Below are 71,037 nucleotides of genomic sequence, written 5' to 3' on the forward strand. Positions count from 1 at the left end.
CAGGGCCGCCATGGGGGAGCCGGGGACATGACGTTGTCCATGACGGGCCGGGAACGCGCCGAGTACCTGCGCTGGAAGCAGGAACGGGAACGCATCGACCGGGAACGGGTGGCGCGGCACCGCAAGCCCGGCGGGCAATGGCGGCGGGAGTGGGATGCCGAGAAGTCGGAGAGCATGTAGGGAATGGGGTGGGGCTGCGGGCACCCATCTCCCATTGACACCCATGGCCATTGGCACCCATCTCCCATTGGCACCCATGGCCATTGGCACCCATCTCCCAATGGCACCCATGGCCATTGGCACCCATCTCCGATTGGCACCCATCTCCCAATGGCACCCATGGGCATCCATCTCCCATTGGCACCCATGGCCATGGGCATCCATCTCCCATTGACACCCTTGGCCATGGGCATCCATCTCCCAATGGCACCCATGGCCATGGGCATCCATCTCCCATTGGCACCCATGGCCATGGGCATCCATCTCCCATTGACACCCTTGGCCATGGGCATCCATCTCCCATTGGCACCCATGGCCATGGGCATCCATCTGCAATTGGCACCCGTGGCCATCGGCATCTCTCCCATTGGCACCCATGGCCATGGGCATCCATCTCCCATTGGCACCCATGGCCATGGGCATCCATCTCCCATTGGCACCCATGGCCATGGGCATCCATCTGCTATTGGCACCCATGGCCATCGGCATCTCTCCCATTGGCACCCATGGCCATCGGCATCCATCTCCCATTGGCACCCATGGCCATTGGCACCAATCTCCCATTGGCACCCATGGCCATGGGCATCCATCTCCCATTGGCACCCATGGCCATCGGCACCAGTCTCCCATTGGTACCCATGGCCCTTGTCACCCATCTCCCAATGGCACCCTTGGCCATTGGCATCCATCTCCCATTGACACCCATGACCCTTGTCACCTATCTCCCTTTGACACCCATGGCTATCAGCACCCATCTCCCATTGTCACCCATGGCCATTGTCACCCATCTCCCATTGACACCCATAGTCATCAGCACCCATCTCCCATTGGCACCCATGGCCATTGTCACCCGTAGCCACTGGCACCCATTCCCCATTGTCTCCCATTCCCCATTGTCTCCCATTCCCCATTGTCTCCCATTCCCCATTGTCACTGTGTCCTGGTTCAATTCCAGGTTCCTGGAAGGCTCCGCGGCCGCCCCATCCTGGGATTCGGGATCTAGGGATGAGCTCCAGCGCCCAGCACCCAAACCCCCCACCCTGGCTGAATTCCTGCCCCAGCAGAAGCCCCGGGGCCGGGGCCTGGGGGCCAAGTCCTACAGGTCCAGTGGGTCCCAGGGCAGGGAAGGGGGGGGGGATCCATTCCCTATGGAGTCTCCCAGCGGCTGGAATCTCGCCCTGCAGCATGCACGACAACCGATGGGAGGAGAAGGAGCCGGCAGAAGCACCTGCAACCGAGAGCTGGGAGGTGAAGCAATGGGGCTCAGAGCATCCCAGTGCCCCCCATCCCCGTATCCTGGTACCTTGGTACCCCCCCATCCCCGTATCCCGGTGCCCTGGTACCCCCCATCCCTGTATCCTGGTACCCTGCATCCCTGTATCTCGGTGCCGTGGTACCCCCCATCCCTGTATCCTGGTGCCGTGGTACACCCCCATCCCTGTATCCTGGTACCCTGCATCCCTGTATCCCGGTGCCGTGGTACCCCCCATCCCTGTATCCCGGTGCCGTGGTACCCTGCATCCCTGTATCCCGGTGCCCTGGTACCCCCCCATCCCTGTATCCCAGTGCTCTGGTACCCCCCATCCCCGTATCCCAGTGCCCTGGTACCCCCCATCCCTGTATCCCGGTGCCGTGGTGCCCCCCATCCCTAGATCCCAGTGCCCTGGTAGCCCCCATCCCTGTACCCTGATACCCCCAACCCCAGTGTCCCCCATCCTGGTACCCCAATACCCTTCATCCCGGTGCCCCACATCCCAGTATCCTGGTGCTCTGGTAACCCCATCCCTGTACCCTCCTTCCTGGTGTCCCAAACCTCCTATCCCAGTACCTCCATCCCTGTATCCCAGTGTCCCAGCATCCCCCATCCCTGTGTCCTGGTACCCCCCACCCCGATACCCCTCTGATACCCCCCTTTTCGATGCCCATAGACAGAGGAGACACCAACCAGGACCCCCCTGGCCCCCCCCCATTCCCTGAGCCAGGAGGAAGAGGAGGAGGAGGAGGAGGAAGAGCAATGGGAGGATGTGAGCGAAGAGGATGAAGATGAGGAAGATGGCAGCGAGGAGGAAGAGGAAGAGGAGGAGGATGCAGGCACCACAGAGCCACTGAGCAAGGAGGAACCCCCCTCCAGTGCGTCCCTATCCCTAAGGAGGGGGGCACCAGATAAGGGGGGGACAAGGGAGCTTCACCCTGGTTCCCCCCCCCATTCTATAGGGCTGAACCCCCTGGAGCCCCCCCCGAGGGATGAAGCAAGGCCCAATGCGGAGCAGGAGGAGGAGGATGGGATGAGAGGTGCTGGGGGGGGGGGGTGTCCCAGAGATAAAGGGGGACCCCCGGAACTAAATGGGGACCTTGGAGCTAAAGGGGGGACCCTGGTGCTAAAGGGTGGGGGGGGTCCTGAAGCTAAAGGGGGGGTCCTGGAGCCAAAGGGGGGGTCCTGGAGCTAAAGGGGGGCCTTGAAGGTAAACGGGGGTCCTGGAGCTAAAGGGGGGGGACCTGGAGCTAAAGGGGGGCTGGAGCTAAAGGGGGGACCTGGAGCTAAAGGGGGACCTGGAGCTAAAGGGGGGACCTGGAGCCAAAGGGGGGTCCTGGAGCTAAAGGGGGGTCCTGGAGCTAAAGGGGGGACCTGGAGCTAAAGGGGGGGGACCTGGAGCTAAAGGGGGGTCCTGGAGCTAAAGGGGGCCCTGGAGCTAAAGGGGGGTTCAGGAGCTAAAGGGGGGGACCTGGAGCTAAAGGGGGGTTCAGGAGCTAAAGGGGGGTTCAGGAGCTAAAGGGAGGACCTGGAGCTAAAGGGGGGAGCTGGAGCTAAAGGGGGGGACCTGGAGCTAAAGGGGGGACCTGGAGCTAAAGGGGGGACCTGGAGCCAAAGGGGGGTCCTGGAGCTAAAGGGGGGTTCAGGAGCTAAAGGGGGGACCTGGAGCTAAAGGGGGGACCTGGAGCTAAAGGGGGGGCTGGAGCGAAAGGGGGGGACCTGGGGCTAAAGGGGGGACCTGGAGCTAAAGGGGGGTCCTGGAGCCAAAGGGGGTCCTGGAGCTAAGGGGGGTCCTGGAGCTAAAGGGGGGTTCAGGAGCTAAAGGGCGGTCCTGGAGCTAAAGGGGGGACCTGGAGCTAAAGGAGGGCCTGGAGCTAAAGGGGGGTCCTGGAGCTAAAGGAGGGCCTGGAGCTAAAGGGGGGGCCTGGAGCTAAAGGGGGGTTCAGGAGCTAAAGGGGGGGACCTGGAGCTAAAGGGGGGGACCCAGAGCTCAAGGGAGGGACCGGGCTCTGCCGCGGTCTCCATGGCCGGGCTGGGGTGGATCCGGTCCCGATCCCGATCCCGATCCCGGTCCCTTCGCCGTTTCCCTGCCGCAGGCTCCGCGGACGCGGCTCCGGGCTCCGTGGAGATCACGGGCTTCCACCGGGTGCGTTTCCGTAGGCGCTCGTAGCGGGGCCGGGGCTCGCTGCGGCCGCTTCGCCTCCGGCTCCCGGTATTTCCCTGCCTTCCCGGGCTGCTTCCCAAGGGATGGGGATGGGGATGGGAGAAGGGTTGGGAAAGCGGGGCTGGAGCGGGACCGCCCCGCAGCGCCCGTGGGGATGGGGATGGGGTCGGGATCAGCAGCGCCTTCTCATGAGCTTTCTTCTTCTCTTTCTCTTTCCCTTTCTCCTTCTCCTCTTTCCCTTTTTTCTCCTCTTTCCCTTTTTTCTCCTTTTCCCCTTTCCCTTTTCCCTTTCCCTTTTCCCTTTCCCTTTTCCCTTTCCCTTTTCCCTTTCCCTTTTCCCTTTCCCTTTTCCCTTTCCCTTTTCCCTTTCCCTTTTCCCTTTCCCTTTTCCCTTTCCCTTTTCCCTTTCCCTTTTCCCTTTCCCTTTTCCCTTTCCCTTTCCCTTTTCCCTTTCCCTTTTCCCTTTCCCTTTTCCCTTTCCCTTTTCCCTTTCCCTTTTCCCTTTCCCTTTTCCCTTTCCCGTTTCCCTTTCCCTTTTCCCTTTCCCTTTTCCCTTTCCCTTTTCCCTTTCCCTTTTCCTTTTCCCTTTTCCCTTTCCCTTTTCCCTTTTCCCTTTCCCTTTTCCCTTTCCCTTTTCCCTTTCCCTTTTCCCTTTCCCTTTTCCCTTTTTCCCTTCCCCTTTTTCCCTTCCCCTTTTCCCCTTCTTTCCCTTTCTGTTTCCCTTTCCTCTTCCTCTCTTTCCCTTTTCCCTTCTCTTTCCCTTTCTCCTTCTCCTCTTTCCCTTTCTCCTTCCCCTTTTCCTTTCTCTTCCTCTTTCCCCTTCCCCTAACTGCTGTTCTCCCTCCTCTTATTCTTTTTCCCCATCCCTTTCTCATTCCCTCTTACTCCTTTCTCATTCCCATGCCCTCATTCCCTTCCTCTTTCCCTTTTCCCTTCCCCTCTTTCCCTTTCTCCTTTCCCTCTTTCACCTCTTTCCCTTCCTCTTTCCCATTCCCCTTCCCCTCACTTCTGTTCCCCCCCCCCGTTCTTTTTCCCCATCTCTCATTCCCTCTTATTCTTTTCCCCTCTTTCCCTTTCCCCTCCTCCTCTTTCCCTTTCCCTTCTCCCTTTTCTTTCCCTTTCTCTTTCCCTTTCTCCTTCCCCTTTTCCCCTTTCTCCCTTTCTCCTCTTTCCCTTTTCCTTTCCCCTTTTTCCCTTCCTCCTTTCCCTCTTTCCCTTTCCCTTCCTCCTTCTTCCCTGTCCCCATCCCTTCCTTCTTTTTCTCTTCCCTTTTTCCTTTCTCTTTTCCTTTCTTCTTTCCCCCGTTCCCATTCCCCGTCCCCTTTCCCATTCCCATTCCCCATTCCTGTTCCCTTTCCCGTTCCCTTTCCCATTCCCCATTCCCATTCCTGTTCCCGTTCCCATTCCCCATTCCCGTTCCCATTCCCCCCTCACTCCCGCTCTCCCCCCAGGACCACCGCTCTCTCCCACCCTGATCCCGACCGCACCAGGACCTTGGGAGCCGCTGGAAGCACCGGGAAGGGGGGAAAAGCCCCCCCCCCCCCCCCCCCCCGCATCCCTTGGGAAGCGCCGGCGCTCGGGGGGGGGGGGGGGGGCCGATCCTGGAGCCGGGTCTGGGGGGGGGGGGGGAACCCCGGGTGTTTGTTAATAAACATCTGCAACGGCTCCGGGCTGGAGCTGGGATCCCGGGATCCCGATGGTGAGCCTGGGATCCCGACACTGATCCCGAGCATCCCGATATTGATCCGGGCATCCTGACACTGATCCAGGATCCTGGCATTGATCTAGCATCCTGACACTGATCTGGGGATCCCGACACTGATCCTGAGCATCCCGACATTGATCCAGGATCCTGACACTGATCTGGGGATCCCGACACTGATCCCGAGCATCCCGATATTGATCCGGGCATCCTGACACTGATCCAGCATCCTGACACTGATCTGGGGATCCCGACACTGATCCCGAGCATCCCGATATTGATCCGGGCATCCTGACATTGATCCAGGATCCTGGCATTGATCCAGGATCCTGACACTGATCTGGGGATCCTGACACTGATCTGGGGATCCCGACATTGATCCCGAGCATCCCAACATTGATCCGGGCATCCTGACACTGATCCAGGATCCTGACACTGATCTGGGGATCCCGACATTGATCCCGAGCATCCCGACATTGATCCGGGCATCCTGACACTGATCCAGGATCCCGACACTGATCCCGAGCATCCCAACATTGATCCGGGGATCCAGACATTGATCCCGGGCATCCTGACACTGATCTGGGCATCCCGACATTGATCCGGGGATCCGGACAGTGATCCATGATCCTGACATTGATCCAGGATCCCGACATTGATCTGGGCATCCCGACATTGATCCGGGGATCCCGACATTAATCCAGGATCCTGACACTGATCTGGGGATCCCGACATTGATCCAGGATCCTGACACTGATCTGGGGATCCCGACATTGATCCAGGATCCTGACACTGATCTGGGGATCCCGACATTGATCCAGGTTCCTGACACTAATCCAGGGATCCCGACATTGATCCGGGCATCCTGACACTGATCCCGGGATCCGATGGTGAGCCTGGGATCCTGACATTGATCCCGAGCATCCCGACATTGATCCAGGCATCCCGACATTGATCTGGGAATCCTGACACTGATCCAGGGATGCTGACATTGATCCCGGATCCTGGCATTGATCCCGGGGATCCCGACATTGATCCTGAGCATCCTGACACTGATCCGGGGATCCCAACATTGATCCCGGGATCCTGACATTGATCCAGGCGTCCCCACACTGATCCAGGGAACCCCCTTTAGCCCCTGGGGTCCCCCTTAAACCCCTGGGTCCCCTCTTTAGTTCTGGGTCCCCCTTTAACCCCTGGGTCCTCCTTTAACCCCAGGGTCCCCCTTTTAACCCCTGGGTCCCCCTTTAACCCCTGGGCCCCCTTTTACACCCTGGTCCCCACTTTAGCCCCAGGGTCCCCCCTTTAACCCCTGGGTCCCCCTTTAGCCTCAGGGTCCCCCCTTTAACCCCTGGGTCCCCCTTTAGCCTCAGGGTCCCCCTTTTATCCCTGGGCCCCCTTTAACCCCTGGGTCCCCCCTTTAGCCTCAGGGTCCCCCTTTAACCCCTGGGTCCCCCTTTAACCCCTGGGTCCCCACTTTTACCCCCTGGTCCCCACTTTAGCCCCAGGGTCCCCCCTTTAACCCCTGGGTCCCCCTTTAGCCTCAGGGTCCCCCTTTAACCCCTGGGTCCCCCTTTTAGCCCCTGGTCCCCCCTTAACCCCAGGGTCCCCCGTTTGCTCCTGGGGTCCCCCTTTAACCCCTTGGTCCCCCCTTAACCCCAGGGTCCCCCCTTTGCTCCTGGGGTCCCCCTCTTGTCCATGCCTGGGAAACCGGGGGGGGATCCCACTAATAGAAAGCTCCCTGTTGGGGGGGGGGGGGGGGGCATGCTCCTGGGTTTTGGGGTGAAAAGAGGAGTTTGGGGGCTCTAAAAGAGGGGGTTGGGGCTGGTGAAACCCTCCCGCTCCTCTCCCCTCATGGAAGGGGGTCCATTGGGGATCCCCCCCCCCCCTTCCCCTCATCCCATTGGGATCCGGAGCCTTCCCAGCCCCTTTCCCCGCCCCCCAACAGTGGTTTGGGGCCGATCTCTTCTTCTTCTTCCTCCTCCTCCTCTTCCTTCCCCTTGGCCGGCCCCATATAAAAGCCGGTGGGGACGGCGCCGGGCACGGGGCTGCAGCGCCGGGCCGCAGGTAAGGGGGTGGCGATGGGTTCCTTGGGATGGGATAGGGGGAAAAGGTGGGATCGTGGGGCTCGCCATCCGCCCCATTCCCATGGGGCTCGCCTGGGGTGGAGCTTACCCATGGAGGGCAGGAGGGAGGCGGTGGCGGCTCCTGTGCAGGTGATGGATGATGATGATGATCAATGATGATCGATGATAATGATGATCAATGATGATCGATGATGATGATGATGATGATCAATGATGATCGATGATGATGATGATGATGATGATCAATGATGATCGATGATGATGATGGGGGATGATGGCCTCTTCCCATGCTCCAGATCCCTGGATCATTCCCAAGCCTTCCCTTGGAGTTCCCCCTTCAGCGTTGCCCCATTCCCACTTGAGGGGGTTTCTCCTCATCCCATGGGATCCAATCCCGGGGTCCCCTCCCCGGGGGGGGTGGAGAAGCTCCTTTGGTGTTTCCTCATCCGAGCTCTTGCGCCATTGAGGGGAGGGGGGAAGTGGGGCGAGGAAGTGGGGCAATGCTGGCTTCCTGGTGGCCATAGGGACAACAGTGGGGTGGGGGGGCATGGGTGGAGGAGCATCCCATGGGACTGCTTTGGAGGGGCAGGGATGGGGTGGATGGAGGGGGGATGCTGATGGGCATAAGGGAGAGCCGGTTTATGGGGATGCTTTCCAGCTCCGGGTTGGATTGGGAGGTCATTGAGGGTCCTTCCAACCCCAAACCCATTGTGGGACATGATATATGGGCCTTTGAGCACCTTGGTTTGGTGGAGATGCCCTTGCCCATGGCACCTTGGGTGATCCTTGAGGGTCCTTCCAACCCAAAACCCATTGGTGAAGATGCCCTTGCCCATGGTGCACAGAGTAGGTACCAATGAAGGTCCTTCCAACCCCAAAACCATTGTAGGGCTTTGAGCACCTTGGTTTGGTGGAGATGCCCTTGCCCATGGCACCTTGGGTGGTCATTGAGGGTCCTTCCAACCCAAAACCCATTGTGGACCTTTGAGGATCTTGGTCTGTTGAAGATGCCATTGCCCATGGTGCATAGAGTAGGTACCAATGAAGGTCCTTCCAACCCAAAACCCATTGGTGAAGATGCCCTTGCCCATGGTGCATAGAGTAGGTACCAATGAAGGTCTTTCCAACCCAAAACCCATTGTAGGACATGATATATGGGGCTTTGAGCCCCTTGGTCTGGTGAAGATGCCCTTGCCCATGGTGCATAGAGTAGGTACCAATGAAGGTCCTTCCAACCCAAAACCCATTGGTGAAGATGCCCTTGCCCGTGGTGCCCAGAGTAGGTACCAATGAAGGTCCTTCCAACCCAAAACCCATTGGTGAAGATGCCCTTGCCCATGGTGCCCAGAGTAGGTACCAATGAAGGTCCTTCCAACCCAAAACCCATTGTAGGGCTTTGAGCACCTTGGTTTGGTGCCCATGGAACCTTGGGTGATCATTAAGGGTCCTTTCAACTCAAAACCCATTGTGGGTCTTTGAGCCCTTTGGTCTGGTGAAGATGCCATTGGCCATGGTGCATAGAGTAGGTACCAATGAAGGTCCTTCCAACCCACCACTCCCTCACACCGGGTTGTTCCCAACCCCAGGAGCTCCACGATGGACTTGGACTTCCTCTTGCCCAACACCACCTCCGCCAACGACTCCATGTGGGACAACTACGACATCTACGAGCTGGACTCCTACGCGGTGCCGCCGGGCCACCGCGCCGTGCTGGCCCTCTACACCCTCATCTTCCTCCTGGGCGTCCTCGGCAACGGCGCCGTCATCTGGGTGACGGCCTTCGAGCTGCACCGCACCGTCAACGGCGTCTGGTTCCTCAACCTCTCGGTGGCCGACCTCTTGTGTTGCTTGGCGCTGCCCTTCTTGGCTCTACCGTTGGCTTGGGACCACCATTGGCCCTTGGGCCGCTTCGCCTGCAAGCTCCTGCCCTCCCTCACCGTCCTCAACATGTTCGCCAGCGTCCTGCTCCTCACGGCCATCAGCGCCGACCGCTGCGCCCTGGTTGCCCGCCCCGTTTGGTGCCACAACCACCGCCGGCCGGCGCTGGCGCGCGCGCTCCGCGCCGGCGCCTGGGCCCTGGCTGCGGCGCTCACGGCGCCGTCCTTCGCCTTCCGCACCACGCGCCGCGACGCCTTCGCCCTCAAGACCACCTGCGTCCTGGACTACGCGCCCATCGGCGTCCGGCACCAGCGCTTGGCCGAGCTGCTCACCGCCGGCGCCCGCTTCGTCTTGGGCTTCGCCGTGCCCTTCGCCGTCATCACCGCCTGCTACGGCACGCTCTTGGCGCGCGTGCGGAGCAAAGGCTTCGCCCGCTCGCAACGGGCCACCAAGCTCGTCTTGGTGGTCATCGTCAGCTTCTTCGCCTGCTGGTTGCCCTACCACGTGGTGGGGCTCATCCTGGCGGCCTGCCACCCGCGCAGCGCGCTCTACAAAGGCGCCGCCGACGCCGACGCCGCCGTAGCCGGCGTCGCCTACATCAACAGCTGCGTCAACCCCGTCATCTACGTGGTGATGGGGCAGGACTTCAAGGCCCGCTTGTGGCGGTCGTGGCGGGCGGTGCTGCGCGGGGCGCTGAGCGATGACCCCACCGCCAGCACCACCGTCGCCACCGGGGAGAGCCGGGCCAAGAGCGTGGCCACCGCCGAGGAGCGCAGCATCAGCACCGGGGTGTGAGCGCCGAGGGACGCCCAATGGGGCCCCATAGAGGATGAGGTCCCCTTTGGGAGTTGGCTTCGCGCGCAGCACCGCGTCCTCCTGCTTCTCCATCCTCCCTATATCCAGCCCCATAGGAGCTGTTGGGCCTCCCAGCCCTACATCTCCATAGGTAAACCCCTCTCCATCACCCCCCTATGGCATCCCCATAGCCACAAGCACCGTCACCAATAAACCCTGGAGCTCCCACAAGCCCCCCGGGGCCTTGGTTCTGCTTTTCGGTGGGGCATTGAGCAACGTTCCTGCTGCTCGGGTTGCCAAGGAGCCGGCGGTGACGCAAGAGGCACCGCGGCCTTTCCGGCCCCATTCCTCGCCATGGGGGCTGGGATCTGGCCCATGGCGGGGGGTGTGAGATCAATGGAGGTGGTTGGGGATGGAGGAGGCAGTGGGGCATCAGTGGGGATGGAGGGGGCAGTTTGGTATCAATGGGGATGGAGGGGGCAGTTGGACATCAATGGGGATGGAGGGGGCAGTTGGGTATCAATGGGGATGGAGGGGGCAGTTGGGTATCAATGGGGATGGAGGGGGCAGTTTGGTATCAATGGGGATGGAGGGGGCAGTTGGGTATCAATGGGGATGGAGGGGGCAGTTTGGTATCAATGGGGATGGAGGGGGCAGTTGGGTATCAATGGGGATGGAGGGGGCAGTTGGGTATCAATGGGGATGGAGGGGGCAGTTTGGTATCAATGGGGATGGAGGGGGCAGTTGGGTATCAATGGGGATGGAGGGGGCAGTTGGGTATCAATGGGGATGGAGGGGGCAGTTGGGTATCAATGGGGATGGAGGGGGCAGTTGGGTATCAATGGGGATGGAGGGGGCAGTTGGGTATCAGTGGGGATGGAGGGGGCAGTTGGGTATCAATGGGGATGGAGGGGGCAGTTGGGTATCAATGGGGATGGAGGGGGCAGTTGGGTATCAGTGGGGATGGAGGGGGCAGTTGGGTATCAATGGGGATGGAGGAGGCAGTTGGGTATCAATGGGGAGGGAGGGGGCAGCTGGGTATCAGTGGGGATGGAGGGGGCAGTTGGGTATCAATGGGGATGGAGGGGGCAGTTGGGTATCAATGGGGATGGAGGAGGCAGTTGGGTATCACTGGGGATGGAGGGGGCAGTTGGGTATCAATGGGGATGGAGGGGGCAGTTGGGTATCACTGGGGATGGAGGGGGCAGTTGGGTATCAATGGGGATGGAGGGGGCAGTTGGGTATCAATGGGGATGGAGGGGCAGTTGGGTATCAATGGGGATGGAGGGGGCAGTTGGGTATCAATGGGGATGGAGGGGGCAGTTGGGTATCACTGGGGATGGAGGGGGCAGTTGGGTATCAATGGGGATGGAGGGGGCAGTTGGGTATCAATGGGGATGGAGGAGGCAGTTGGGTATCAATGGGGATGGAGGGGGCAGGTGGGTATCAAAGGGGATGGAGGGGGCAGTTGGGTATCAATGGGGATGGAGGGGGCAGTTGGGTATCAATGGGGATGGAGGGGGCAGTTGGGTATCAATGGGGATGGAGGGGGCAGTTGGGTATCAATGGGGATGGAGGAGGCAGTTGGGTATCAATGGGGATGGAGGGGGCAGTTGGGTATCAATGGGGATGGAGGAGGCAGTTGGGTATCAATGGGGATGGAGGGGGCAGTTGGGTATCAATGGGGATGGAGGGGGCAGTTGGGTATCAATGGGGATGGAGGGGCAGTTGGGTATCAATGGGGATGGAGGGGGCTGTTGGGTATCAATGGGGATGGAGGGGGCAGTTGGGTATCAATGGGGATGGAGGGGGCAGTTGGGTATCAATGGGGATGGAGGAGGCAGTTGGGTATCAATGGGGATGGAGGGGGCAGTTGGGTATCAGTGGGGATGGAGGGGGCAGTTGGGTATCAGTGGGGATGGAGGGGGCAGTTGGGTATCAATGGGGATGGAGGGGGCAGTTGGGGGTATGTGTGGGATTTGGGGGGATGTGTGTGGGATATGGGGGGGATATGGGGGAGATATGGGGGGATGGGGGGAGGGGGGATATCCTCCGGCTCTTGGGCGCCCCCTGGCGGCCCGGCGGTGCTTCCTGTCGGTGCGCTGCGAGCGCGGAGCCGGCCCGGCCCCGGGGGAGCGGAGCGGGGCCTGGAGCGGGGCCGGAGCGGGGCCTGGAACGGGGCCTGGAACGGGGCCGGAGCGGGTGAGGGACCGGGGCTGGAGCCGGTGGGGGACCGGGACTGGAGCGGGGCCTGGAGCGGGGCCGGAGCGGGTCTGGGGCCGGTGAGGGGCTGGGACCGGAGCTGGATGGGAGCGAGGCCTGGAACGGGACCGGAGCGGGTGCGGGACCGGAACCGGAGCGGGTCTGGAGCGGGTCCGGAGCGGGTGAGGGACCGGGGCTGGAGCGGGGCCTGGAACGGGGCAAGAGCGGGGCCGGAGCGGGTGAGGGACCCGGGGCTGGAGCCGGTGAGGGGCTGGGACCGGAGCGGGACCGGAGCGGGGCCTGGAACGGGGCAGGAGCGGGTCTGGGGCCGGTGAGGGGCTGGGACCGGAGCGGGGTCTGGAGCGGGGCCTGCAACGGGTCCGGAGCGGGTGAGGGACCGGGACTGGAGCCGGTGGGGGACCGGGACCGGAGCGGGGCCTGGAGCGGGGCCGCGGGGCCGGTGACGGGTCCGGGTGGAACCGGAGCGGGTGAGGGACCGGGACTGGAGCCGATGGTGACCGGGGACGGGGGGGGAGCGGGTCTGGAGCCGAGTGGAACGGGGGCCTGGAGCGGTGAGGGGTTGGGGGGGAACGGGTCCGAAACGGGTGCGGGACGGGGACCGGAGCGGGTCCGGAGCGGGTGAGGGACCGGGGCTGGAGCCGATGAGGGACCGGGTCCGAAACGGGACTGGAGCGGGTCTGGAGCCAGTGAGGGAGCGGGGCCGGAGCGGGGCTGGAACCGGTGAGGGTCCGGGACGGGAGCGGGTCCGAAACGGGTGCGGGACCGGGACCGGAGCGGGTTCAGAGTGGGGCTTGGAACGGGTGAGGCACCGGGGCTGGAGCCGGTGAAGGGCCAGGACCGGAGCGGGTGCGGGTCCTGGTCCCGTCCCCCCGCCCCATTGACCCCATTGATTCCCTTGGCACAGGAGGCTCCGGCTGCGCCCCACAGCGATGCCTCGGTCCAAAGAGAGCAGCTCCGGGCGTCGGGAACGGGCTCCATCCCCTTCCCGTTGGGATTGGGACTGCCCCAGCGCACGGCGCCGCCTGGAGGAGCTCTACTTCCACGGGCAGGATCCCATCGGCTCCCAGGACATTCCCAACTTCTGGACTTTCTTCCAACGCCTCCGAAGCTTCCAGAGCCGGAGACCGAGCCGGGAACCACCCCCGGAGCCTCCCCCGAGCACCCCTGGCCTCTTCCTACCCCCCCGTTACGACCCCGGCTACCGCATCAACCTCTCGGTGCTGTGCCCCGCGGCGGACGATGCCGCGATCCCTCCGGAACGCCGCCGGGAATTCCACGGCGCTCTCCTCCATTACCTGGACTTCAACCAGAAGCAAAGCTTCGCCAAGCTCCTCCGCATCCAACGCGAACGCGCTGCCCTTCCCATCGCCCCGTTCCGGCACCGGCTCCTGGCCGCCGTGGCTCAGCACCAAGTGGTGCTGGTGGCGGGGGATACGGGCTGCGGGAAGTCCACCCAAGTGCCCCAGTTCCTGCTGGCGGCCGGTTACAGCCGCGTGGCTTGCACCCAACCCCGCCGCATCGCCTGCGTCTCGCTGGCCAAGAGGGTGGCCTTGGAGAGCCTGCACCAGTACGGGAGCCAGGTGAGCGGGGCTGGCTGCAGGAAGGGGCTGCTCCCTCGAGGCAGTTCCTGCGAGTTCATCAAAATGCCTTCGATTGTATCCAAAATTCTTCACTTTTATCCAAATGCCTTCAATCCTAGCCAAATTTTGTCCAAATTTCTGGAATTTTATCCAAATTCTTTCGATTTTACCCGGATTATAACCAAATTCATTCAATTTTATTCAGATTTTATCAAAATTCCTTCAATTTTGTCCAACTTTCTTCAGTTTTATCCAAATTCTATTTTACCTAGATTTTATCCAAATTCTTTCAATTTTATCGAAATTCCTTCAATTTTATCGAAATTCCTTCAATTTTATCGAAATTCCTTCAATTTTATCCAAATCCCTTCAATTTTATCGAAATTCCTTCAATTTTATCGAAATTCCTTCAATTTTATTGAAATTCCTTCAATTTTATCCAAATTCCTTCAATTTTCTCCAAATCCCTTCAAGTTTATCTAAATCCCTTCAAGTTTATTGAAATTCCTTCAATTTTATCCAAATTCCTTCAATTTTATCAAAATCCCTTCAATTTTATCTAAATCCCTTCAAGTTTATCTAAATCCCTTCAAGTTTATCTAAATCCCTTCAAGTTTATCGAAATTCCTTCAATTTTATCGAAATTCTTTCATTTTTATCCAAATCCCTTCAATTTTCTCAAAATTCCTTCAATTTTATTGAAATTCCTTCAATTTTATCAAAATTCCTTCAATTTTACCAAATTTTTAGCCATTTTTTCAATTTTACCCTAATTTTAGCCAAATTGTCTTCAAATTTCTTCAAATGTATGCAAATTGCCTTCAAATTTCTTCAGATTTATTGAAGTTTTATCCAAATTGACCTCAAAATTCTTCAATTTTATCCAGATTTTATCCAAATTGTCCTCAAATGTTTTCGTTTTTATCCAGATTTTATCTGAATTGTCTTCAAATGTCATTGTTATCCAAATTTTATCCAAATTGTCTTCAAATTGCTTCAAATTTGTCAAATTTTTATCCAAGTGTCTTCAGTTTGATCCAAATTTTATCCAAATTGTCTTCAAATTTGTGTAAAATTCTTCAGTTTTATACAGGTTTTATCCAAATTCATTTTATGCAAATTTTATCCAAATTCCTTTAATTTTGTACAAACTTTATCCAAATTCCTTCAATTGTATCCAAATTTTATTCAAAACTTATCCAAATGACTTCAATTTTATCCAGATTTTATCCAAATTTCTTTGATTTTATCCAGATTTTATCAAAATTCTTCACTTTTATGCAAATTCCTTCAATCTTATCCAAATTTTGTCCAAATTTGTTCAATTTTATCCAAATTCTTTCAATTTTACCCAGATTTTATCCAAATTTCTTCAATTTTACCCAGATTTTATCCAAATCCCTTCAATTTTATCCAAATTTTGTCCAAATTTCTTCAATTTTATCCAAATTCAATTTTACCCAGATTTTATCCAAATTCTCTCAATTTTACCCAGATTTTATCCAAATCCCTTCAATTTTATCCAAATTTTATTCAAATTTCTTCAATTTTGTCCAAATCCCTTCAATCTTATCCAAATTTCATCCAAATCCCTTCAATCTTATCCAAATTTCATCCAAATCCCTTCAATCTTATCCAAATTTCATCCAAATCCCTTCAATTTTACCCGAATGTTATCCAAACTCTTTCGATTTTACCTAAATTTTGTCCAAATTTCTTCATTTTTTTCCCAAATCCCTTCAATTTCACCCAAATTCCGTCGCTTTTATCCCACTTTTACCCCAAATTCCCTCCGTTTTCCCCGAACTTCATCCCGATTCCTTCCATCCCCGCCTCGTTGCCGTCGGCAGGTCGGGTACCAGATCCGCTTCGAGAGCACGCGTTCCCCGGCCACCCGCCTGCTCTTCCTGACCGAGGGGCTGCTGCTGCGGCAGGCGCAGCGGGACCCGGCGCTGCGGGGCTACGGCGTCCTCCTGGCCGACGAGGTCCACGAGCGGCACCTCCACGGCGACGTCCTCCTGGGGGTCCTCCGCCGCCTCCTGCCCCGCCGCCCGGACCTGAAGCTGGTGCTCATGTCGGCCACCATCAACATCCCCCTCTTCTCGAGCTACTTCGGGGATGCTCCGGTGCTGCAGGTGCCCGGCAGGAGCTTTCCCATCTCGGTGAGCGCGGAGCAGGATCTCGCTTGGGGTTAGAGCTCGCCTGGAGCTGGTGGGACAAGTCCAGAGGAGGCCACGAGGATGATGAGGGGACTGGAGCACCTCCTGTATGGAGTTGGGGCTGATCAGCCTGGGGAAGAGAAGGCTGCGTGGAGACCTCAGAGCAGCTTCCAGTGTCTGAAGGGGGGCTGTAGGGATGCTGGGGATGGACTCTTCATTAGGGACTGCAGTGATAGGACAAGGGATAACGGGTTCAAACTCAAACAGGGGAAGTTTAGGTTGGATCTAAGGAGGAAATTCTTTCCTGTGAGGGTGTGAGGCACTGGAATGGGTTGCCCAGGGAGGCTGTGAACGCTCCATCCATGGTGGTGCTCAAGTCCAGGTTGGACGAGGCCTTGGGTGCCGTGGTTTAGTGTGAGGTGTCTCTCCGGTTGGAACTGGATGATCCCAAGGTCCTTTCCAACCCCAACGATTCTACGAACCCCATCGCAATCCCATCCTCCTCCCTCCCTCAGGTCATCTACCAACCCATCCCTAAGGAAGAAGCGCCGGGGAAGACCGGGAAATGGGAACGCCTGGATCCGATGCCTTACCTGAGGATCATGCAGGCCATCGACCACAAGTACCCCGCCGAGGAGCGGGGGGACCTGCTCGTGTTCCTGAGCGGGGTGGCTGAGATCGGTGCTGTGCTGGAGGCAGCACAGGCCTACGCTGCCTGTACCCAGCGCTGGATCGTGCTCCCGTTGCACAGCACCCTCTCGGTGGCGGAGCAGGATAAGGTGGGTCAAAGGAAAAGGGGAATCACCCACTGGTTTGGCTGGGAAGGGACCATAAAGCTCACCCAATTCCAAGCTGCTGCCATGGGATTCCTGCCATGGAGGAGGTGGCTCCAAGTCCCGTCCAACCTGGCCTTGGTGGAGCATCCAACCGTTCACCACATCCCATTGTGCCACCGTCCTCATAGGGAAGAACTCCTGCCTCCCATCCCCTCTGGCAGCTGGAACCCATTCCCCCTTGTCCCATCCCTTTATCCCTTTTCCAGGGTTTCCTGGAGCCCCTTGAGGCACTGGAGCTGCCCTAAGGTCTCACCTTACTGGAGCCTTCTCCAAGCTCACCCAGCCCAGCTCTCTCAGCCTGGCTCCAAGCAGAGCTGCCCCATCCCTTGCAGCATCCCCATGGCCTCCCCACAGCTCAAACCTGCTTATGGGGGCGGGGGGGGGGTTGGCTCTTGGGGTTGCCCCCTCCTGCTCTTTGGTGCTCCATGGTTTCTCCTCCTCCAGGTCTTCGATGTTGCCCCTCCTGGCGTCAGGAAGTGCATCCTCTCCACCAACATCGCCGAGACCTCGGTGACCATCGATGGGGTGCGCTTCGTGCTGGATTCAGGTTTAACCCCCACCCCTATCCCCGTCCCCATCCCCATCCCCATGGATCCTCCTGCTTCTCCATGCATCCTGCTCCCTGCAGGGAAGGTGAAGGAGATGAGCTACGACCCTCAGGGCAAGCTCCAACGCCTGCAGGAGTTCTGGATCAGCCAGGCCAGCGCCGAGCAGCGCAAGGGCCGCGCCGGCAGGACCGGGCCCGGGGTCTGCTACCGGCTCTATGCCGAGTCCGACTACGATGCTTTCCCCCCTTATCCCGTCCCTGAGATCCAGAGGGTGGCTTTGGATGCTCTGGTGCTGCAGGTAATGGGGCTGAGGGGGGGGATGAGAGAGGGAAAGAGGGGGATCAAGGATGCGGCTCAAGCCCCCCAGAGTGTGATGTGGTTTTTGGAAGGGGGGGGGGTGTGGGGTTTTGCTCTCCCCATCATCATTGGGCTCATTCTTTTCCAGTTGAAGAGCATGGGGCTGGGTGACCCCCGCACCTTCCCCTTCCTGGAGCCTCCTCCCTCTTCCAGCCTGGAGACAGCCGTGAGGTACCTGAAGGAGCAAGGAGCCCTGGATGAGGCCGAGCAACTGACGCCCATTGGGAACATCCTGGCCCAGCTGCCCGTGGACGTGGTGGTGGGTGAGTAACCAAGGGGCACCCCCTTGATGGTGTAAAGACCCATGGAGGTTTTGGGGGGGGGTGGGTTGGGGGGTGTCAGGATGCTCATCCTGCCCCCCCAACCCCGCAGGCAAGATGCTGGTGCTGGGCACCCTCTTTGGCCTGGCCGAGCCCACGCTGACGGTGGCCGCGGTGCTGAGCGTGCCGTCCCCCTTCCTGCGCCCCACGCACCCCAATCCGGAGTGCGCCGCGGCCCGGCAGCCCCTCGAGAGCCCCCACGGGGACCCCTTGACGCTGCTCAACATCTTCAACGAGTGGGTCCAGGTGGGATTGGGGATAAAGGGTGGGGGGGGGGGTGTTGAATGTGTGGGGCCGGGGATTCGGGGCGCTCAACGGGGCTGCTCCCGGCGCAGGTGAAGTCGGAGCGCGGCGGCAGCTCGCGGAAGTGGTGCCGGCGGCGGGGTTTGGAGGAGCATCGCCTCTACGAGGCCGCCAACCTCCGGCGCCAATTCCAGGTTAGGACCCGCTCCGAAGGCTGGGATTTGCCTTTGGGATTCACCCCCGACCCCTCCACATCCTTCTTCTTCTCCCACGTTCCAGGAGCTCCTTCGGGACCACCGACTGCTGGACGATGCTTCCGAGCAGCCCGACGACCGGCGGAGCCGGCACCGGGAGCGCCGGGAGCTGCACCGGCTCTGGCGTTCCCATACGGAGACCGAAGGGCGCAAGAGGAAGACGCTGCGGCTGCAGCACGGAACGGACGCCTCCTCCGGTGAGGAAGAGGATGGTGGCTCCCGTGGCATCGATATCCAGGTGAGCCCTTGCCTGCATCCTTCTCCTCTTCGGGATGAGGGATTGCGAGCGGCCAGGACCACCCCACCCCAATGACTCCCATTCCTTGCTTGCAGGACGTCAAGTTCAAGCTCCGGCACGACGTGAGCGAGCTCCAGGCCGCATCCAGTTTGGGCCTGGCCTCCTCTCAGCTCACCCTGCTCAAGCTGGTGCTGTGCCGGGGGCTGTACCCGCAGCTGGCTCTGCCGGATCACTTCAACGGCAGCCGCAAGGATTCGGAGCAGGTCCTGAGCCAACCAACCCCCCCCTTCTTTTTCCTCTGCTCCATCCCCATCCTTTGGTCCTCAGCAGCCCCCTCAATGCTCCCTCTTGCTGCAGCTCTTCCACACCAGGAGCAAGGCGGGCGTCGTGCCTCATCCCACCTCCGTCTTCGCCACCAGCCCGGAGCTGCTTCACCCTAAGGAGAAAGGGGAACGGGGAGGGGGCAGAGGTGAGAACCAAGCCCAAAGGGCCTGGGATAAGGATGGGGAGAGGTTGGGCTGCATCCCACACCGACCCCAACCCTGCAGACCCTGAGCAGGGGCTGAGCCACCGCCACCAGCTCCTCGCCTTCGTCTCGCTGCTGGAGACCACCAAGCCCTACCTGGTGAACTGCGTGCGGGTACCAGCCCTGCAGGTGAGCCCTTCACCTTCCTCCTCTGCAAAGCCCAACCCACCTTTGGGTGTGAGCCTTCCTCACACCTCCACCTCCTCCTCCTCCTCCTCCAGGCTCTCCTGCTCTTCTCCCAATCCCTGGACACCAGTGCTGACTGCACCCGGCTGGTGGCTGACGGCTGGTTGGAGGTGAGCGTTCCCAACGCGGACGATGCCCTGCGCCTGCTCTCCGTGGCCCTGCAGCTCCGTTGTGCTTGGGAAAAGCTCCTCCATCAGCTCCTGGAGCACGGGGAAGAGGAGCTGGGCCCGAGGCCGAGCGAGAGGGATGTGTCTGCGCTGAGCCGGGGGCTGCTGGACTTCCTGCAGGAGAAGGTGATGGGCAGCGCTGCAGCACGGGCTCATAGCAAAGCCCTTTGAGCTCAGCCAGCCCAAGCCTTACCCCAAGCACCCTTTGGGGATGGAAGCCTTCCCAATATCCATCTAAACCTCCCCTATCCTATCCTTTGGGAGCAGAGCCCAACCCCACCTCACTACAAGGTGTGTGTCCCCCCCACACCGCCCCGAGCCTCCTCTTCTCCACACCCCATCATTCCCTCAGCCATTCCCCATCCTAATTCCCTTCTTGATTCCCTTTGTGACCGTGATGCAGGTGCCTCTGCCCCCATCTCCCCCCACCTTGGAGACGGGGAAATGGGGGGGGGGGGAACCTGGAGCATCCCTCATGTCCCCGTATCCTCTCGCAGGTCCCGTACCGCCTGCACCAGCTCACGGCGCTGGAGAAGCAGAACCTCTACGTTGGGCCTCAGCCCGTGGCTGCAGCTCCCCACGTGCCAGGCCTCTTCCAGGGCCTGGAGATGAGACCCGACGAGGTGAAAGGGGGCCATAGGGTCACTGATTTCCTCACCTACAACTGCTTGGCTGTGAGTACCTCCCTTTGCCCCCGTCCCCATCCTGCTCTTTGTTCCTCCTGCATCCCTCTGAGCATCCCCTCTGCGCCCCACAGATGGACACAGACCTCTACAGCAACTGCCTGAGGAGCTTCTGGACCTGTCCCCATTGCCAGCTCCACATGCCCTTCACCCCTCTGGAACGCATGTGCCATGAGAGCTCCTGTCGGCCTCCCCCCTCCCACCCCGAGGGTGAGCTTGGAATTGGGCTTGGGAAGGAGCTGGAGATCACCCAGTTCCAACCTGATGCCATGGGCAGGGATGGCTCGTGCTGGACCGGGTCACCCAAGGCTTCATCCAACCTTGGACACTGCCAGGGATGGGGCATCCAAACCTCCTCCATTCCACCCATCCCAGTGTCCCACTTCCTTACCTCCAGCCTGGGCTTCCCCTCTTCCAGCTGGACCCCATCACCCCTTGTCCTATGGCCCCAGTCCCTGATGCAGGTCCCATTCCCAGCAGCCTTGGTCCTCCCTTCAGACCCCCCCCCCACAGCTTCTCTCCTCCAGCCCCAGTGCTCTCAGCCTGGCTCCCTATGGGTGCTCCAGCTCCCATATGGAGATACATATGGGTGCTCCTGCTCCCATATGGGTATATATATGGGTGCTCCTCCTCCCATATGGATATATATATGGGTGCTCCTCCTCCCATATGGATATATATATGGGTGCTCCTCCTCCCATATGGATATATATATATGGGTGCTCCAGCTCCCATATGGATATATATATGGGTGCTCCTGCTCCCATATGGATATATATATGGGTGCTCCAGCTCCCATATGGAGATATAAATGGGTGCTCCAGCTCCCATACGGAGATATATATGGGTGCTCCAACTCCCATATGGATATATATATGGGTGCTCCAGCTCCCATATGGAGATATATATATGGGTGCTCCTGCTCCCATATGGATATATATATGGGTGCTCCAGCTCCCATATGGAGATATATATATGGGTGCTCCAACTCCCATATGGATATATATATATGGGTGCTCCAGCTCCCATATGGATATATATATGGGTGCTCCTGCTCCCATATGGATATATATATGGGTGCTCCTGCTCCCATATGGATATATATATGGGTGCTCCAGCTCCCATATGGAGATACATATGGGTGCTCCAGCTCCCATATGGAGATACATATGGGTGCTCCAGCTCCCATATGGAGATATATATGGGTGCTCCAACTCCCATATGGAGATATATATATGGGTGCTCCAGCTCCCATATGGAGATATATATATGGGTGCTCCTGCTCCCATATGGATATATATGGGTGCTCCAGCTCCCATATGGATATATATATGGGTGCTCCAGCTCCTGAGCATTCTTAAGGCTCCAGCATCCCCACATCCTCCTGATGCTGAGGCCCCCCCACCTGCTGCCCGTGGGGCCTCACTGCAGCATCATCACCCTCCTGTTGCTGCAGCCCAAGCCCATAGAGGGGGTTCTGGACCCAAGCACCCCAAGTCCTTCTCCTCAGGCCTGCCCTCATCCCGTTTTTTCCCCACAGCCCCCCCTGAAGAAGCAGCTGAGGGCTCATCCAAGAGCTCAGCCCTCCATCGGCCCTACCACTGTGCCATCTGCCAGCAGGACTTCACCTTCACCCCCACCGAGATCCTGCGCCACAAGAAGCAGCATCACTGACCAGGCTGGTGGCACCTTGACCCCCCCCTCCTTCCCCTTTATCCCAAAGGAAAAGCCAGGACCCCCCCCCCCCAAGAACAGGAATTATCCCCCCCCAACCTCAACACTGCCAACCCCATTGCTGTTGGGTGAGTGTGGCTGCCTTTGGTGCTTTAGGGGTGTTCTGGTGGCCCCTGTGGCTCGGTGTGGGTGCATGGCCACAGCTATGGGGGGGGGGATACCCCGATTTCACCCCCTTGTAAATAAATAAGAGTTGGGGTAACTCTCTTTTGGAGGTTGGGGTTCCCCTTTGGTGTCATGGGCATGGAAGGGGGGTTGTTTGGGTGCTCTGGGGGCTGGTTTCAGCCAGTGGGTGGCACTCCAATACCAGGCTCATCCCTGCCTCGGCTCCTTTCCTTCCTGTATCCCATGGGAAGAGCATCAGAGGGGGCTGTGCCAGGCCTTGACCACCACCAAGCCTCAAACCCTCTCCCAAACCCCATCCCACATCTCAGGACCGAGTGACCTGAGCATCCCTTGGGATGCACAGGGAGACGATGTGGCCTTGACATCAGAAAGCCTCCAGGAGGTGGGGCTGGCTCCGATGGGTTTGGGGGGGCTGGAAAAGCCTGAAGAAGGCAAATCCATCCCCCTTTGTGCCCTCTGGAAGCAAATCCCACAAGGACAGGGATGTGGAGAGAGGCATTGGTTATTGTGCTGTGTCGGGCTGAAGCAGGGGGGAAGAGATGCAAGGGGAAGGATGCTGAGTGCTTAACATGGTTTAACCCCTTTTCTCCTTCCTAAATGGGTTTTCTTCCCTTTCTTCCCCTTTTTCCCTCCCAGGGTGGCCTCCCCTTCGTGCTGGCCTTTACCTGTCATGAATCCCTGCTGGATTCCTGGCAGGAATTCCATTGAGGTGCTGGCCTGAGGGCATTCATTGGGTTGGGGGTCTTCATTCAGGGCCTTAGCTCAGCACCATCCCAGCCCACTTTGGGGCTACAGGGAGAGCAGTGTCCCCCCACTTCAGTGGTGTTGCCAGGGAGAGGATGCTTGGAGTGAGTCCCCGTTGCTATGGCAGCGAGGCGGGATGGAGATGCTCCTGCCATGGCAACAGCCATCAGCTGGCTCTGTTGCAGGCTACAGGAGCCCCGGTTCTTTGCCATCCCCTTTAGGAAGGTGGGTTATCAGAGGGTCTCTTAGGGTGGGATGGGGTGGAAAGGACCTCAAGATGATCCAGGTCCTGCCCCACTGCCTGACCAAGGGCCTCCAAGGAAGCTGGGGCTCAGGAGGTCACCTGCAGGATGGTGCTGGCCTCTCATGGCACGCACTTAAAGGGAGGTGCAGGGTAGAGCCTGGTTTCAGCCCTCTGTGCCCCCTGGGGGTGGGGGGAAAAGGCTGGATTTGGCTTGGGTTTGGTGCTGGAAGAGGAGCAAACCCCTCCTCCCTCCCTCCCTCCCTCCCTCCCCATCCTCAGAGCCCAGCTGGAAACGTGCTTGCAGTGAAAGCCCAATAAAGACCTCCCTGGGTTCTCCCCCCCCCCCCCCCCAGTCCTCCTTTTTCCTCTCTGATCCCATTGGATTGAGTTCTCTTTCCTCCTCGAGCTGAGCATGGGTTAAGACAGGGGAAAAGAAGGAAAAGGGGGAAAGCATTCCCTGGTTTTCCCCAGGAATATCCCTCTTGTCAGGCTCTTCTTCACTGCTGCTTTGGGAGCATCTCTATCTATCTATCTATCTATCTATCTATCTATCTATCTATCTATCTATCTATCTCTATCTCTCTATATCTAACTATCTACCTATCATCTATATCTATCTATATCTCTATCTATATCTCTATCTATATCTCTATCTATATCTCTATCTACCTATCATCTATCTCTATCTATATCTCTATCTATATCTGTATCTCTATCTATATCTGTAGCTATATCTATCTATATCTCTATCTATATCTCTATCTACCTATCATCTATCTCTATATATCTCTATATCTATATCTATATCTATATCATCTATATCTATATCTATATCATCTATATCTATATCTAACTCTCTACCCATCATCTATATCTATCTATCTATCTCTATCTATATCTATATATCTATCTACCTATCATCTATCCATCTATATCTGTCTATATCTCTCTATCATCTATCTATATCTAACTCTATATCTCTAGATATCTATATCTATCATCTATATCTATATATCTATATTTACCTATCATCTGTCTATATCTATCTGTATCTATCTACCTATCATCTATCTATATACCTATCTATCATCTGTTTATCTGTATCTATCTATAGCTATCTATCTATATCTACCTATCTATCTCTATAGCTGTCTCTATTTAACTATCTCTGTCTACCTGTCTCTATATCTATCTGTATCTATCTATTTATCTGTCTCTATATCTATCTTATCTGTATCTTTATATCTATATCTTTATCTATATCTACATCTATCTGTTTACACCCAGAACTCCAGGTAAATTCCATCTATAAATAATACTATAAAAATATAAAAATAGAATAGAAAAATATAAATATATAATATGTAATATAAATGTAAAAAAGCTAAAAATAACATTCATGTCAAAATACAAATATAACTATATCCATATAAAAACACACTATCAACATAGAAGCTCTGCTGTCAAAAAAGATAAGCAGTAAATCTGCCCCTTCCTGCCACAGCAAGGCTGAGAGGGGGGGGCTCACAGCATCCTCCTCCTCCTCCTCCTCCCCTGCATCCCTGCCTGGTACCCAGCCAGGCGCCAGCATCCCGGCGCCTTCGGGATGCATCAGAGGGGTTAAACCCCAACCCCGTGCCCTTCCAAGCCCTCAGCTTCAAGGCATTGTTCCTCCTCTTTTGTTCCCCCAGGAAAAGCAGGAATGTGGGGGGAAAAACCCCATTTGTGTGGCTTCTAAGAGGGAGGAGCAGCGATGGATGCTGTTCAATCACTGCAAGCAATGACTGCCTCGGCAGGGGTATGGCAGCCCAACTCAGTGTCCTCAGGGCTTCACCTCCACCCTTGCCTTTGCAACCTCCTGTGTGGGTCAATCCCTATTGCCTAGGGCTCTGTATGAGCTCCATGAAAGCTTTTCCAAGGGCAAACTGCTTTGGAGGGAGGAAGCTTCCCCCCCCCCCCCTTAAAACCCCCTCCATAAACGTGGATGTGCTTTGGATGTTGCCTCCGGTGCTTGGGTCTGGGTCCTGCTCATCCCTGATCCGAGGCATCCAGCTCATCCCGTGTAATTCCTCTGGGAGGAGCCGGCGTGAAGGGGATGGGAGCGGAGGTCCCATCCGCGCTGGACCACAGCGTAGGGAAGCAGGGCAGGGCAATGGATGCCTGTGGCCGGTTCACATGGCTTCACGTGGGTTAACATGGCTTAACATGGTTTAACATGGCTTAACATCATTTAACATGGTTTAACATGGTTTAACATGGTTTAACATCATTTAACATGGTTTAACATGGTTTAACATCATTTAACATGGTTTAACATGGCTTAACATGGTTTAACATGGCTTAACATGGTTTCACATGGCTTCACATGGCTTAACATCATTTAACATGGTTTAACATGGTTTAACATGGCTTCACGTGGCTTAACATCATTTAACATCATTTAACATGGTTTAACATGGCTTAACATGGTTTCACATGGCTTAACATCATTTAACATCATTTAACATGGTTTAACATGGCTTAACATGGCTTCACATGGCTTCACATGGTTTAACATGGCTTAACATCATTTAACATGGCTTCACATGGTTTCACATGGTTTCACATGGTTTCACATGATTTAACATGGTTTCACATGGTTTAATATGGCTTAACATGGTATCACATGGTTTAACATGGTTTCACATGGTTTATCATGGCTTCACATGGTTTAACATGGTTTCACATGTTTTAACGTGGTTTAACATGGTTTCACACGGTTTCACATGGTTTAACATGGTTTCACATGGTTTCACATAATTTCACATGGTTTCACATGGTTTAACATGACTTCTCATGTTTTAACATGGTTTCACATGGCTTCACATGGTTTAACATGTTTTAACATGTTTTCACATGGCTTCACATGGTCTCACATGTTTTCACATGGCTTCACATGTTTTAACATGTTTTCACGTGTTTTCACATGTTTTCACATGTTTTCACATGGTTTAACATGGTTTAACATGTTTTCACATGTCTTCACATGTTTTAACATGGTTTAACATGTTTTCACATGTTTTCACATGGTTTAACATGTTTTCACATGGTTTAACATGTTTTCACATGTTTTCACATGGTTTAACATGTTTTCACATGGTTTAACATGGTTTAACATGGCTTCTCATGTTTTAACATGGTTTCACATGGCTTCACATGGTTTAACATGTTTTAACATGTTTTCACATGGTCTCACATGTTTTCACATGGCTTCACATGTTTTAACATGTTTTGGTTTTCACATGTTTTCACATGTTTTCACATGGCTTCACATGGTTTAACATGGTTTAACATGTTTTCACATGTTTTCACATGTCTTCACATGTTTTAACATGGTTTAACATGTTTTCACATGTTTTCACATGGTTTAACATGTTTTCACATGGTTTAACATGTTTTCACATGTTTTCACATGGTTTAACATGTTTTCACATGGTTTAACATGGTTTAACATGGCTTCTCATGTTTTAACATGGTTTCACATGGCTTCACATGGTTTAACATGTTTTAACATGTTTTCACATGGTCTCACATGTTTTCACATGGCTTCACATGTTTTAACATGTTTTCACGTGTTTTCACATGTTTTCACATGTTTTCACATGGCTTCACATGGTTTAACATGGTTTAACATGTTTTCACATGTTTTCACATGTCTTCACATGTTTTAACATGGTTTAACATGTTTTCACATGTTTTCACATGGTTTAACATGTTTTCACATGGTTTAACATGTTTTCACATGTTTTCACATGGTTTAACATGTTTTCACATGGTTTAACATGGTTTAACATGGCTTCTCATGTTTTAACATGGTTTCACATGGCTTCACATGGTTTAACATGTTTTAACATGTTTTCACATGGTCTCACATGTTTTCACATGGCTTCACATGTTTTAACATGTTTTCACGTGTTTTCACATGTTTTCACATGTTTTCACATGGTTTAACATGGTTTAACATGTTTTCACATGTTTTCACATGTCTTCACATGGCCCTGGGTCCAGCGTGCGGGACCCCGGAACCGGGCGCTGTTCCGGTCCTTCCCAAGCCCTTTGGATGCTCCTTCGGGACACGGAGGTCCCGCATCCCTTCACGCCTGGAGGGGAGCAGGAGCATCCCTTGGCTGAGCCCACCCCTTCCCATCCCCATTTACCCCTGCGCCTGCCCGCAGAGCCCTTTGAATAGCCCAGGGGCTTGGGAAGGCAGGAGGGAGCCTCCGAGCTGCCTTGCCAAGCCCTCAGCATCCCCCTTCCCATCTTCTTCCTGCCCCACAAAAGGCCCCGTTTGCCCCATATGCTGCGGGCTGGCAGGCTCCCAACGGCTCTCATTGAAGCAGGAGCTGCTGCAGCTCGGTGGAGGCAGGGAGCTGGGCTATGTTTAGCTGCGGTGTTCCCAGGAATAGCATCTGTTCCCAGGTACGGAGAGGAGGGAGAGGGGATCTCCACGGGAGATGCTCGCCGGGGCCGGCAGCATCATTTTGGGGTGGGTTCTGCTGCTGCTGCTGATGCCCTCGGGGTGAGGGGGGGAGCGTGGGGAGATGGGGAGCGTGGGGAGATGGGTGCCATGGAGAGATCGGTGACATTTAGAGGTGGGTACCATGGAGAGATGGGTGCCATTAAGAGATGGGTACCATGGGGAGATGGGTGCCATTAAGAGGTGGGTACCATGGAGAAATGGGTGCCATACAGAGGTGGGTACCATGGAGAGATGGGTGCCATAAAGAGATGGGTACCATGGAGAGATGGGTGCCATAAAGAGATGGGTACCATGGGGAGATGGGTGCCATTAAGAGATGGGTACCATGGGGAGATGGGTGCCATGGAGAGATCGGTGACATTTAGAGGTGGGTACCATGGAGAGATGGGTACCATGGAGAAATGGGTGCCATACAGAGGTGGGTACCATGGAGAGATGGGTGCCATAAAGAGATGGGTACCATGGAGAGATGGGTGCCATAAAGAGATGGGTACCATGGGGAGATGGGTGCCATAAAGAGATGGGTACCATGGAGAGATGGGTGCCATAAAGAGATGGATACCATGGGGAGATGGGTACCATTAAGAGATGGGTACCATGGAGAGATGGGTGCCATTAAGAGGTGGGTACCATGGAGAGATGGGTGCCATTAAGAGATGGGTACCATGGGGAGATGGGTGCCATTAAGAGGTGGGTACCATGGAGAAATGGGTGCCATACAGAGGTGGGTACCATGGAGAGATGGGTGCCATAAAGAGATGGGTACCATGGAGAGATGGGTGCCATAAAGAGATGGGTACCATGGGGAGATGGGTGCCATTAAGAGATGGGTACCATGCAGAGATGGGTGCCATGGAGAGATCGGTGACATTTAGAGGTGGGTACCATGGAGAGATGGGTACCATGGAGAAATGGGTGCCATACATGGGTACCATGGAGAGATGGGTGCCATAAAGAGATGGGTACCATGGAGAGATGGGTGCCATAAAGAGATGGGTACCATGGAGAGATGGGTGCCATTAAGAGATGGGGACCATGGAGAGATGGGTGCCATTAAGAGGTGGGTACCATGGGGAGATGGGTACCATTAAGATGTGGGTACCCTGGGGAGATGGGTACCATGCAGAGATGGGTACCATAAAGAGATGGGTACCATGAAGAGACAGGTACCATGCAGAGGTGGGTACCATGCAGAGACGGGGACCATGCAGAGATGGGGACCATGGGGAGATGGGGACCATGGGGAGATGGGTACCATACAGAGGTGGGTACCATGCAGAGATGGGTACCATGGTATGGGTGCCATACAGAGATCGGTACCGTGGAGAGATGGGTGCCATACAAAGGTGGGTACCATGCAGAGATGGGGACCATTAAAAGGAGGGTACCATGGGGAGATGGGTACCATACAGAGGTGGGTACCATGCAGAGATGGGTACCATGCAGAGATGGGGACCATTAAAAGGAGGGTACCATGGGGAGATGGGTACCATTAAAAGGAGGGTACCATGGGGAGATGGGTACCATACAGAGGTGGGTACCATGCAGAGGGTGGGGGACCATGAAGAGATGGGGACCATGCCTCTCTTAAAGCAGAACAGCTCTGGATTGGGTTTCCCATCACCATCCAAACCCCCTTTTTGCACTGCCCATCCCAGTGTTTTCGGCTCCCCCAGGAGACACAAGGCAGGAACAATGGCAGAGGCTTTCTGAAGCACCATGAGAGAGGGAAGGAAACCCCCCCCTGCCCATCACCCCCATTGCACAGCCAGGAATGCCGTATTCCCAGCTGGATGTCTATCCCGCCCCACGGATGCTGCACATCCCGTTATCCCAAACCCGTGCCCCGCATTCCCAGGGGAAGCAGAGAGGAATGCAGGGATTTTCCCCTGTTTCCAACGTGGAAGCAGTTGGTGCAGGGCTGAGCATCCTTGGCATTGCAATTACTGCTCCTGCTGCACAGCTCAGGAGACTGGGGAGCAGTGGGAGCCTTTGGCACATCCCGAGTACAGGGATGCAGGAAAGGCCCGGAGATGCTTCCAATGCACTTCCCTCAGCTGGTGCTGAACCCCTACCCCTGCAATCCTACATCCAGCTCAGTGCTATAGGAAACCTGGAGAGGGGCTGGGATAAGGGATAAGGGATGGGTTCCGCTTCCAGCTGGAAAAGGAAAGGTTGGGGACCTTCTTGATGCTGGATTTCCGTCTGAGCCTTCAAGCTCTTCCTTTCCTGCCTGCTCTCCTCCAGCAAAGGGGATGCTGCCGAACTGGCTGCCCTTATCCCTATGGATTCGGCTCCTCTGCTCTCCCCACAGGCTCCTGCCACCTCCTCCAGGCAGCACAATCCTGCTGCAGCGTAACCCGGCGCTGAGGACCCCTCAAGCACGCAAGCAGCAGCATCCAGCCCCAGCCCCACGCCACGGAAGCTTGGGATGCTGCTCCGCATCCCTGCATCCGCCTCCCCGCTCCCATGGGCAGCGCCTTGGACCAGGCGGCTCCTTGCTCGGAGCATCCCTGGGAAAAGGTCCTCCAGGCGTTAAGCTCCCCTCATCCATCACCCCGAGCCCTTCCAAGGGCAAGGAATGAGCTTGGGAAGAGGCCCAAGCCGCTTAAAGGCAAGGAATGCCGTAGTCCGCAGCCTGCCGCGGAGCATCCCGCTCGGCGATGAGGAGGGCGAGGGATGCGGGTTAAAAGGAAGGTAAATCCCTGCTGCCAGCCACCCTGGTGGCAAGAACACCACCGGGGCACCCCCGAGCCCGATTCCAGGCAGGGAATGGGGAAATTCCCAGGGCAATGCTTCCATTGGGGCTTGCAAGGGAGGGTTTAAGGTGCCCTGGGCTGTAGGGATAGGACAAGGAGTGATGGGTTCGAGCTGGAACGGGGTTGGAGATAGGGAAGTCCTTCCCTGGGAGGGTGGTGGGACGCTGGAATGGGTCGGCCCAAGGATGCTGTGGGTGCTCCATCCCTCTTCAAGGCAGAGCCTTGGGTGACAATGGTCTAAAGTGAGGGGTTCCTCCCTATGCAAGGGGGTTGGAACCGACCTCAAGCTCCTTTCCAACCCATCCTAGGAGCCTATGAGCCCAGGAGCCACCCTCAAACCCCTCCTTAGACCCAGCTGTAAAGCTCAGAGACGGCTTTGAATGCCTCGAACCCTTGGGACACCTCAACCCAACGCTCCATGGGGCAGTGCAGTTGCTGTGCTGAACAAAGACAGCACCTTGGGGGCCAACCATGACCCAACGCTTCACCTCCCGCATGGGGGAGCGATGGGGCAGCGGCTCCAACGTTGAGCTTCAGACCCATATGCATTAACCAGCCCCATTCAAACCCCCTTCTTTTCACCCTTCAAGCCCAGCTCGCTTTGGCTTCTGCCTTGTGGGATGCTGCTGGGCTTTAGGAGGGTTTCTTCCACCACGGTTTCCCCCGTTAACTTCAAGCCCTGTTTCTCCTCCTGTGGATGAAACAGATGGTGTTTTCCACCCCCCCCCCATCCATCCATCCATCCATCCATCCATCTCTCCAGCCGTTTCCATGCGCTTCCCTCTCAAAACACCCTCCCCGTGCCAACCACAGCGCTCGGGCTGCGAGCTCAACCCCCCCTCCTCTCATCCTCCCCTGCCAATCACAAGCAAGAGCCGCTTCCCGGGATGCTTCCCTCATCCATAGGGAAAAGAGGGTGGAAAAAGCTGGGTTTTGGGGTTAGGGGGGGGGAGAAATCAGCGTTGTTCCCTACCAGGAATGTGGGGCACGGTCTTAAATCACTGCTTCCTTATTATGGATGTCTATGGATGCTTCCTATCGACCCACGGCATGATTCAGCCAAAGGCAGCTCTTCCCATTGAACCCTTTGTGGTTGGGCTGCTCCCAACATGGGGGGGGGGAAAAGAGGGGCAGGAATGAAATGCCCCTTGTGATGGGCATGAACAGAGCCCCCAATTCCCCCTCTCTCCCCTTCACCCATGCTTTGCAGATGGAGCACCCTTAGCAAGGTATTGCCCAAGAGCGTCCCATTGATGGCATCCAAGGCCAACCCCTCCTTCAAGAGCGAAACCAGCCCAAACCTCTGAGCCCCATAGGGGCTGAATGCACCCCGAATCGGGCAGGAATGCTCCGAGCCCCATTGGATTCACTGCTCTGCTTTCCCTTCCTAACCCCCCTTGTTCCATCTGCGCTGCCAACGGGATGCAAGTCAAGAGGAGCAAGTCTGTAACGCCAAAGATTCCCGTTGTCCGTGCTTGGTTTCGCTCCACTCTGATCCCAGTTGGGTCCATGGTGCTGATGCCCATCAGAAGAGTGGCTTCTGGGGTGGTTTCACCCCAAAGGACCCTTTCTCCTGCACAAACCCACGGCACCTCTGATTCCTCAGGGCTTTCCCTCTTAAAAGAGGACCCGAAGCATCTCTTGCCTTGACGAAGGCATCACTTCCATCTATCAAGGTCACGACTGCCGCTTGAAATCGAGATGCTTCCTGCCCCCAAAACACCGGGTTCTTGCCCCAAAACGGTGAGTCCTTCCCCAAAGAAGGGTCAAGAGGTCCTCACCTTGCCTACCTGCTGCCCCATCCTTAGGGGGCACCCGATGGCTTCTGTTGCTTAGCAACCCCCCCCCTTTGAAGGCCTGTTATCAGCGTACCAAGAGCATCCCCATCTCCAGAGCCCTTCCGGCCTGCGGGAGCAAAGGGCCTTGAAGCATCCGAGGGGTGGGACATGGGGGACAGCCCCAGATCCATAAGGAGAGGGCATGGATTTAGCCCCATTGGAAGCCAGGAGGACGAGATGAAGGATGGAATTAATTGCTTGGAGATCAAAGGGAAAGGAGCTCACAGAGAGGGGGGGGATAAGCAGCATCCAATGCATCCCAATGAGCTGGAGCTCGGCTTTGCGTGCCGAGAGCCTCCCGTTATCCCAGGGGATGGAGGCAGCATCCCAAACCCCACGCCAGGGCAGAGAACACCTCCTGGCATCCATTCCCAAGCGTGGGGCACCCTCCTGAGCTCGGCCAAGCCCTGCTGTGCCCGTAGAGGATGGGAGGGAGATGCTTGAACGCCGGGTGATGCGGGGTGAGTTTTCCACCTGGAATTCCATCCCTGCTCGACCCAACCATGGGAATAGGCTCCAAACAGAGAGGTCTGTGGGTGCCTTGAAGGAAGAAGAGGAGCGATGCGAGGACATCCTCATCAGGGCATGGCATCCAAGGCATGGAGTAGATCCAGGGGAGGCAAAGCTCTAAGATGCACCAACGGATGCTTGCTGCGCCTTCCTCTTCCCGTTGTGTCTTCTTCTTAGCATCCTTCATCTGAGCCCCTCGAGGGGACCATGGGATCAGCCAAGAAGCTTGAAAGAGGCACAGAAATGGGGATTCATCCCGTGTTTTTTTTGGCTTCTTTTTTATGTATTCCTGGCTGCTTTCAAGCTGAAAGGGAGCATCAGGGAGGACCACCACGGGATGCTGCGGCAAGGAACTATATTTGCATCTATGCAGTTATGCAACTTTAGGTAACTATATATAGGGGAATAACTTTATAGATGTACAAATATATCTTTATAGATCAAAATATCTATATATTTCATAGGACTTTATACAGGCAGAGCTCTGCTCATACGAAACCCTTGCACTTTGACTTGCACAATGAAGATAAAGACAGCGTTCGCTCCACTGCCCACCAAGCTGAACACAACAGCTCAAGCTGCCCCAAATGCAACCCCTCCTGTTTGTACTACGTAGACCAAGGCTGGAAGGCCATGGACCATATTAGACCATAGTAGAAGACTACACAGACCAAGGCTAGAAGACCATAGACCATACTAGAAGACTACACAGACCAAGGCTAGAAGACCATAGACCATACTAGAAGACTACACAGACCAAGGCTAGAAGACCATAGACCATGCTAGAAGACTACATAGACCAAGGCTAGAAGACCATAGACCATAGTAGAAGACTACATAGATCAAGGCTAGAAGACCATAGACCATACTAGAAGACTACATAGACCAAGGCTAGAAGACCATAGACCATGCTAGAAGACTACATAGATCAAGGCTAGAAGACCATAGACCATACTAGAAGACTACATAGACCAAGTCTAGAAGACCATAGACCATGCTAGAAGACTACATAGACCAAGGCTAGAAGACCATAGACCATACTAGAAGACTACACAGACCAAGGCTAGAAGACCATAGACCATACTAGAAGACTACATAGATCAAGGCTAGAAGACCATAGGCCATACTAGAAGACTACATAGACCAAGGCTAGAAGACCATAGACCATAGTAGAACACTACATAGGCCAAGGCTAGAAGACCATAGACCATACTAGAAGACTACATAGACCAAGGCTAGAAGACCATAGACCATACTAGAAGACTACATAGATCAAGGCTAGAAGACCATAAGCCATACTAGAAGACTACATAGACCAAGGCTAGAAGACCATAGACCATAGTAGAACACTACATAGGCCAAGGCTAGAAGACCATAGACCATACTAGAAGACTACATAGACCAAGGCTAGAAGACCATAGACCATACTAGAAGACTACATAGACCAAGGCTAGAAGACCATAGACCATACTAGAAGACTACATAGATCAAGGCTAGAAGACCATAAGCCATACTAGAAGACTACATAGACCAAGGCTAGAAGACCATAGACCATAGTAGAACACTACATAGGCCAAGGCTAGAAGACCATAAGCCATACTAGAAGACTACATAGATCAAGGCTAGAAGACCATAAGCCATACTAGAAGACTACATAGACCAAGGCTAGAAGACCATAGACCATACTAGAAGACTACATAGACCAAGGCTAGAAGACCATAGACCATACTAGACTACAAGACCAACTACATACTAGAAGACTACATAGATCAAGGCTAGAAGACCATAGACCATACTAGAAGACTACATAGATCAAGGCTAGAAGACCATAGACCATACTAGAAGACTACATAGACCAAGGCTAGAAGACCATAGACCATACTAGAAGACTACATAGACCAAGGCTAGAAGACCATAGACCATACTAGAAGACTACACAGACCAAGGCTAGAAGACCATAGACCATACTAGAAGACTACATAGATCAAGGCTAGAAGACCATAGACCATAGTAGAACACTACATAGGCCAAGGCTAGAAGACCATAGACCATAGTAGAACACTACATAGGCCAAGGCTAGAAGACCATAGACCATACTAGAAGACTACATAGATCAAGCATAACCCTCATAGCCAAAGGACAGCTCTGCCACCTCCTCTATGATACAGCCACACCATAGCAGGGGGAGCAGGTTTAGACGTGAGGGGTACATAGGAATGTCCATCAGCTGATGGAGAAGTCACCATCCACCCCGAAACGCAAACGGGGAACGGGGGCCCCTGTTTCCCTTGGCCCCCATCGCCAAGAGAGCGTATGGTAACCAATGGGCACGAGCAAAGAGACAACCTCCAGTGAGCTTCGTTAGCATTCCAGCTGCTAACGAAGATGAAGACCAAGCAGCAGGTACCGACCCCAACCTCTTCCCCCTCCCCTCCTCAAACAGCAAGGAGAGCAGCCCATGAGCGCATCACAGCAGGCTAATGGCAAAAGGGAACACATGGAATGGGTTGGGTTGGAAAGGACCTGAAGAGCATCCAGTTCCAACCCAATGTCCATGGACTGGCCAGGGATGGGGCATCCTTGGGCAACCCATTCCTGTGCCACCCTCACAGTAAAGAACTTCCTCCTTAGATCAAACTGAACCCATCACCCCTTGTCCCATCGCTCCATGCCCTGATGAAGATCCCATCTCCAGCATCCCTGCATCCCCTTTCAGACACTGGAAGCAATCCGATGTCCGTGCTCCTCTTGTGCTGATGCCAAACCCAATCTACTGCCCTTGTACCACTGGGATGGTGAAGGTTCCCATCACCAACCCCGTAGTGCAAAGCTGCTTAATCTCAGTTCTTCTTGGTCTCGCGCTGTCGCACGTTGCTTTATTGTGGGTTTAATGGGATGGGGATGGTGCTGCATCCACTCTTGCAACCAAGAAAAGAAGAAAGAGGCCTAAAAGTAGGTGGGAAGGAGGGGGGAAAAACCCCCCCATCGAGCAGCACAAATGCCTATGGGATAACGCAACCCCCTTTACTCCCATCCCTTTGCGCACATCGAGCCCCGCATCCGTCACCTCACCCACGAGCGCTCCTGCTGCGGCAGATGTGGCTGCCTTGAAGCCGTGCAGGCGGAGGGGGAAAGTAGGTCAGCGTTACTCGAATCCATCCCCAGCTGCATCCCTCGGGATGGCAGGGCTTCCTTAGCATCCCTGCCTTGGATATCCCCGCCTCCCGCATCCCTGGCGCTGCTCGGAGCTGATGCCCCAGCTTTCCAATGGGGATAAACTCCACTCTAGGGCTGCAAGGAATGGGAATAACAGGATAAAATCCCTATTAACATCACTCTAGTTGGACCTTGGGTGTTTCCTATTGGCCTCGTCCAAGCCCTTGACCTCCAAAGCCTGATTCTCTCCTATGGTAGCCACAGCGCGAAGACAGGGTTTCAAGGCAGCCATCAACAGGCAAACAACACCCAGGAGCCTGGAAGTTTAAACCAGCTCATTCCTTGTGTTTAAGGATGTGCTGGGATGAGGAATCTTCCTTACATCCTTGGGTAGGAAACCACAGAGAGCATCCGTGCTGCTTATAACAGCAGCGATCGGAGCTCCGGTCCAGGCTCTATCCAGGTCAAAGATGCTGCTGTGATGCACATCCCTAATTCCCAAGGCACTGCTGCTGCTTTCTCCCTCTTTTTCCCGTGGGCATCCAAGTGATTTCTCCCTTTTCCTCCTTTAATCCTCAAAAAAAAAAACCCAACAAACCCCCATTCTCTGCATTTTTGAGGCAGAAAAAGGGTTAAATTGCACCTGAAAAGGACGTGATTTATATCCGTGTTTATCAGGCCGGAAGGTGCAGCCAGCTGGAAAACAGAAGGGAAAGGAAAACCGCTGGGCAAAGCAAGGTCGGAAAAGCCCTCCCCTTCTTTACCATGGAATTAAGTGAGGAAAGCTCCCATTGTGCCCAGCGAATGGAAGCGATGCAGAGGGAGCAATGCAAAGAGCTCCTTTAATTCCTGCCTTTCTCCAGCGCGTGGGTTTTCCATGGCATTCCCAACCCAAGGAATTCCCTTGTGCTGGGCAGTTGGTTGCTGCACCAGAGGCACGGCACAGGCGTTGAATGTAGAGGTGTGTGAGTACCACTGCGTGCATGCAATGGAGCATCTGAGGCCGAAGCCTGGACCTCATCAGCAACGGATGCGGGAGCAGAGGAACACTGGGGAAGTGGTGCCCTTCGAGGCCCTTTCCAAGCTATTTGGTGCTGTGGTTCCATGGAAGTCAGCTCCTAAATGGGAAGGGAAAGGGAAGGGGAAGGGGAGGAAAATGGAAGGGAAAGGGAAGGGAAAGGGAAGGGAAGGGAAGGGAAGGAAAGGAAAGGAAAGGAAAGGAAAGGAAAGGAAAGGAAAGGAAAGGAAAGGAAAGGAAAGGAAAGGAAAGGAAAGGAAAGGAAAGGAAAGGAAAGGAAAGGAAAGGAAAGGAAAGGAAAGGAAAGGAAAGGAAGGAAAGGAAAGGAAAGGAAAGGAAAGGAAAGGAAAGGAAAGGAAAGGAAAGGAAAGGAAAGGAAAGGAAAGGAAAGGAAAGGGAGAGGAAGGGAAGGGAAAGGAAAACCCCATCATCACAATAAATACAAGAAGAGAACCTGAGCCAGCCTCACCCTTGCAGGCCAAGTGCTCCTTGTTGTGAGCATCCCTGCCTGGCCTGGGGCTTCCCCATCTGCCCCTTGGCTTCAGGAGCACCCATTCCCAAATGGGAACCAAGAGGAATGGCAGGAATTTGCCTGCTCACCCATGAGCAAAGGGGCTGTGCTGGCTCCAAGAGGCGTTTAAGAGCCTGGCTTTGCTTGCTGGGATGGGATGGGCTTGGAAGGAGAAGCGGCTGCGCGGCGGCCGAGCATCACCCCAAGGCACTGATTGAAGAGCGGGCACCCAATGAGCACCAATGAGGTGTAAGAATGCTCCCCTCTTGTCTTTTAAGAGGGCAGGGATCAAGCAAAGCTGCTCTTTCGCATCACCATCAAGTGTGCATCATCCCTGCGAGGATCTCGACGAGCACCAACGCAGGGGAGCAACCAGATGGCTGCATCCCAAGGATGAGCACGGAGCCATGAGGACCATCACGAGAAGGCTTTTCCTGCTTTGCTGCCTTGGGGCTCACAAACCCCAGCTCTTCATCCCCTGTTGAGCTACTTGTGGTCCATGGTACCGCAGTCACCCTGTACCCTTGATGTCAGGAGGAGCAGCACACTGAGATTCGATCCCCAGCATCAATGCCAAGGCAAATCCGTGCCTTTGAGCTTTTTAAGCCTATATTTGGGGTGCAAATGGCAGCAGAATGGAAGAAGACCATGGCTATGTCCCATCTGCAGAGAGATGAAGGGAAAGCACACGCAAAGACTTCGCAAGGTGACCCCGTTGTGTCCGACGTGCTTGGAGATGGCTGTGGGTCAGGCTTGTGCTGTAGATGGTCGATGGTGATTTGCCCTCTATCAGCTTTGCCATCGACCCAGTTGTGGCCTAAAGGCTTCAAGGAGGAGGAGCAAAGGAAGGGCTCGAGGTGAGGTTGGATGGGGAGTTGAGCGAGTTCGAGGTACCTGTGCTCATTGGGCCATGTGGGGATCCTCATAGAAGAGAATCAGGGGGTGGATTGGGTTGGAAAGGAGCTGGAGATCACCCACCTGATGCCATGGGCAGGGATGGCTCGTGCTGGACCGGGTCACCCAAGGCTTCATCCAACCTTGGACACTGCCAGGGATGGGGCATCCAAACCTCCTCCATTCCACCCATCCCAGTGTCCCACTTCCTTACCTCCAACCTGGGCTTCCCCTCTTCCAGTTGGACCCCATCACCCCTTGTCCTATGGCTCCCATCCCTGATGTAGGTCCCATTCCCAGCATCCTTGGTCCCCCCTTCAGACCCTGGAAGCTGCTTTGAGCTCCCCATGCACCTTCTCTCCTCCAGCCCCAATGGTCCCAACGTGACTCCCTATGGTGAGCATCCTTAAGGCCTCCTCTGGACCCACTCCAGCATCTCCATATCCTTATGCTGAGGATCCTGGCTGCTGCCACCCTGAAATCAAGCCTCAGGGTCACAAACCCTGCTCTCCTTCCTTCTGCTTCCCCCCATCTCCATGTGTGCAGCAGCTGAGCCCATTCGCCCTCCTCCTGCAATCCCTTCCTCCAAGAAGAGGGGGGATAATCCTTCCCTCGCCAAGGGAAACGATCCCTCAAGCCTGGTGCAGTCTGCCAGCGGAGCAGCTGGACCAGGAGCACGACCAGCAGGAGCCTGCTTGTGTCTCAGAAGAGGACCGTGCCCATTGCACATCGAGCCCCTCTCACATCTGTCTAACGCTGGGGCCTTCTCCTGACGAAAAAGGAGGGGTTTCGCCCCAAAACGGCGCTTCAAAACCTGATGGATGCGATGGGAAAGCTTCTCTGCACCACGGGAGTGTTGTAGTGAGACCGCTAGCGCTCCAGAAGATGCTATATTATAAAAGCACCATCTGTTTCTTTACATTTCCCTCCCATCTGGGTGTTTTCTGGAGGGATTTTATAGCTTTTTGTGGGTTTGTTTTTTTTTTTTTTTTTGCGTTTTTCTATTTTCTAATTCCAAAGCAAAAAAAAAAAAAAACCCAAACCACAAGGGCAGGAAATCCATTGGGAAGGGATGAAAGAACCCGAAGGGCATCCTTGAGACGAGACAGCCCCGGCAGGTGACTCCAGTGCGATGGAATTCATTCCTTCCGTGTAATAAACGGCTTCCCTTCAGCTGGGAGAGGGCAAAAGAGCCTGCTTGGGGTTTAAAGGAGCGTTTCAAGGGGCTCTCATGCCACCGTGGGTGCTCTTCCTACCCCCCCTGCCCCATAGGATTCAATGAGGGGCAGGACAAAAGCACAGCAGGTCTCCTTTGTGCTGCAGAGGGGCCCGGAGGCCCCACAACACCGTTAATCCTCATGGTTTTCCCGGTGTTTTCCTCTCTTCCTGGAGCTGTGGGAGAAGAAACCCCCCCCCAATCACTGCATCCCATTGGAATCCTCAGTGCTCCACGGCAAGCGCTGCGATGGGAGGATGCGCCCCAGAGGAAAGCATCCTATGGGTCTTCCCCATATCAAAGCCTTGCATAAATACCTCAAAGCTGATCCCCCCCTCCAGCACCACCTTTTAAGCCTTTTGGGGAGCTACAAGGGCTGTATCACCACAGCTGATGCTCTAACAAGCCCATGTCCTCCATCCTCATGCCCATAGACATCCATTGATGGACACAGGCAGGGAATAAGACCTGAAACCCCTGTTCCAACAGTGCAACCATAAGAAGGAAAACACAGGGCAGGGGGTGAAAATAGGGGTCAGGGGCTGATAACAGGGGCCAAGAGATGGAAACAGCAGCGCTTGAAGGGCAGGACCAGTCCCCAAGCTCCTGGCTCGTCTAAAGGATGCTCGCCGTTATCCCGCTCCCCATCCTCTCCAGTTGGTGAGGACCAGGAAGCGATGCGAATAAGGAATGAGGAGGGATGCAGATGTTTGGCAGCCAACATCTGTAGCTGCTGCTCAGCAGAAGATGCTCGTGAAGCAAGAACACAGCAGCCCCAGCCACCGCTGCCTTTGCTCCCCCATCACATCTGGTCCTGAGAAGACGGGAGCTTTCGGGGCTCAAACCCCACGCCTTGCAAGAGGCAGGATCACCCCGTTTTCCTTGGGATAAGCCTTCTGACCCCCTTTTTAAGTGGATATAACCCTTTATCAGAGCCCCAGGGTTATACTTTGGGGTCCTTTTCTACAACGCAAGCGATGGCAGCACCGAGCATCCCACTTTCAGCGCATGGGGGAAGAGGTTGAAGAGGCAGAATAAAGCCCCAAGCTTCCACAAAGCTGGAAGAACGCCACCAGCACCGTTTATCACAGAACCTGGAGGTGATTACAGAGCATCCTCTCTTAAAGAGGAGAAAACACCCGGTCTTAAGGGCTCTTTGAGAGCAGAGGAAGGAGCTGCGTTGCAAATCGATGGCTGGAAGCCTGCAGTCAGTGCTTCAGATCAGTACCAAAGGATGCTCTTAAGGATAAGGAGGATTGAGTGCGGGTAGGAGGTTCCCATCTAGTTTAGATAAAGGAGGATAGGATGTGGTACCATTCACATGCAAGGAAATACCATGGCAAATGGAGCACGTTCAAGTGGGACCTGGAGCGTTTTGCTTGTGAGGCTCACGCTAAGGAAGTTAGGAAGGAGAACACTTGGATTTGGGCACTTGTTCCTATACAAACCCATCCTTTGGCTTTGATCACCCTAGGGACAAGGGAAATAAGACCATATGGTCTTCCCTTGTCCTGTATATACGCTCCATTAAACCCCATTGAAGTCAGGGTTAGGGTTTACAGATGCTTAAATCTAGGCAAACTCCTCTGTCACTAATGGCTATGGCTTGAGGGGTATTCCTAAAACACTTCTTTATGATCCCATGGTGCCTATTGCCTTTAACAGCTTCTCTTTTAAGCTCCTTAAGCAACAAATCCCCATAAGCTTCCATGGGAAGAGCTTCTGAACGAGAAAGAAACACCCATACCCACGTTTTAGCCTTGATTTGGGGACCCATTTCCTTTCTTAAGCCATAAACCAGTCGATGGAAGGGGATGGAAACACGGATTTAGCTCCAAATCTGCTATTTGCCGATGTCCAGCCCTGAATTCCTGGGAATAAAACCCAAGGAAACCATTTCTTTTGTAGGGAATTGGAGAATTGCCTATTTCCCACGTAGCAAATAGCCCCAAATGCTTTCAAGTCATCAACAGGCTAAACCTGGACCCAAACTGCTTCATGATGCTACAGGAGACATGAAGCAGATGAAGGCTCAGAAGTCGAATACACGGATGGAGGCCAGCCAAGGGCAGGATTCCAATGGGATAGCTTCCATCCGTTGTCCAAGGCAGCATTTATAGGTGGAAAGGCACTTTGTAATAGGTAATAATAACAGGATCTAGTTCCAGTCGGGTTTCACAACTGCTTTCCCATTGGGATACTCCCGGTTGCGGTGTCTCCTGCAGAGACCAATGGAGCCCGGTAGCTGCCCCATCTACAACCAGCTCCTAAAGGCAGGGAAAAATGAGCATCTGCCCCTCAATTCTTGCTATTTCCACTCAACATGATTAATATTAACTCATAGTAATTATTAACCCTGACTAATTGTTAACCCTAAAACTCATGAGCTCATTCTTTGGCGTTGGGATCTCAACCCCAGCCGAAGACTCCAATGCATAAGGGGGTTTCTGTGGCTATAGATACACTTATACATGCATAAGGAGACTCCAATGATTAAGGAGGTTTCCTACTGGATCATTGGGTGGTTTTTACTTGTTCAAAGGGTGTTTTAAGGTGAAACCACGTTTCTTAAAGGCCTTATTCCCAACCATTGCGGTCACGGTAGCTGGGCCTTTGCAAAGGGTCTCTAACCTCACAAAGCACTGACTAGAGCGTGGCAGAGCCATTGAGTCCTGCGAGGGGAGTGGAGCCCACTAAAGGCAACGCAACGGAGGGGAGAGGGAGGCAGTGGAAACATCAGGAAGGAGGAAAACCTTCGGATGGGGTCAACGCGTTGCCTTGCGTAGGTGGGATCTCCCATTCTCCAAGCAGGACATCCAAGCCTTTTGGTAGGTGTTTGGGAAGGAAGCCCAAGCGATAGAATCAGGATCATTATTCCATGAGGAAGAGCCCTCAGCTTCCCAATATTGACAGCAGAAGCTCGGGAATGGAATGGAGAGTGGATATCGCGGGAGGCAGGAAAGGGGAAGGAAAAGGAGGAAGAGAGATCAATAGTTCCAAGGCCTTTCCACCTGCAAATCCAACAGCATCCCAAATTGCTTCAAGAGCATCCTCCCAGTCCCTCCTCCTCTTCACCCTTCGCTTGGATTTTGGTTGGGAGGACAAGGATGAAAGCAAAGGGCCACGAGGTCGTTGGGTATTGAGCTCTATGGGAATGACCACCAACCCAACACAGCCCAACGTATGCCATTAAGCCCCACGATGAAGCTAAAGTGAATTGTAGCTGTCGGAAGGACATGAGCCTTGACGTAGAAGCAAGTTTGGAGTCTTTGGGTTGGTTGGGTGTCCGCTTTCGAAGCGGGTTTGGCCTTAGATGCCGATGGGATGAGCGCTCCTATCCAACAAGGTGTTCAATCCCTCTGGATGAGAAGCTAACCAGGATAATGGAGCTGGTTCTGCCTATCAAACACTATATGGACCCCCCCCCTTCCTAACAGCACTCCTAATGCTGGTTGTAAATCTCAGCTCGCTTAAACCCTAGGCAGAAATAAAGCACCATAGCAGCACGAGTTGTGCTTGGTTGGTGTAACTAGCCAAGGAATCTAAGCAAAAACCAGTTGCTGTGTTATTGCTGTGAAGCTGCCTCTGAAATGTCCCTTTTTTCATGAGAAATAAGGGGTTTTGGGGGGTTATTTTCAGTCCGTGCTGAACTTCAATCGCTTCCCATTGAATGGGATGCAAACACAAGGGGCTTTGCCCACTCTTTTCGACCCCTCCTTGCTGCAGTTCAGCTCAGGACAGGGCATTTCCACAGAGCAAAGGATGCTTCCTCCTCTCCCAGCTCAAACCAGACCCTATGGAGAGGGAAAAGATGCTCTGCGAAAGGACGTGGGTGTAGTGGGAATGAGGTTTGGGATGCTCAGCGCTGCCGGTGTCGCAAGCCCCGTTTAGCCCGAAACAGCACAAAACAGCCCCCCCAAAAAACCACCAATTTTCTGGTTATTGACAGGGGTTTCACATAGCTTGGGCCGCTCTGGGCTAGGCTGTGAAGGAAGCAGGATGAGGATGCAGGCTGTGGGTGCGAGCATCTTCCTAACCAGGCTAGGCTATGCAAGGCATAGAGGGAAAATAGAGATTCTGCTCACACGCACTCGTGCCAGTGTCTCCGACAGCTCGGAAGCCAACGCCGCGTGCTTGGAGATGGGATATGCACTTGCTATGCTTGCCCTAGTTTCCGTTCCCTTTACGTTCCAGAGCTGTGAACAGCACCAAGCCTTTTGCAGAGCCTCTTTACCCCATCCTCCCCAGGCAGAGCATCACTACCTCTTGGCAAGAGCATCATTAAAGCCCGCATCCGTAGGGAAAACGAAGGGCGAGGGGTTATTCCCCGTGCTGCCCTAGCAAAAAGCATCCTTCCTCCTCCTCGCTTAGGTGATGGAAACACCAAGTAAAGCCCTGATGAGGAGCCAGCTTTTCGGATGGAGATGACAGCCTAAGTGCTCCTGGAAAAGGGCTCTAAGTGCTGCCAGCATCACGTATGTCACGATACAGAGCCTGGGCTGGGATTTGGCTTGCTTCTGTCTTGGTGCTGCCTTCCAGTCGCGATTGGGAAGCAAGCGGTTGGTCGCTGATGGATCTTACCTCCTCTTATTAAGAAGTGCAGCAGCAGGGTGTTAAAAATAGAATAACCTTCAGCATCTCAGCGAATGCCTCCCGCATACAAATCGAGTCAGAAGAGACAGATCCAGCGACGCTTTGCGTAGGCTTCATTTATCAGGGTCTCTTCCTTCATCTACGGCCTTTGCAAGCGCCCTAAATTGCCTCGGAGACTCCAAAACTCCCTGGTTTCCCTCTGGGAAACGGAACCCAAACCTCACACACGGCTCATTGTTTGCTTTCGTCGGCCTCTTTTCCTGCTCACCGGAGCGAACCTGGAAGGAGGAGGCTGGGGGTTGTACGGCATCACTTGGGAAAACTGCTGAGTCAGCAAACGGAGCTCTTGCTTCCCATGAAACGTGGGGAAAACCCCCCAGGATTTGAGCCTGGTGGTTGTGTTTTTTATCGATATGGCTATTTTAATGATTATTGAAGTGATTAAATGCATCTTTCCCTTATAAAGCTGCTTTAAAACAAGCGATTCGATTGGGGTGCTCCTTCGAGCCGATGCCCCCATCCCAGCTTCTCCAGCATCCCATTCCCTCAAGAGCTCTATAAACGCAAACCCGCTTTGCCAAAACCAGGGGGGGAAAGGGAAAAGGCAGGAAAAGGGGGCAAAAAAAGAGGTTTCTTCTATGGGATGCTGTCTTCCACCCATTTAATGGGGGCCTTTCGCACGTCGCCTCCACGTGCGCACCAGGAGGTGACTGTCAATGGAGATCCCTGCCATGGAATGAATGCAGGCATCTGCATACATTATAATATAGTATTATGTATATACAACAATATTAGATATATAAAGTGTACAATAAAATATATATTATAATTAGATATAAATATGTAATATATATAAAATGGGGGGTTGGAGCAAGATGATCCTATGGTCCTTTCCAACCCTGACTATTCTATGATTCTCTATATGATATTATGATATAATATAATGATAATATAGATTTTTATCTAGAGAGATATTTATATTTAATTTCTATTATAATTATGTATAAATATAGATAAATATGTAATATATGTAATATGGGGGTTGGAACTAGATGATCCTACGATCTTTTCCAACCCTAACTGTTCCATGATTCTCTATATGATATTGTGATAGAATATAATGATAATACAGATTTTTATCTAGAGAGAGGGATTTATATGTATTTCTCTATATATTTTCCCTAAACTGCTTGAATAAAAGCACATTTCTGCCCCGTTTTCAGCTTCAACACCCGATACCCAGCCCGAAGCATCCTCTCTTTTGGGCGCTCACGAGGGATACACCAGCTTTTCAGGGCTGCTCTTCCACCTCTCCCATTGCAGAGTGACTCTTGCCCTTCTTCCCATCCATATGGGATGGGAGATCCGTAGTCATGCAGCCGAGCTTTCTTTTGCCTGCCTGGATTCCCTTCTCCTTGGGTTGTTTTGGAGACAACTCCTTTGAGTTCGGATGGGCAGCCCATTATCCCTGCGCACTCCCTGCTTTGCATAAGCTGCTATTAGCACCCGTTATACAAACGACTTAAGCTGGAGCTATTAGACCAAAAAAGGCCAGCTGATCCTAACCATCATGGTAAAAGAGCAAGGAAAATACCCCCAGGGCATCCAGCAGGCTCATGCAAGGGGAGCTTTACCACTCGATTTCCCATTGCTCCTTCAGCTCGTGCTCATAACGAAGCGAAAAGGGGAAGGGGGGAAATCTGCGTTTCTCTCCCCTTTCTCCCCATTAAACTGGTCCATGAATCAAGTTCCTCCCCAAGCCAACCTAGGAAACCCATCAGTAGGCGTTGAGTTGACCACAGGTACCCGGTACCCAACTCAAGAGCGGTGCCCAAAGGCTGCTTGAGGTCAAGTGGGATGCGGAGTCAGGTGAACCTGGTCCTCGTTGAGGCAAGGACCCTGCTGAGGAAAAGCAGAGCAACCCCATATCCAGATGCAAGGGGAGCAAGGGTCCACTTTGGGTCAACTGGGGCCTTCTGCATCACCCCCGCAGCATAGGGATGAATGGAGCCATTGGGTGCTCCTCAGGGATGCAAAGACATCCCCACAGCCGGAGTCGAGCCTCCCTGTTCTCAGCGGGAATCCAAGGAAGAGGCACAATTCCTTGCTGTAAAGCCCTCCTCAAGGGCTTCCCTTGGGCTTCCCACTTGCAGCTGAGACAACCACAGGCAGCATTTCATGTGCACGTCAGGGCTCGCAGTCTTTCCGACTGAATCATCTGCCACAGCGAGCTAATTTTATCAGGAACACGATCGTTTCCATGCCCATTTCAGTCCCGTTTCAGTCCCGTTTCATTCCCATTTTCATTCCCATTTCCATTCCGTTTCATTCCCATTTCATTCCCATTTCATTCCCATTTGCATTCCCATTTCCATTCCCATTTCATTCCAGTATTAATTCCCATTTCATTCCCATTTCCATTCCCATTTCCATTCCCATTTCATTCCAGTATTCATTCCCATTTCCATTCCCATTTCATTCCTGTGTTCATTCCCATTTCATTCCCATTTCATTCCCATTTTCATTCCCATTTCCATTCCGTTTCATTCCCATTTCATTCCCATTTCATTCCCATTTGCATTCCCATTTCATTCCAGTATTAATTCCCATTTCATTCCCATTTCCATTCCCATTTCCATTCCCATTTCATTCCAGTATTCATTCCCATTTTCATTCCCATTTCATTCCTGTGTTCATTCCCATTTCATTCCCATTCCATTCCCATTTCAGTCCTGTTTTCATTCCTGTTTCCATTCCCATTTCATTCCCATTTTCATTCTCATTTCATTACTGTTTTCATTCCCATTTCTATTCTCATTTCATTCCCATTTCATTACTGTTTTCATTCCATTTCATTCCCATTTCATTCCCATTTTCATTCCATTTCATTACCATTTCATTCCCATTTTCATTCCCATTTTCATTCCCATTTCATTCCTGTTTCATTCCCATTTAATTCCCATTTCATTCCCATTTCCATGCCCATTTCATTCCCATTTCATTCCTGTTTCATTCCCATTTCATCCCCATTTTCATCCCCATTTCCAATCCCCATTCCCAGCCTGCAGGTGAACGGAACCATCAGGCTTGCCAACCCTATTCAAGGGTCTTCCCAAGTGGATGGACCCATCCTGTTGGCTCCATCTGTCCCAAGCTGCTCTTGAGGGACCCGAGCAAGCAAGAAGGGAAGGTGGAGGTGCCTTCTCCCTATTTGCCCCCCTAAGATGCAGTGTTGGCTGCAGGACCTCATCCTACCCTTCCCTCAGCTCCCACCCAAGCCTCCCTATTGCTCCTGTGCCCATTCCCAAGGAGATGGATGAGGAGATCACCAATGGGAGGACAGATTTCCACCGAACCCGGTTCCTTTTATCCCTACCACCAGCTTCCATTCACCTGAGCATCATCCTTCCCCTGTCCATCAGCTCCCTCTGGGCTGCAGCCACTTCAAGGGGGACCACTCAGGTTGGGGCAATGAGGGAGGTAATAGAGAAGAAAAGGCCAATTCAGCTGAACGAATCACCTCCCATTAAGGCACACAAGCTGAATTATACCAAATAAACCAACCGGGAACTCCAATCCAGCACCTTTGCTATGACCCTTCCCTGTTATCCTTACCTCAACGGTCCCTTCTAGCTCCAATCACTGCTGAGACACTGATTGGATAGATTGAGAGGCAGTGATTGAAGATAGAAGCCTTCCTCTCCACAGCTCTTCAACCCCACAGAGACTCTCATTGCTTCAGGATGTGATTGCTTTACCCCCGTCTCCTAACTCTAACCCCAACCCTAACCCTAACCCTAACCCTAAACCCTACCCCTAACCCTAACCCTAACCCTAACCCTAACCCTAACCCTAACCCTAACCCTAACCCTAACCCTAACGCTAACCCTAACCTTAACCCTAACCCTAACCCTAACCCTAACCCTAACCCTAACCCTAACCCTAACCCTAGCCCTAACCCTAACCCTAACCATAACCCTAGAGATCCGAGGTAGGAAGACCAATGGGGTCGGTCTGTCCATCCTCCAGCCCTACAACACGTTCTGCCCTGTTCAAATGCAAGAACCAAAGCGTTATTCACTCATTAATTAATTAATAATTCATTCATTAACGTTTGCAGCCTGACAAACTTCACTCCCTGGTGCATTGCCCTGCATGGGAATGGGAGCATGATGCGTGCAGTACTTAATACCTTAACCACTCGATTGCAATTGCTTTCCCTGGGTGTTATTTACATACCAAAGGCCCCCGACCTTGCTGTCTGAAAGCCAAATGAGCCCAGCTCGCATTGAGAGGGGAGATTATCCCTTCCAAACCCCATTGAAAGACAATCTCTCCTCCTTTAGGCCTGATGCATGAGCCTGTCAATCCTTTCTGACCGCTCCAGGGCAGCATTAGGGAGGAATTCCAGTGCTCAACTGCCTTGGGTTTGAGCAGCACAGTCAGATAATGAAGACAAACGCCATGATATGGCAAATCAAAGCCATGAGAGCCAGTGAAAAGCGAGCTGTTCCTTCCATCAGCTTCAAGCAGTGACTCGCATCCGTGGGGGAATAGGGTGCTTATCTTGCCTGATGTTGGCTGCAAAGGGATGCATCCCGGTGGGGTTGGTACCCAAGCAGCAGAGCCTGATGCTCCACGACTTGGCCTTGAGCATCGCGTTGCGCTCTATGGGGAGAAGCTGTTTCTGATGTCATTGCAGCAGAGCAAGAGCTCCCAAACATCGTGGTTGCTGCTTCCCCTGCTCCCTTTGAGCTAAAGCCCTCGCTGCCAGCCACGATGCTCTAACAGCTACCGGGTCCTCTGAGGCCACCATGGCATCATCTCGGTGCTGGTTACGTGGTGGAAGCCTTTGGCATCAAGGGACAGAGGCAAACGAACCAAATGGGCTTTGATACGGGAGCATCATAGACCGAACGCTCAGCCCCTTGCTGTCAGGGGTACTCAGATGAGTCTAAGAGACCCGATGTGATTTAGGGACCAAACCCAGAGCCTGATCTTCCCCCTCCGAGTCTCCTTCCCCCCCTGTCCCAGCAATGCACAATGAAGAGCAAAGATGCAAGACCTAGCAAAGATCTGCATCGCTGTTGGCTCCCAGGTCAGATGCTTCCAGGTGATAGACGAAACAGCATCCGAATGAGACAACGTGAGGATGGAAGCATCGCTGGCACTAACAGCTTTACATAAAGCCCTGGCAAACCAATCCAGGTCTCACCCAACCCACGTCAGGCTGTTTTCAACGCCTTGGGTCCATCCTATTTACCTCCATGGCCCCCCCCCCCCCCCCCAAAAGAAACACCTTCTGGATAGGAGGACCACACGTTCCTTTCCCACTTTGGCCTTCGGATGCCATTGCTTTCCCTTCTGCTGAGCTCCAGGTCCCTGTGAGGAACCACAGCAAACCCAGCTCCAAGGCCGGCGACGGAAGCGCTCCTCCACCCGCATCCGAGCATCCCTAGGAAGATGCAGTAGGCGGTGCGGTGAAAGAGGGCCCGCCGAGGCGAGATCAATGGGCTTGGTGGACCTGCCTTCTCTCCTTTGCAAGAAGAAAAGCTCGTTGAGGGGTTGACATGGCCACCAGCTGCAGCGTGGGCCACGTGGGGCACTCCACAAGGGGTAGAGCCCCTCGTGAGGCGTAAGACGCGCTGGAGCCCTGTGCGCACCTTGCAACGCATTGGAAGGTGAGCAAGAAGAGGAGTTGGGGTCCAAGGACCTTCTCCTGCAGCAAATTAACCAATGTGGTAGGAAAGACCACGTCCAAACCAATGGGAACCCTGCGACCAAGCCCAGTACGAGAGAACCCAAGGAGAGGACCAGGCAACGAGCGATGGTTAAAGAAGAGCACCCCAATAGCGTGGGGCAGGTTGGAGAGCAGCAAAGCAAGGGCCACAGAGGGGGTTAGACCAACAGGAGCAGTGGAGGGGGGATCTCGAGGGGCTGTGGCTGCCTTAGTGCCCTCACAGGGACCAGTTCTCAGGTGCAAGACACTTCCACCCTTCCATGTGCTGGGGAGGCCTCTGGTGCTGATGCCACCATGCAGAGGAGCCTTTTGGAAGCAAGTTATTCCTTCCAATGCACAGAGAACCTTTAACAAGGTCTCCTTGGACGTCATCAATGAAGAAGAATCGCTCCCTATGGAAAAGGCTTCTCCAGACCGAGAGAGCAATGGAATCGATGGGCTGAGATGAAAGCAGTCAACGCTTCCACAAGCGAGCAGAGGGGCTTTATGGAGGCCAGGAGATGAGGATGCGATCGCAAAGAGTATTTCTCCACTTCCTTCTCTCCATAAAGAGCCACCGAAGGGGAAAACCATGGCCTCATGGGATGGGTTGGGTTGGAAAGGAGCTTAAGATCATCCCCTTCCAACCCCGCAACCGGAGCTTGGCAACCGACATCGTTGGTAACACAGCTTGAAGATGCTGGGACTCAAGCTAAGCCAAGGTGAACCAGAAGCAAAGGAAACTGAGCCAAGGGGCAGATGCCAAGCTAAAGATGATAAAGATAAGGTAAAGATGATAAGATAAAGGGTTAGGACGTGGGCATTAGAGAGTCTTCACATTTCCATCTTAACATTTAAAGGCCTGAAGCAGAGAAGGGTGCTCCGATGCGCGGTGATTCATCGCACAAAGGAGCATCTCCAGCCACCTCTTGAAGGAGCTGCCACAATGCACTCGGCCTGTTATTAGCTCAACGAAGGCATGGCAACAGGTACTGAAAGCCACGAAGCCCCAATCGGCTCCAATTGGTTACCACAGCGATGGGTGAGTGGGTACCAAGGGGATGACTTCAAGCTGTTATCCAGGCCTGGCTCTTCAATGGAAGAGGGGCATCGGAAGCAATGAGGTGCTAATGGCCCTTCATTAACTCATTAAAGCCCTGTTGTGTTAATCCTACTGATGTGCTCCGGTCTCTTTATAGCCTCAATACCTTGCATGGGTCCTTCACCCATCAAAGGATCATTTCTCCCCCCACCAAAGGGCCTCATTTGCTGTTTCCCACAGGCAAGAACCAAGCTGGGGAGTCTTGAAGGCCGAGATGGGATGCCTTCCCCATGCTAACGCCAATGGAATGGTTCGGATTGGGAATCCTGCCCTGCTTTCCTTCTGCGTAGCCCCAAAAGCCGACTTCTCCCGTAGAGGAGTGAATCCTGCATCCTCGGCTCTCCTCCGCCAAGCCAGACGCCAATAACAGCTTCTAATTTGGAAGCCATCAGGGATGCAAATGAATTCAGATTGCAGCTCCGAGAAGCACGGCTCCTCCCCGCTTCCAATGCCTCCAGCCTCCAGACATCAACAGGCACGGATGCGCGCGGCGAGGCCAACGCGCAACTGGAGACCGGGGATGAGGGGGGGAATAGGAGGCGGTGTTCCCATGGGAAGGCTGAATCTGAAGGGCACCAGCTCCAAATGAGGTCAATGGGGCTGAAAGGGCCGCAAGGGGCTGAAACCTGAGCCCAAAAGTCACCTGAGCATCTCCAAGGGTGGCATGGGTACCGCCATGGACCACCATGGACCACTGCTGCCTTGAGCGCTGCCGCAGCATCCTTGGGCAACCCATTCCAATGCCTCAGCATCCGAGCATCCTTATCTCCAAGCTGCACCCCTTGTCCCATCGCTCCACCTTCAGCACCCTTGGAGCCCCCTTTGGGTACCAGAAGATGCTCTGAGGTCTAAAGTGGTAAACAGCAAGCAAAGCCTCCCAAAAAGGGCTAAATAAGGGGAAGAAAGGTAAAAAGCAGGAGCTTTAAGGTGCACTCGGGCTGCTGAAGCTCCTAGGGAGCAGTTGGCAGGCTGGGAAAGGCAATGGCAAGCATCTCGTGGTACCCACGGAGCACCTTCCTGTGTTATCCCAGCCATCAGATGAGGGAATGCCCTTTCTCGTCGTGCAATTGCACACCCATCAGCCTGGATGTAAAATAAAGTGAAATGAAATGAAATGAAATAGAATACAGTTGAAAAATGAAATAAAAATTAATTAAAGAAAACGAAATAAAATACAATTAGAAAATAAAAAGAGTAAGAGAAAAATAAATGAAATAAAATAAAGTAAAATAAATAAATAAAATAAAGTAAAATAAAATACAATTAAAAAATAAAAAAAAAAATGAAGTAAAATAAATAACTAAAATAAAGTGAAATAGAATGAAATTAAATAAAACACAATTAATAAATAAAATGAAAAGAAAAAATGAAATAAATAAAAATAAAATAAAACAAAATAAAGTAAAATAAAATGCAAAATAAAATAAATAAAATAAAATAAAGTAAAATAAAAATAAAATAAAGTCATTAAAACAAAATAAAATAGAAAAATAACATGAAATTCAATGCAATTAAGTAAAATAAAATAAAACCTAAACTAAATAACTACAATAAACTGCAATAAAGCAACCCAAAGCAATGGCTGACCCCAACCCATCCGGTGGCACGGGGCCCACTCTAAACCCCCGGATGGAGAGGACCAGTGGAGGGGTCCCTAAAGAAGGGGCAGGGGGAGGTGAGGCCCCTTTGGGCTCTGTGTTAGTGCCCTGGGGCCAGGCTTGGACTCGATGATCCCAACTGCATGGGATGCAAGCAAGCCTGGAAGAGGATTCCATACGGAAGAGAGAATTCCAAATGGAAGAGGATCCTGGACCCATTTCCCTCATCCCAGCCCCTCATCCGGATGCCAACACCCCTCCATGGACCCATTAGAGCATCCCGATGTGGAGAGCACTGATGGGCAAGCCGAGGGGAAGATGCTGCTGGGATGCACCTCTACCAGCCTGCCCCATCCTGGCCTTAGCATTCATCCTTAGGAGCATGAATCACCCCTCCAGATATTGCCTGTGCTTGGCATGACCAAGATGTGACTCATGGGAGAGCGAGGATCCAGCAGCAATTCCCCTTCCACGAGCATTCCACGGGGTGGGAATTGTGCCGCGGCCTCTAACGGAGCTACGCAGGAGACGGGGATGCTCCGTGGGCCGTTATCCCTACCAACACACGAGGGGTTGGTGTAAAACAAAGGAAAAACCCCTCTTTAAATCCCTTCTGTTTCCAAATCCCAGGGTTTGGCTTTGCTTTGACTGAAGCACAGCAAAAAAAAAAAGAGGATTTTTAGGGATTTTGCTTCCATGGATTTCTCCCCACAAGAGGCCCTAAGCAAAAGCACAGTGACCCTGTGCAGCAGCATCCCTGCTCCACGCTTGTGCTCCTAAACTGGGATCATCCATAGGGAATAACTGCCCCACACTGACCCAACACAAGGAGGGGTCCAAGACCCTTTGGAGCCCTTGAGGTGCTCTTTGGCTGTGGACCAGGATGGAACCATTTGGGTTGGGAAAAAGCCCTTTAGGTTGAGTCCAATCCTAAACCCATCACTGCCGAGTCCACCACTGAACCTTGCCCCTTGGGGTCCCAAGGTCTAATTACCCCCAGGGATAATGACTTGAGCACTGGGAAGCCTGTCGGGTGATGAGAAGCCCCCCCTCCATGACCCAGCTTTAATGTGTGCATCTCCATAAGGGCATGGAGGGGATTCTCCCCCTCTATCCCCATGGTAGGGGGCTGGAAGTGGGTGCTCTTTAAGTTCCCTTCCCACTCAAACCACTCTGCGGTGCCGTGATTAATTCCTTGCCTCTCAATGGGTGATGCTGCTCCCTGCATCCCAACACCGGACCATGGGGATGCTCCGTGGGTACCACTCGGGCAGGAACTGCATCTCCCTCTCGGGTCTCTGCATCACTGGGGGATGCTGCTCCCTGCATCCCAACACCGGACCGCAGGGATGCTCTGTGGGTACCACTCAGTACCACATCTCCCTCTCTGGTCTCCGCATCACCAGAGGATGCTGCTCCCTGCATCCCAACACCGGACCATGAGGATGCTCTGTGGGTACCACTCAGGCAAGGACTGCATCTTCCTCCCTGCTCCCCACATCACCAGAAGATGCTGCTCCCTGCATCCCAACACCGGACCACGAGGATGCTCCGTGGGTACCACTGGGGCAAGGACCGCATCTCCCTCCCTGGTCTCATGCTGCATCCCAACACCGGACCACGAGGATGCTCCGTGGGTACCACTCAGGTAAGGACCGCATCTTCCTCCCTGGTCCCCACATCACTGGGGATGCTGCTCCCTGCATCCCAACACCGGACCGCAGGGATGCTCCGCGGGTACTCCGTGGGTACCACTCAGGTAAGGACCGCATCTTCCTCCCTGCTCCCCACATCACTGGGGATGCTGCTCCCTGCATCCCAACACCGGACCACGAGGATGCTCCGTGGGTACCACTGGGGCAAGGACCGCATCTCCCTCCCTGGTCTCATGCTGCATCCCAACACCGGACCACGAGGATGCTCCGTGGGTACCACTCAGGCAAGGACCGCATCTTCCTCCCTGCTCCCCACATCACCAGAAGATGCTGCTCCCTGCATCCCAACACCGGACCGCAGGGATGCTCCGCGGGTACCACTGGGGCAAGGACCGCATCTCCCTCCCTGGTCTCATGCTGCATCCCAACACCGGACCACGAGGATGCTCCGTGGGTACCACTGGGGCAAGGACCGCATCTCCCCCTCTCCGGTCTCCGCACCGGGGCTGCGGCCATCGGGCGGGGCGGGGCGGGGCTGAGCCTCCTTCCTCCCCCCCTTCCTCCTCCTCTCTTCTTCCTCCTCCTCCTCCTCCTCCTCCTCCTCCGCCGCCGCTGCGCGGAGCCGGGGCGGGGCGGCCCCTGCGGCAGCGGCGCTGCCCGGCTCCGCCGGTGCGGGAGGCTCCGCCGTTACCGACCATGGGAGGAGGAGGCGGCGGCGGCGGCGGCGGCGATGGAGGCGGCGGCGGCGGCGGCGGCGGCGGCGGCGGCGGGGGGGGCTCAGCCGAGGTGATGCCGCCCCTGTAGGCTCGCAACGGGAGAGGTGAGCGGGGGGGCTCCGGTCCCCGTTAACGGCCCCATCGCGGTGCGGGATGGGGCAGGGGGTGATGGGGGGGAGCAAGCGGTTCTCCCCCCCTTCCATCCTCCCATCGCATCCCTGCGGAGCCGGGGCCCTTCAGCGCTGCTTCTCTGCCGCCGGCCCTTAGGGTGATAAATTGCAGTGTCACCGCCCTGCTCCATGGAGCGCGCTTCCCGAGGCCGGGATCCACCCTTCCCAGCCGCTGGAATGCTGCGGAGATCCAGGGGATGGATGCTTGCAAGGCACGGGGGTTGCTAGCGAGGAGCATCCCTCCGTGGGGTGTGTGCGTGTGTGATGAGGTGCTTGTGGATGCTTCCATCCCGGTTTGCGTTCCCTATGGAAGCGGGCAGCATTCCCTGCTCCCTTCCAATCCCGGTTCAATGCAAGGCTGGCAGCCGGCGCCCGATGCCTATAAGTCAGCGCCGGGGGTGACCGGCTGTGTCATTGAGGCTGGCGGAGGTGATTCCCGACGACGGGAATGGCAGAGCCCATGGAGCCGGATGGAGAGCAGGGAGAAACCCCTTGGGATGTGGGTCTGTGCTTCGGCAAAGGGAGGGCTCGCCCTACAAGAGCCCCATCGTCTCCGAGCAGAGCTCAACACATGGACCTATGTTAGCGCTCAGCAGCTGTGATTGAAAACTCTTGCACGTAGGCTTAAAACCCCCTTCTTTAGCCTTAAAAGACCAGAAACCAGGTGGGATTGTGCTCAGCGCCGAGCTTATTTGCGCCGGATGACCCCAGTTCACCAAAACCCGCCCGTTTTCCCCCCTTATTTTGGGGTGAAAAGCGCTGGTTTTCGGCTCCCCTTTCCCCCCTTATTTTGGGGTGAAAAGCGCTGGTTTTCGGCTCCCCTTTCCCCCTTGTTTTGGGGTGAAAAGCGCTGTTTTTCGGCTCCCCTTTCCCCCTTATTTTGGGGTGAAAAGCGCTGTTTTTCGGCTCACCTTTTCCCCCCTTATTTTGGGGTGAAAAGCGCTGGTTTTCGGCTCCTCTTTTCCCCCTTGTTTTGGGGTGAAAAGCGCTGGTTTTCGGCTCCCCTTTTCCCCCTTATTTTGGGGTGAAAAGCGCTGTTTTTCGGCTCGCCCCTGCCTTTCCCCGTCGCTAAGCGGGGTGACTCCAGCGTCGCCGCAGGCAGTGCAGCATTTCCCCCCCCTCCCATCTTCTTGCTTACCTTGCGCTGACCACGAGAGGGCCCATCCTGCTCCCGGCTCCGGGGCTGTGCGCTCTGGAACGGGGCTGCTGAGCGCTGGATCCGTGCTTTTCCCAAGGGACGATCCCATCCTCTGCCTCTTCTGATGCTCCCCAAGGACCTCAAGGTCACCCGCTTCCACCCATGGGCTGGCCCATGGCACCCAAGGCCGTTGTAAGGGAGCAAGGACCCCATTATGGCATCACCCCCCCCACCCCATTCCTAGAGCCACCCATCGCCAAGCCCGAACCTTGCGTTGGGAAGAAGCAACGCGTTTAGGATGCTCCAAGAAGGACGCGGGTGCGTTCGCGCCGGAGATGAGCGCGGCCCATTCCCATGCCTTGGAAAGGCAACGGGGAGCCATTCCCATCTCTTCCAAGGACTTCTACCCACCAGGGCTGGTGGTGGTGGGAGGTGGGAGTGGGGTTCCCTATGGAGAGAGGGGATGAAACGGCTTCGCATCCCATCAGGCCCCATCAGGATGATGGATTGCTCCTGCTTGAGGATGGAAGCCAGCGAAGACCGGGCAATTGCCTTGGATTAAATAGGAATTAAACGGCTGTGTGCATGTATAATGATGCATCTACTATTATATATATATATAATGCCATTTGATATATATATAATGCTATTATGTATAATAATAGTATCATTTATTATGCATATAATATAATGATATAGAATAGATATAATATCATGATATATAGAATAATTCTAGAATAAAATATTAATAAAATAACACAATAATATTATATGTAGTAATATTATTAATAATATTATATATATAATCCCCAGTAGGTATTAAATGACTGTGTATATATATAATGATATATATACTATTAGATATATCAAATGCTATTTTATATATAATACTATTATATATAATAATAGTATTATATATATTATTATTATTATGTATATAATAATAGAACAAAATAATATAATAATATAATAATATATTATTATATATATAGTGATGTTATTAATAATATCATATATATAATCCCCATCCCTTCATTTCAACCATGACCATCGGAGTTCTCGGTTCAGGGCAGAGATTTCTCCTTTAACTTTGGAAAATGGAGCAAAAAGGAGCCATAAATCAGCTTTATTCCTCCTGTAACAGAGGAAACCTCCCTATGGATCCCATACAGGGAATTCTCTGCTCCCTGTCCTCTCCAGAGAGGAGCTGCACTGGTTCACTTCTCTTTAAAACACCTTTGGTGTTGTTTCCCCTCCTCTGCCCCACTCTCAACCCTGTTCTAGGTGGGCAAAGGGACAACCCTGAGCCCCAAAGGAACAGGAATTCCCTATGGAGCAGAGCAGCTCCGGAATCAGTGCCTGTTCACTTCTAATGGATAACAATGGCCCTTCCAGCTGGATATCGAGGATCCCGGAGCCCTGTCCTATGTGTGCTGAGGGCAATCCTGCACAGTTGGGTGACTGATACCCTTAGGGATGATCTGGGCCACCCAATTGGTTTCAGGCAGGCTTTTAAAGACTAAAAGTGGGCAGGTTTGGTTAAATTTGGGCCTATTGTCTCTATTGGAGGGCGCGATTCCTGGGGTACCAAAAAAGAGGATTTGGGAGGCCTTCCTTTGTCCCATTCTCATCTTCATTCCCAGTGCTCATTCTCAGACAGTTCAGAGCAGTTTCCACTCCTATATTTAACTCAACCTATCCCTAAGCCTAACCCTAATCCTATATCTACCCCTACCCCTAAACCTAACCCTATCCCTAACCCTAAACCCTATCCCTAACCCTAACTCTAACACTAAACCTAACCGTATACCTAAACCTAACCCTAAATCTATCCCTATCACTAACCCTTACCCTAACCCTAACCCTAACCCTAACCCTAACCCTAACCCTAACCCTAACCCTATCCCTAACCCTAACCCTATCCCTATCACTAACCCTAACCCTAACCCTGACCCTAACCCTATCCCTCTCCCTATCCTTAACCCTAACCCTAACCCTGACCCTAACCCTATCCCTATCACCATCCTTAACCCTAACCCTAACCCTATCCCTATCCCTATCCTTAACCCTATCCCTAACCCTAACCCAGGCTTCATCCCTGCTTTTCTCCCCCTTGCTGTCTAAGGCGAGGTGGGATCGGCTCCCACATGGATGCGCTTTGGGGTTTGGAAGCGGATTCATCTGGGATGAGCGCTGGGAGCCCGGTTTGGGATGGGAATCACAACCATTGAGGAGGAAACCTCAGCCAGGCTCTGGTTCAGCTTGGCTTCAAGCACCCATGGTGGGCAAGCAAGAGGAAGAGGAGGGCTGGGGGGGGAATGGGTGCCTTCCTCTTCACAGGGGCTGGGGGGCAGCTCTGGATCATAGCACAGGGGTGATGGGGGGTCTGCTCTGGCTTTATGGAAGGGGGTTCTAACATATATCATTATATATGGATATATAACTTATATAATTATATATGGATAGCTAATACATAGAATTATATATGGATAACTAATATATAGAATTATAAATGGATATATAGCATACATAATTATATATGGATAGCTAATATATATAATTATATATGGATGTCTAATATATATAATTATATATGGTAGCTAATATATATAATTATATATGGATGGCTAATATGTATAATTATATATGGATAGCTAATATATATATATAATTATATATGGATATCTAATATGTACAATTATGTATGGATACCTAATATATATAATTACATATGGATGTCTAATATATATAATTATATATGGATATCTAATATGTACAATTATGTATGGATATCTAATATATATAATTACATATGGATGTCTAACATATAATTATATATGGATAGCTAACATACATAATTATATATGGATATATAATATGTAATTATTAATAATGTAATGTAATATACATAATTTTATATAATGTGATGGATATGTAGATAATTATAATATGATGGATATATATAATTATATATAATAATATAATGGATATATATATAAATATAAGGTGGGGCTGGAGGTGCAGCCTGTCTTTCCTATTGGAAGAAGACTTTCCATGGTGGGGCTGGAGGTGCAGCCTACCTTCCCTATTGGAAGAAGACCTTCCATGCTCATGCTGAAGTCTCTCTTTGTGCTGCTGGCCTACTTCAATCACCTTCCCAAGCCATCTTTATGCTCACAAGGGGCATTTCCCCTCATTTCAGTGGCTTTGAAAGCACTTTGGCCTTTGCTCATCCCTTTTAGGTCGTGACCGAAGCCACGGAGATCGGGGGGTTAGACCCGGTGTGCTTTGGAGCTCCCATTGCAATCCCTATGGATTTATGGCACGAAACAGGTTAAAACCTGTGCTCTGTGTTGGGCTTTGGTATTCCTAATCGATAATGATGGGAAACATTGCTTTTGGAGGCCCTTGTATTCCTGCCTGATCGATAATGATGGGAAACGCTGCTTTTGGAGCGCAAGCCAAGCGTGGACAAGAGCTCATGACCATGAACTCAACCCGATGTCCCCAGGGCTCCCTCCCTCAAGGGTTTGTAGGCTATGGGAGAGAAGTGGGGCTGAACCAACACCCATTTCCTTCTCTCGATGGGTTTAAAGCACCACAATGTCCCCAGACGCCGTGCCGGCGATGTCCTCCGCGACGCGGTTGAGCGACGGACTCGGTTGGACTCAATGGAAGGTCATCCCCAACCTGCTTTATTCCCTGCTCTTGTTGCTCGAATGGGGCCTGTTTCCTTCTCCTCCCACCCCAAGAGCCTCAAGGCATGGCCTCGCTCCTTGTTCCCAGCTGGAACGGAGCGCGGTGCCATGGATGACGTCCTCATCGAGTGGGAAATAGCCATGCCGTTGGGCCGAGAGCCATCCCATGGCTCAAAACCACCTGATTTTGACCCTTTTTTGCCTTCTATTTTCAACACAATCATGAGAGCTTTGGTTAAACCTCTGCTTATTGCCTCCATTGGAGCGTGCCCTCCATAGGGTCTCCTTCCACGCCGAAACGCGAACAGCGTTCTTGTCCCCCCTGATGGCTTCTCAGGGCCAATTCTGTGTCATTAGTCAAGGGTGCTCAGGGCAACATCATCTCCATTGCATTTAATGCTTCGAAAGCTGACAACGGAGGTGGGGAAGCTGAGCAGTGGTTATGGAACGTGCTCTCGAAGGGGATGCTCTCTTGAGGAAGCCTCTTCCAACCACCCAAAGTTGCTTCTTTTTGTAGCCCGTAACGCTGTGGGGAGCTCACAGGGGCTTTCTGAAGGGCTTTTGCTCCATGGAAACCTCAGGATTGGTGCCAGAAATGGGTTGCAAATGGGTTTTGGCCCTCAATATCTACGGCGCGAAGCCAATGGGTAACATCGAAGAGCATCGCTCGCTCCTCTTATCCCATGACCGCGTACGGGAGGATAAGAGGGTTAGGTTTGGACTTGTGCTTTCCAACGAGCCTTCAGATGTCAATGGAGCCTCTTAGCACTTAGAAACCAGCCAGATTTGCCTCCCCCCCCCCCTTTTCACAGCCATTTCTATGCCTGAAGCCACAGACCTGAGAGCACCCCCAAATCCTACTGATGCCATCAGCAGCCCTACCCGACACCGAGGTGATTATAGAGCTCCCAGTTGTGCTGTGTTGGCACATTTCTCCCCTGCCTGGGATGAAACACGATGCATTAAATCAGGGCATCATCAGCGTTGTCTCTATTTGTCCTACTTAGTGTTAGCATCCTCTCTTCTCTATTAACCCCTCAGTGGGCGTTCGTAGGTTCAGATGGTTGGGGGGTGTTTTGGCTTGGGTGGTTTTGGGGTGTTTTTAAGTAAAAGAACGATTTGGGGGGGCTGAAAGAGGCTGATTTCAGGTGAATTTGGGGCAGAGGTTGGATTTATGGGTCTTTTCTTCTCAAGTTGAGATGCCAGAGCACCAAGCAGCACCTAAATGGTAAAGCTTTTTATTCCTTCTCTCTTCCTAAGGGTCAATGCTTCCTTAGAAATCCCAGCTCCCCAATGCCCTCATGCCCTGGGGCTGCATGCGGATGGACACGGGTTCCTTTGTGTTTCCAAGGGGTATTTGCATGGGAATGGGGATTATTGGGTCGGGATTCCCGTGGCGGATCGATGGAATCCGGGGGTTATGGCAGTTTGCCTTTATGGCAGGTTTTACCCCTAAAAGAGCTTCCTTTAGGGAGAGCTTAGGATGCCTGAGGTCAGGAGCATCCGATGCATGGGGTTTGGTCCTTTCCTGCCCCTCTGCCTAGCCCCGAATGACTTGAAATCAGGGGGGAAAAGGGATGGAAACAGAGAAAAAGGCTTGGCAAAGCCTTAATACCTGCAGGTATTAAGCCTCTTTTAGGGATGGTTTCCTAGCAGCTCATTCCCATGGGATAACTTTGTAGGAACGAGGACCCCCATCCTAGGAATGAGCAGAGCTGGGAGCACCGATGCCTTTGGCAAGCCCAGATTGAAATCCATGGCCACGATAGGTGGAAAAGTGGGGGATGCAGGGAAGGGAGATGCTCTGATTTGCTTTTTTTTTGGGGGGGGGGGGGGGTGTCCCATCCATTCTCTTCATCGGGAAGATGCTTTTATGCCACGGATGCTGTGCTGCTTCCACAGAAGGTCCATGTGGGTCCATGCACTTGCAGCGCTCTTCCCAAGCAGTGAGTGGGTCAGAGGAGGATGGGGATAGAGGGAGCCGTATACAGGGCCCGGAGGATGCTATTCCTGGTGGGAATCTTGATCCCTTTGATGCTCTGCCTTTCAAATGCAGATCGGCTCCTGTGTGAAGAGGGGATCCCTGCATCCCTTGTCTGATCTGGGTTAGGGTTTGGCTTTGTGGTTTGAAGGGCAGGGAAGATGCTCCTTAATCCCCATCCCCTCTTGTGAAGACGCAGTGATTTTGGGGTCGGGGTTCCATGTCTTTCTTTGGGGCACAAACGTGGGGTTTTGGGGTTTTTGTGACCGTTGGGAAGGGTCCTTTGTGGTGGTGTTTTAAGGAAGAGCTTCGGAGTCCCTGCTCCTTAAAGCCAAGCCCAGGTTGGGCTCCGTTGTGCGAGTGATGCAGCCCTGATGGAGCAGGATAGCACCAACCTCTGCTGATGCAGCTGCACTCGAGGGCCCGAGGTTGATGTTTTCCAGCTCGCTGCTTGGATTTCTCCATTGGGAATGCTGGAGCCGGGCTGACGGAGCAGCATCAAGGCGAGGTCGGGCAGGAGGTGCTGTTCCCCATCCCAACGTGCAAGGAACTGGGATGCTCCTCGGATGTGCTTCGGGGAAGAGCTGGCCAAATGGGGGTTATTTGGCTCCTTGGGTCGGGGTTGATGGGAGGAGGAGAGGGAAGATCGGAGGTCAATGGTGCGGTGGTCCCTCAGCAGGGAGGGACCATCTGTGAAGTCTATGGGGACCATCTATGAGGTCTATGGGGACCATAGATGGGGACCATCTATGAGGTCTATGGGGACCATCTATGAGGTCTATAAGGGCCATCTATGAGGTCTATGGGGTCCATCTAGGAGGTCTATAAGGGCCACCTATGAGGTCTATAAGGGCCATCTATGAGGTCTATAACGGCCATCTATGAGGTCTATAACGGCCATCTATGAGGTCTATAAGGGCCATCTATGAGGTCTTTGGGACCATCTATGAGGTCTTTGGGACCATCTATGAGGTCTATAAGGGCCATCTATGAGGTCTATGGGGACCATTTATGAGGCCTATAAGGGCCATCTATGAGGTCTATGGGGTCCATCTATGAGGTCTATAAGGGCCATCTATGAGGTCTATGGGGTCCATCTATGAGGTCTATGGGGTCCATCTATGAGGTCTATAAGGGCCATCTAAGAGGTCTATGGGGACCATCTATGAGGACCATCTATGAGGTCTATGGGGACCATCGATGGGGACCACCTATGGGGTCTATGGGGACCATCTATGAGGTCTATAAGGGCCATCTATGAGGTCTATGGGGTCCATCTGTGAGAACCATCTATGAGGTCTATGGGGACCATCTATGAGAACCATCTATGAGGTCTATGGGGACCATCTATGAGGTCCATGAGGACCATCTATGAGGTCTATGGGGACCATCTATGAGAACCAGCAATGAGGGACTACTATTAGCAGCATAAAACCACCCTGGTGAGACCCCACTTGCAGCACTGTGGTGGGGCCATTGTAGAGTAAATCTCAGCGTCCCTTTATCACTCACTGGAATAGAATCCTTCCCATTCCCATTTACACTTCATCAGGAGCTATTGGTGTTCGTCCTGGTGCCTTTCCTACCTCTTTAAGCCTTGGACAAGAGGAGGGGAATGCCCCGTTCCTGGTATTTAACGCATCATTTAAGGTGTATGATAGTCATTATCGCTCCATGTTCTCCTTTCTCTTTGGCTGTGTGTAAAGGGGGTTACAAGCCCTGCCTATAAAACACCCATTCAGAGCATCCTCCTCCCAAAGAGGGTCTGTCAAAGCCTTAGGAGTCAAAGCTTGACTGTGTGTTGGCGCTGGATGGGTCGAGTTTGCATCAGCAACCCCCCCTGTTCCACGTGGGAGGGATAAAGGATGCTTTTTGCTGCGTTTTCCCCGTTTTCAACCGTTTCCAGTGTGTTTCCATTGGTGTTGGTGGGGCTGATGGGGCAGGAGTTGAGCCCAGGGTGGGTTCTTGAGGGGGAGCAAGAGGTGATGCCTTTAGCGTGGTTCCTTTGTGTGTCTGAGCATCCTGGGAATGAGAGAGGAAATAGAGGAGTTAATGGTAATTAGAGATGATTATAATATATATAACATAATAATATATACCATTTATATATGTAGTTATATATTATTAAAATGCATAATATAATATCTTTTTATATAATTGTATATTATTATAATGTAATATTATTACATCTACCATTTTTATATATGGAATTATATATTACTATAATATATAATAGTATATACCATTTATATATATAGTATATACCATTTATGTATATAATTATATATTATTACAATATATATAATAATGCATATCATTTATATATTATTATAATATATAATAGCAACCATTTATATATATGAAATTATATATTATTATTATATATAATAGTATACACCATTTATATATATAATTATATATTATTATAGTATATATAATAATACATATCATTTATATATTATTATAATATATAATATATCTACCATTTATATATATGAAGTTATATATTATTATACTATATAATAGTATATACCATTTATACATATAATTATATATTATTATAGTATATATAATAATACATATCATTTATATATTATTACAATGTATAATATATCTACCATTTATATATATGAAGTTATATATTATTATACTATATAATAGTATATACCATTTATACATATAATTATATATTATTATAGTATATATAATGACACATATCATTTATATATATAAAAATGGGAATGGCTGTCTGTCAGCTGGGGCGCCTCATCCAGCTCCTGCTCTATGGGATGCCTTTAGGTGCGTGCGTGATCCCTTATGGAAGCACGCTGCCGTTACATGGTGGTTTGGGAACGACTGAATTCATGCAGAAGCAGGAACAGGAAGTGAATGGGATTTGAAGGAGAAGAGGGGAATGAAGGCCTCGATGGGTTGATGCACCAGGAATTTGGGGTGGGAAATGGTCAGACAAGCATTCAACGCAGTTGGAATAACCCCCAAGGAGGTCCAGTGGCTCCTGCAAAGGCAATGGGGTGTCCTTGTTAGGAACGGGGCACTGGGAATTGGACCGGGATCATCCTGAAGGTCTCTTCCAACCCAACCCAGCCTGGGATGGATTGCTCATCCACCCCCAGCCAAGTGTTGGAGTGGGGATGGAACTGAAGGTGCCCCCATGGCTTTGCTGGGTGTCCATCTGGCTGGGAAGGTTATCCCATAGGATGCTCCACGAATGCCATAGGGAATGCTGCGAGCCCTTCACCATCCTCATCCATCCTCTGCCTCGGATGCGCTGCTTCCCAACCTCTTCAGAGCCTTTGGAGGGCTGCGATGCTCAGATGACGCACGGATTTGGCCTCGGCTTCATCCAAAGCAATGCCAGGTTGATGATGCTCCCCAAATCCATGCACTCCTCTCACCCCTGGCCACCCCAGCGCTCATCCCAGTGGGCTTGGAATAGACCTCGGCTTCGCCACCCTCCTTTGGGTACCACGGGATACAGGGGATGCTCGGGATGCTCAAGGCTCCCATTGGTCATGGTTGGAGCTGGGGGAAGGGAAAGGATGGAGGGGATTGAGCTCTACCCGATGCCGTTTCCCCTACCAGAAGGATTCATTTGAAGGGTTTCATTCCCACATCCCGAGGTGATGGAATCATTTCTATGGGGGCAGCAGGACTAAAGGGCCCTTAAGGAGCCCTCGCCACTCTCATCCCATCGGATTCGGCTTTCCAGGTGGGAAAGCAGCGATTTGGGAGCTGAGGGGGGGTTTGTACTGCAGATACCCAGCAGAACAAGCCCCAGTGGCCCTGGTTCCCCTGTGCTGTGGGCTCATGGGGCTCAGCCCCTTGGCACGGGTTACTTGCTCGCTCAGCATCCCATTGGATGAGCATCATATATCATACATTTATTATTACACTTATTATAATTACATATCTATGATAATTATATATCTATGATAATTATATATCTATTATAATTATATATTTATCATTATATTTAGTATAATTATCTTTATTATTGATTCTAATAATTTATAATCTATTTATAATATATATAATTTATAATATATAATCTATTTATCATAATTATATATTTATCATCAATTTATTATAATTACATATTATCAGATTTCTTATCATTATATGCATTTATTATTCTATTTGTTATAATTTTATATATAGAGATATCATTTCCCCCTCCCCTTCTGGTTTCGGATGCTGTTGCAGGACCCCACCCCTGCCTTCATCCCATTGGCAGGGCACAACCCATCTCCCTGCCCTTTCCATCCCCACTTTTCCATCCCTTTGCTCTCCTTCCCCATGGGATCGGGAGCGTTTCCCCCCCACAAGGTGCTTTCGGGGGGCAGGGCTTTGTCTCCCCCATAGCAGATGCTCGCACCATTATAGACTCTCTGTTGAAGGCTGCCAAATGCCCGTCCATCTGCCTTGCCTGTGTGGGAAGGCTGCAAACCCCCCCCCCCAACCCGAATCCCACCACCCCCAGCTCTTCATTCTCAGCTGCAATCAGTGCAATTCACTGTCATAGAGAGAAACGAGCTCTCCCAGGGGTCCAGGCCTTCGTGGGGCAAAGAGGAGCCTTGAAAGCATCATTTTGGGGCAGGTTTTACCTATTGAGATAACCTGTAATAGAAAATATTTCACTTCCAAGGGGGATTTTTGACGTTTTGGGGGTTTTTATGGCCTTTTTGCGGCTCGATTCTTGTGTCGTCCTCCCACAAACACCTCGGAATCCTCCATTGGCCAAGGTTGAAGCGAAGCTCAAGGGGCTTGGGTCTTTTCTTTCCCCCTTTGGTGCACGTTCAAGGCCATCTCCACCAACTCTTGGCCTCCTCTTTGCCCTTCGGAGGCATCAGCATGACCTATGGACCTATGGACTGGTCATGGGGAGCAGAGCCAAACTCCAAGCTCTTCCCCCTAAAACCAGCCAAGTTGGGATGAGCAGGGAAATCCATCGTGGTCTTCGGAAGGTGGTTCCAGTTTGCATTGAAAACGTTGCTGTAGACCAATTCCTAAGGCCTATTTCCATGCGTTTCTCCTTCTTTTCCCTCTATTTCTGTGCATTTCTCCTTCTTTTCCCTCTATTTACACTCATTTCTCCTTTGGCCTCTATTTCCATGCATTTCTCCTTCTTTCCCCTCTATTTCCATGCATTTCTCCTTCTTTTCCCTCTATTTACACTAATTTCTCCTTTCCCCTCTATTTCAATGCATTTCTCCTTTTTCCCCTCCATTTCCATGCATTTCTCCTCCTTTCCCCTCTATTTCCATGCATTTCTCCTCCTTTCCCCTCTATTTCCATGCATCTCTCCTCCTTTCCCCTCTATTTCCATGCATTTCTCCTTCTTTCCCCTCTATTTCCATGCATTTCTCCTTCTTTCCCCTCCATTTCCATGCATTCCTCCTCCTTTCCCCTCTATTTCCATGCATTTCTCCTTCTTTCCCCTCTATTTCCATGCATTTCTCCTTCTTTCCCCTCTATTTCCTCCTTTCCCCTCTCTTTCCATGCATTTCTCCTTCTTTCCCCTCTATTTCCATGCACTCCTCCTCCTTTCCCCTCTATTTCCATGCATTTCTCTTCCTTTCCCCTCTATTTCCATGCATTTCTCCTTCTTTCCCCTCTATTTCCATGCATTTCTCCTTCTTTTCCCTCTATTTACACTAATTTCTCCTTTCCCCTCTATTTCCATGCATTTCTCCTTTTTCCCCTCCATTTCCATGCATTTCTCCTCCTTTCCCCTCTATTTCCATGCATCTCTCCTTCTTTCCCCTCTATTTCCATGCATTTCTCCTTCTTTCCCCTCTATTTCCATGCATTTCTCCTTCTTTCCCCTCCATTTCCATGCATTCCTCCTCCTTTCCCCTCTATTTCCATGCATTTCTCCTTCTTTCCCCTCTATTTCCATGCATTTCTCCTTCTTTCCCCTCTATTTCCTCCTTTCCCCTCTCTTTCCATGCATTTCTCCTTCTTTCCCCTCTATTTCCATGCACTCCTCCTCCTTTCCCCTCTATTTCCATGCATTTCTCTTCCTTTCCCCTCTATTTCCATGCATTTCTCCTTCTTTCCCCTCTATTTCCTCCTTTCCCCTCTCTTTCCATGCATTTCTCCTTCTTTCCCCTCTATTTCCATGCACTCCTCCTCCTTTCCCCTCTATTTCCATGCATTTCTCTTCCTTTCCCCTCTATTTCCATGCATTTCTCCTTCTTTCCCCTCTATTTCCATGCATTTCTCCTTCTTTTCCCTCTATTTACACTAATTTCTCCTTTCCCCTCTATTTCCATGCATTTCTCCTTTTTCCCCTCCATTTCCATGCATTTCTCCTCCTTTCCCCTCTATTTCCATGCATTTCTCCTTCTTTCCCCTCTCTTTCCATGCATTTCTCCTTCTTTCCCCTCTATTTCCATGCATTTTCCTTCTTTCTCTTTCCCCTCATTTCCATGCATTCCTCCTCCTTTCCCCTCTATTTCCATGCATTTCTCCTTCTTTCCCCTCTATTTCCATGCATTTCTCCTTCTTTCCCCTCTATTTCCTCCTTTTCCCTCTATTTCCATGCATTTCTCCTTCTTTCCCCTCTATTTCCTCCTTTTCCCTCTATTTCCATGCATTCCTCCTTCTTTCCCCTCTATTTCCTCCTTTCCCCTCTATTTCCATGCATTTCTCCTTCTTTCCCCTCTATTTCCATGCATTTCTCCTCCTTTCCCCTCTATTTTCCCGCATTTCTCCTCCTTTCCCCTCTATTTCCATGCATTTCTCCTTCTTTCCCCTCTATTTCCTCCTTTCCCCTCTATTTCCATGCATTTCTCCTTCTTTCCCCTCTATTTCCATGCATTTCTCCTCCTTTCCCCTCTATTTCCATGCATTTCTCCTTCTTTCCCCTCTATTTCCATGCATTTCTCCTTCTTTCCCCTCTATTTCCTCCTTTCCCCTCTATTTCCATGCATTTCTCCTTCTTTCCCCTCTATTTCCTCCTTTCCCCTCTCTTTCCATGCATTTCTCCTTCTTTCCCCTCTATTTCCATGCATTTCTCCTTCTTTCCCCTCTATTTCCATGCATTTCTCCTTCTTTCCCCTCTATTTCCATGCATTTCTCCTCCTTTCCCCTCTATTTCCATGCATTTCTCCTCCTTCTTTCCCCTCTATTTCCATGCATTTCTCTTCTTTTCACCTATTTCCCCCTCTATATTTCCATGCATTTCTCCTTCTTTTCACTCTATTTCCATGCATTTCTCCTTCTTTCCCCTCTCTTTCCATGCATTTCTCCTCCTTCCCCCTCTCTTTACGCGCATTTCTCCTTCCTCCCGCCCCAGGTCTGTTGCGCAGCTTACGATGGAAAGGCTGGTCGTCTCCCTGCTGGTTGTTAGCACCGCCGTGAAGGCCATGATGTGTCCCAAGCGCTGCATGTGCCAAAACCTCTCCCCATCCTTCACCATCCTGTGCACCAAGACGGGGCTCCTCTTCGTGCCGCCCAGCATCGACCGGCGCACGGCGGAGCTGCGCCTCATGGACAACTTCATCACCACGCTGCGGAGGAAGGACTTTGCCAACATGACCAACCTCATCCACCTCACGCTCTCCAGGAACACCATCAGTCAGATCATGCCTTACGCCTTCTTCGATCTCAAGGGCCTCCACGCCTTGCACTTGGACAGCAACCGCTTGACGCGCATCGACGAAGACCACTTCAAAGGCTTGATCAACCTCCGGCACTTAATCCTCAGCAACAACCAACTGAGCTCCATCTCCCCCGGCTCCTTGGACGACTTCATCGAGACCATCGAAGACCTGGACCTGTCCTACAACAACCTCGTCCACGTCCCGTGGGAGACCGTCGCCAAGCTCTCCAACGTCAACACCATCAGCTTGGACCACAACCTCATCGAGGCCGTGCCCGAAGGGATCTTCTCCAACCTGCACAAGCTCGCCCGCCTGGACATGACCTCCAACAAGCTGAAGAAGATCCCTCCGGACCCCTTGTTTTCCAGGATACCTGTGTACACCAAATCCAAGGGCTCGCCGTTGTCGTCGCTGGTGCTCAGCTTCGGGGGGAACCCGTTGCATTGCAACTGCGAGCTCGTGTGGTTGAGGCGCCTCACCAGGGAGGACGACCTGGAGACCTGCGCCTCGCCGCCGGAGCTCATGGGCAAGTACTTCTGGTCCATCAAAGAGGAGGAGTTTGTGTGCGAGCCCCCCATGATCACCCACCGCACCCCCAAGCTGGCGGCAACCGAAGGCCAAAGCATCTCCTTGAAGTGCAAAGCCGTCGGCGATCCCGATCCCTACGTCCGGTGGATCGCTCCCGATGGGAAGCTGGTCTCGAACACATCCAGGACTATCTCCTACGAGAACGGCACCTTGGATATCCTGCTCGCTTCCCTAGGGGACAAAGGCACCTTTACCTGCATCGCGTCCAACGCCGCCGGCGAGTCGACGGCGCCGGTCGAGCTCCTGGTGAGCCCGTACGCCAACCTGGCCAACAGCACCAACTGCGAGAAGGATGCGGAGCCCGGCGCCTCGGACATCCTCATCTCGGCCAAGTCGAGCTTTCCCAACGAAACGAAGGCTCCGCAGGACAAAGGGGTGGTGGTCATGGAGTTGACTTCCTCCTCCGCTCTCATCCAGTGGCCTTCCCAGCATCACCTCCCTGGCATGCGGATGTACCAGATCCAGTACAACAGCTCGTCCGACGACATCCTCGTGTACAGGTAAACCCTGCTCGTGCCTTTGGGGCGCTGGGAGGAAGGCTCTCGTGAGGCATCCTCGGCCCAACCACAGCTGCCTTGCAAGCAGGACCCGTATAGGAGGGAATGGGGGGCAGTGGTTGCCTCCTGCGCCCATCCAACAAGGAGGGAATGGGGGGCAGTGATTGTATATATACCTACATGGAGAGTCACCTATATCCATTCCTCTATATCCATTCCTCTATATACCTATAGTCACCTATATCCATTCCTCTATATCCATTCCTCT

At 52.6% G+C, this 71,037-nt stretch overlaps 3 protein-coding genes and 1 pseudogene across 3 annotated transcripts in view; all 4 read left to right on the forward strand.

The window, feature by feature from the left end:
* The window catches only part of LOC130607913 (coiled-coil domain-containing protein 9-like), a 6,549-nt pseudogene extending 257 nt beyond the window's left edge, over positions 1-6,292 (forward strand).
* A 2,728-nt stretch (positions 6,293-9,020) lies between these two features.
* Positions 9,021-10,097, forward strand: LOC130607915 (C5a anaphylatoxin chemotactic receptor 1-like). Its single transcript, XM_057425430.1, has one exon. It carries the CDS (start codon positions 9,021-9,023, stop codon positions 10,095-10,097), a length of 1,077 nt encoding a protein of 358 aa, XP_057281413.1.
* A 3,152-nt stretch (positions 10,098-13,249) lies between these two features.
* On the forward strand, positions 13,250-22,098 carry DHX34 (DExH-box helicase 34). Its single transcript, XM_057425429.1, has 16 exons — positions 13,250-13,900; positions 15,751-16,062; positions 16,575-16,838; positions 17,340-17,442; positions 17,524-17,741; positions 17,889-18,063; positions 18,173-18,366; positions 18,456-18,557; positions 18,643-18,855; positions 18,951-19,118; positions 19,213-19,324; positions 19,404-19,510; positions 19,603-19,860; positions 20,232-20,408; positions 20,492-20,627; positions 21,958-22,098. Exons 1-16 carry the CDS (start codon positions 13,250-13,252, stop codon positions 22,089-22,091), a joined length of 3,324 nt encoding a protein of 1,107 aa, XP_057281412.1. The 3' UTR covers positions 22,092-22,098.
* Positions 22,099-55,118: 33,020 nt separating this feature from the next.
* LOC130607916 (leucine-rich repeat and fibronectin type III domain-containing protein 1-like protein) overlaps positions 55,119-71,037 on the forward strand; it is an 18,525-nt gene continuing 2,606 nt past the window's right edge. The window contains exons 1-2 of the mRNA XM_057425431.1: positions 55,119-55,173; positions 69,378-70,772. Coding sequence (XP_057281414.1) covers positions 69,397-70,772 — 1,376 coding nt within the window. The 5' untranslated portion in view covers positions 55,119-55,173; positions 69,378-69,396. The remainder of the gene's footprint in view (positions 55,174-69,377; positions 70,773-71,037) is intronic.

This window comes from Pezoporus wallicus, unplaced genomic scaffold (assembly GCF_028554395.1).
Source record: "Pezoporus wallicus isolate ANWC-B61680 ecotype Strahan unplaced genomic scaffold, APGP_CSIRO_Pwel_v1 contig_9471, whole genome shotgun sequence".
NCBI lineage: Eukaryota > Metazoa > Chordata > Aves > Psittaciformes > Psittacidae > Pezoporus > Pezoporus wallicus.

Excerpts from the sequence above, each read along its gene's own strand:
- LOC130607915 (XM_057425430.1), top strand. The coding sequence starts at position 9,021 with ATGGACTTGGACTTCCTCTTGCCCAACACCACCTCCGCCAACGACTCC.
- DHX34 (XM_057425429.1), top strand. The coding sequence starts at position 13,250 with ATGCCTCGGTCCAAAGAGAGCAGCTCCGGGCGTCGGGAACGGGCTCCA. Across the intron at positions 18,064-18,172 it reads GCCCGTGGACGTGGTGGTGG|GCAAGATGCTGGTGCTGGGC; the intron begins GTGAGTAACCAA and ends CCAACCCCGCAG. Across the intron at positions 19,511-19,602 it reads TGCGGGTACCAGCCCTGCAG|GCTCTCCTGCTCTTCTCCCA; the intron begins GTGAGCCCTTCA and ends CTCCTCCTCCAG.